The sequence below is a fragment of the Bidens hawaiensis genome, unplaced genomic scaffold (assembly GCF_021521415.1).
Source record: "Bidens hawaiensis isolate Kalapana, Puna unplaced genomic scaffold, B.hawaiensis_p1.1 tig00022282_1, whole genome shotgun sequence".
NCBI classification, from domain to species: Eukaryota; Viridiplantae; Streptophyta; class Magnoliopsida; order Asterales; family Asteraceae; genus Bidens; species Bidens hawaiensis.
In genome coordinates this window covers 71,984-144,072 of record NW_027493454.1, presented here as the reverse complement: position 1 = coordinate 144,072, position 72,089 = coordinate 71,984, and the positions used below count along the sequence as shown (strand labels likewise).

The 72,089-nt window shown below is 35.0% G+C and overlaps 1 protein-coding gene and 1 pseudogene across 2 annotated transcripts; both read right to left on the bottom strand.

Annotated features, from left to right (window-relative positions):
• Window positions 1-27,188: 27,188 nt before the first annotated feature.
• Window positions 27,189-29,443, bottom strand: LOC143565077 (putative mannan endo-1,4-beta-mannosidase 9). The gene is made up of 5 exons (XM_077052166.1): window positions 28,957-29,443; window positions 28,590-28,787; window positions 28,334-28,456; window positions 28,028-28,230; window positions 27,189-27,859 (listed from the first exon to the last, which is right to left on the bottom strand). The coding sequence occupies exons 1-5, from the start codon at window positions 29,233-29,235 to the stop codon at window positions 27,490-27,492; spliced, it is 1,173 nt and encodes a 390-aa protein (XP_076908281.1). The 5' UTR covers window positions 29,236-29,443; the 3' UTR covers window positions 27,189-27,489.
• Window positions 29,444-33,110: 3,667 nt separating this feature from the next.
• LOC143565083 (kinesin-like protein KIN-12C) lies at window positions 33,111-51,639 on the bottom strand (annotated as a pseudogene). The gene is made up of 24 exons (XR_013140993.1): window positions 51,242-51,639; window positions 43,772-43,928; window positions 43,576-43,659; window positions 43,372-43,491; window positions 43,172-43,282; window positions 43,000-43,092; window positions 42,732-42,892; window positions 42,585-42,656; window positions 41,989-42,076; window positions 41,837-41,895; window positions 41,684-41,747; window positions 41,540-41,605; window positions 41,319-41,453; window positions 39,597-40,853; window positions 38,363-39,521; window positions 38,175-38,282; window positions 37,928-38,091; window positions 37,736-37,823; window positions 37,578-37,652; window positions 37,257-37,496; window positions 37,072-37,170; window positions 33,718-33,792; window positions 33,464-33,634; window positions 33,111-33,388 (listed from the first exon to the last, which is right to left on the bottom strand). The product of XR_013140993.1 is annotated as a kinesin-like protein KIN-12C (transcript).
• Window positions 51,640-72,089: the final 20,450 nt, after the last annotated feature.

The window sequence follows — 72,089 nt, the reverse complement described above, 5'->3', positions numbered from 1 at the left end:
TCTCTGTTCTATCACTAACAATCACACACACACACACACATATATATATATATAAGGTAAGGATCCTAAGAGAACCATTGCCAAATTGAGAACTTTGAGAACCATTTTAAACCACTAAAAAAAACCTCTAAAAAATATTTAAAAAATTATAAAACAAAAAAAAACGAAAATTTGAAAAAGTAAAAAAACCATTATATTTCATTCCGGTTTCATTAAAAAAACTGAATTTTTTTCTTTTTAATTCGTATTATACCTATACACATATGTATACATTCATTTAATCTCTAGTTACGTAATGTACAAATATGTACATTATCATTTACCTTAAATTATACATATGTGTATAGGAAAAAACATATGTGTACATATTATACATATATGTACATATTATACATATATGTATAATTTAGCTAAATCGAGAATTTTTTTTTATGTTTTTTTAGAAACCGGGATGATAAATAAGAACTTTGGTTTTTTTACTTTTTTTTTTATTTTTGTGTTTTTTTTATGATTTTTTTTATTTTTGGGTTTTTTTGTGGTCCAAAATGGTTCTAATAGTTTTCAATTCCCAAAAAGTTCTCACATGATCCTGATCCTATATATATATATATATAAACACGTCCTTACAAGATATATGTTATTAACTAAAATTACATATATTTATACTTTCACATACGAGTATGCATACAGCCCCAAAAACGTTTAAAGGAAAAGGGGGGCTAGAACTCACCGGTAAACGATTCCTTTCCGAGTTAATCGTAATGCCTCTCTTCAACTGTGCTCGACTAATTGTTAATAACGTACACATATTAATCTCTATACTTGTTTGCTGTTTATTTTCTTAAGTAAACGGGGTTACTTTTAAATTAACCGAACCAAACATATAGCCTCCCTAAACCGATCGTATTGGTTTAATATACTTAGCCTTACTTTATTAACGAACCGACTTCATTAGTTTGCATTCTTAATGATCTCTATTATTATCATATATATATATATATATGTATGTATGTATATAGGGGATGGTTCAGGAGAGAAATCATCTTATTGTGAGAAGTGTGAGAAATGAATTATAGTCTTTGATTAAGATTGATCTATGAACTAAATTGAGTATGGCATTATTGTAATTATTGGTTTATGATTTTAATGCTTTTTAATAAAAAAAGGGTAGTGTTGGAAATTTGCTCATACTTTAAATATAGAAATATTCCTCACCTTACGTTTTCATCACCCCCAGATTACCCATTTTCTAAATTAAGATAATGAAAATCAATATTCATAATATAATACATACTTTACTTATTTATCAATTGATTTTATTTGCATCATCATTCTTTTAATCCAAAGTTAATACTTTTAATTTGTCAATTTATATACTGCATTAAATTCTTGTATGTTATTTTATTTCAAGTTATTTATATGTAAAACTTACCTAAAATGCTTTATCTAGACGAATGTTTATTTTATAAACTTTTATTATTAACATAATAATTTTTACACATTTTTTTAAATTGAGTTGGTATTTATAAACTAATAACGTATTAATTAAAATATATAGTACTTTCCTTTCCTACGTTTATTATTTAAAATCAATCTATTTACATCCTAAACAGAATGTTTATATCCTACAAAACATATTTACACATTATATATTTACAAAACATTTAATCATACACAACCTACACAATATATTTATATCATACACAACATATTTACGCACTGTATTCTCACAATATTCAACCCTACACATCCTACACATATATATACATGCTACACAATTTATTAAAATTGTGTAGGAAAGGTTAAATGGGTTCTTTAATTTTGTGTAGGACTTAAAGTTGTTGTGTAGGTATAAGTTAGTTGTTTGTGTTTTATGTATTAACATTTTTGGCATCCTATGTATGTAGGTTGTTTACTTTGTTGTGTAGTTAGTAACTATGAAACTTTGTAGGATTGCTTTCTTAAATTTTAATGTATAGGGAAACTTATTTTTTGTGTAGGATGTGTATGATGTGTAGGATAATAATAATAATATCAATAAAGAAAATAAAAGAAAAAAAAATGAATCCAGGGAAGAGATGTAAGTTTAAATTAACTTGAATTTTGGGGAATATCAAATTTTATTTCAGAGATAAAATACAAAAATCATGACTTTAAATATGTTAATTGTATTAGATAAAAATTGATTTAAAGATAACAATATTGTTTTGCAAAGTTGCCATATTTATTTATACCTACTTAACAAAAATATAAGTATTAACAATTTACTAGTCTACCCTTACAATTAAATAAAAGAAAAAGAAAAAGAAAAAAAATATAATTGGTTAAAACCACTTCTCACATTTCTCACACTAAAATCACTTCTCCTATGAACTTAATCCTATATATATATATATATATATATATATATATTATACTTATTTTATTATTGTTAGTTTACTTCTTAACGCGTTTACGAGTTAACGGTTCCTTAAGCGAGTTCGGGTTCGCGTCGAGTTTATATTCGACTCTTGCTTTTCTTAAGTTCTCACATTCATTTCTATTATTGTCATATGTATATGTATGTATGTGTGTATATATATATATAGAGTTAGCATCAATTAAGAACTCTAATATATTTTAAGAACTTTGAGAACTCATCTAAACCATAGATAATTTGATCAGTGGTTCAAAGTTTGTGCAATTAAATAAAAGATTATGAAAAATAATTAAATAAAAAAGGGTATTATAAGAATTAAATTTATTCTCTTTCATAATGTTTCCTATAATTACTCTTTCTTTCTTGACTCAAATTAACCAACTCTTTTAAATTTGATTTTCTTTTCATCCTAACCATCTACATAACTACAATTTTTTAGGCCAAAATAGAATTTTAATTTATGTGTATGGTTCAGATTTCAATTATTATTTTGGTGCTCACGTATTTGAAAGTAATTAATTTGGATAATTAGTTCCATTGTTTTTGTAGTATATTATCAATGCTAATATTGTTGGTGGTTCAATGGTTCATGCTAGTTAATTTCATTCGATCGATTCCTTGGTAGATTATGTTAATATTGCTGTTTTCTTGATAAGTTTAGGGGCTATATATAACACATATATAATGATTTAGTTAAAGGTGTTGAAATTTACATATATGTAAATAGTCGGGTTACGTAATATTTGTATATGATCGATTACATATATGTGCATTAGTCAAACATGTATGCATTTACTTGAGCTGAAAAAAATATTTTTCTATCTAAAAGTGATTTGAAATTGTATGTGAATGCACAGTAATTAGTTTTTAAATACTTTTGAAGATGCACGTACGTAACAATCCATGTTTTTGTTACCTACACATGCATAAACATCTATGCACATGTGTGTAAATATTGATTTTTTATATCTATTTTTTGTTACATGCATATATATGTAAATTGGATAAAATGATTGTTTTGAAAATGGATGATGAGAACAAAAATTTACATATTTTAAAATTTTTTTTAATGTGCGTTCATCTTAAATAAATTGATAATCAGTTTAAAAATTTACACAAGTGTAAATGGTATATCTACTTATATGTACAACATCAACATATACATGTGTAATAGTAGGAAATCATCAATCTGATTAATATAGATTAATAAAACGTGAAAAAACAAAAAGAAAAGAAAAAGAAAAAGAAAAAGAAAAAACTAATTAGTTATTGGAGAGAGAAATAATTTAGAGTTTACCAATATGTCTTTTTTATTTAAATTTAAGTATTAGGATTAAAAAATAATAAGTGGGTGAGATTAGTTCCTAAGTTCTTAAAAGTTTTGGAGTTCTTAAAGGAAGTCTTTCCTATATATATATATATATATATATATTATTGTCTATTTTCATTTTTTATTTCCTATTATTAATAGTATTATAATTATCATTATTATTAAAGCTTATTTATACAATTACCAAATTGCCCACCCCAAACCTATCCATTTATACCTAGACCACCCACTTCACCTTCACTGTTCCTACTCCCCGTCGCCCACCACCTGCTCCTTCTCCGGCGATTCATTGCGACGGTGAACGAGTCGCACAAGACTCCAAACGAGTCGCACGCGCGAATGGTTCACTTGAGTCGCACCAGGAACGGGTCGCGCGAATGGTTCGCACACAACGAGTCGTACAAGGAGGGTTATAAGCAAGTCGTATAAGGGGTGTAAACCGGCCGCATAAGGGTTGTAAACCAGTCGCATACGGGTTTTCCGGCGAGTCGTGTACAGGGGTTTTCAATCCGGGTCGCGTGTCATGCGATTCAACCATGTGAACCGTTTCTCTCTTTGTTTTTTTGTTGGATCTTACTTCAGTGCACCACTTGAATCCCTAAGACCCATGGGTTAGTGATTTGGATCGGGTTTCGTGTTTACACTATACTCACCGGAGCTCGAACCCAGTTCCTGACTTGGGCCATCTGTGGGATTCGAATCCGAGCACAGCCCGAGCCTTGGCTTATCCAAACCGAGTTCATCAGTGTATGCATATATCACGTCGCATTGCTTAAACCGCATTCCGACTTTAATAGATGTTTCTAGTGTCAAATCTTCAAACCGAACCTTAACTTATTTGTTCGGTTCGATTAGAGTTCTTTTAGGTTGATTTTTTTGTCCGGTTCGTTTTGCGTTTAACTTTTAAGAATTCATATTATTATTAGATCTTAACAAAAAGAGAATGAACTGATAATTAATATATTGTTTACCTTTTAGTGAGATTGAACTAGATCTTGTATAGAAATGGAAAGATGGATTTGTGTGTGTATGGATGTGTGATGATGATGATTGAGGAATGATGGTGAAAGGATAAGGATAAGAATAAGGATGAGATTAAGGTATAGACAAGCCTAAAGTCTTTTAGGCTTATAATTATCTATAAGTCCAATATACATCTCTTAACTTTATCCATTCTCTTCATATTATTTAATTAGATTCACGGCATTTAATTAAACGAAGACCTATTTTATTTATTTAATCACTCTTAAAAATAAGAACGTTACAAACATAATGTTTTCATATTCTCTGATTTCCCGCGTGTCTAAATGGTTTATACTTTAGCACATATACGATTAATATGTCGATGTTTGCATATAACTTATTGATAATATTGATAATGTTTACGTAAACAGATATTGATAATGGACATACCCGCTGTTTGCATATTTTATAACCCTTTCAAAAGACAAAGGGTACATATATATTCATCACATTCATATACATTTGATTAGATGCGCTATATCGAGGTCACCTTTACAACTTATAATTACTTCAATTTCAGGTTCTTCCTAATGAATTTTGTGAACATGTAGACCGGGACCGTTAGTTTGTTACTTTGTACCATTCAAATAGTGGTTGGATGGTACATGTTGAGGTGATTAACGAAGAATATGTGTCTATTGAAGGATGGATGGAATTTCTTCAACAACATGACTTCGTATTCGGTTATTGTCAAAACATGAAATGAATCTAACCTGATCCATGACGATGTTTCCACGGATTTCGAGATGAACGAACCACGTCTTGATCTTCTTCTCCGGTTGCTTGAGATCTGCGATGGCCTTTCGGGGGTGTGGAGGTGACTGCTAAGAAATCTTGAGGATCTCTTGTTTACAGACACAAAAATGGTTATGGTGGTGGCTCTTATTGAGCATGACCATTAATAAGGAGGTGGAGACCTCCTTATATAGAGAGCCTCATTGCCACCATCATGGTACCCTAATGGGCCTAGCCCAGTTAGGGTTACCTCCACAAAACCCCATCAGCCCAATAACATTGTATTAGTCCATATAATAAAATAAGCCAAACATAATAAATTTAGGATCGTAAAACCGGGTTTAGTATCATACCCCTACAGTTATATTTTTGTGTTCGCTCAACTCAGTGAACATGAATGGTGAGTAATATATGTTAGCGATAGTCCGACTTTTGATGACAAGAATTTGGATGCCTATGTTACTTATCGGACTCTACAATACCTTGTGTGATATTTTTCCTTTGCAATTAAATGTTTTTTAGACCTATTATGTTTACAAATTGTTAAATAATATTTGTTAATATTAATGTTTTTTTTATTACAATCATTTATAACATATGTTAGCCTTTGAGGGACGATCAATTTTATTGCTACTTTACAAATTCGGCTATTGATGTAATTGCCGTTATTTTTGCCGTTGACGAGATGACATGGAATCTGCCTATTCATAGGGTCAAAACCATTTCTCCTAGATTTGCTTTTGCTGGTGTTGTAAGGCCCCGTTCCCGGTAACCCTACTTTGGTGTTGGATTTACTCATAAACACAGTTCTAAAATCAGAGTTAATAAAAACTTTTGCGGAATAATTAAAACTTCATGCATTACATTACAAAACATCAAATCATGTCTTAACATACAAGTTGTCTTTTCATAAATATTAACATAAAATAGTCATGACACTTCTTCATGGATGCCAATCTCTTTAGCTCGTGCCATGCGTCCATTCTCAAGCCAGCTGCCTCAACCTATTTGCCTGCGTGCATACTAAAAGTCAGCTAAGCTGAGTGAGTTCTAGTTAATCAATTAACATACATTACATTCATACCATACTCATACGTGTCCGGAGATACGTATTCGTACCTTATTTACTATCACTTCTTTCATACATACTTTAAATACATGCATACGTTCTTACATACTTTCTTTCATAAAACCCTATGGTATACCATAAGCTATTATATCTTAAACATCACAGCTATTATAAGAGTCTGGTCCCTAACATCACAGATATTATTAGGGTCTGGTCCCTATCATCTCAGATATTATGAGAGTTTGGTCCCTAACATCTCAGATATTATAAGGTCTGGTCCCTTCTGTCTCGAATAACCATACATTTATCATACGTGCATACTTTACATATCTTCTAGTTATAAATATATATACATACTCATTCATACAATCATTATGTAACAATACATTCAATACACAATCATACACGTATCATACACTTACCAATCAAGTAAGTGTATTATTACCAAACAGGAGTATGCACACAGCCTCGAAAACATAACAGATAAAGGGCTAGAACTCACCTGGAGTCGGTTTCTCTCGCCGTTAATGGTAATGCCCTTCCTTAGTTATGCACGGCTAACTGTACAATACACTACGCGTGTCAATTATCCATTACTATTACTTCCTACATCTAAGTTAATGAAACCCTTAACTAACAGGGGTCCGGGGGCAGTGCCCCTGGTAGCAGGGTCTAGGGGCGGCAGCCCCTAGCAGGGTCCAAGGGGCAGAGCCCCTAGCTGGAAGAATTTCGCATGGAAGAATTTCGCTTCGCATGACTTTTTTCGCATGACTTTTTCGCTTTACGTGACTTTTTCGCTTCGCATGGCTATGCGATGCGAAATATTGATTTCGCTTCGCATGGCTGTGCGATGCGAAATCGACTTATGCGAAAATACCTCCTTTTATTTATTTTTTTTGCCATTTTAAGCCAAATTACTCCGTAACTCTTCCTTAGGACCCGATTTTACCCTTTTTATGGGTTTTGGGTTGTACCAACTTTGTATACCCTTGTTTTATGAGGTCCGAACATCACCTTTTTGTCATATAACACACCCGTGAGGTTATAACTCACTAAGTTTATGTTTTTCTTACATTTCATAGTCCGATCTATCATCTTATTAGTTTGCATGTCGAAACCAACTAAAAACTTAACAATTTAAACCGAAACCTACCTTTTGCTTCGGGTTCGGTTTGGATCCGAGACGACTCGAGGATCTGGACGTGATTCTTTGGGTTTAATGACGTTCACACACGAGGTCCTTTCTTCTTTTAGTTCGGGATTGGTTTCGGGTGTTAGAGAGAAAGTGTGTGTGTTTCTTGAGTGTGGGTGTTGTGTAAAGAAATGGAATGGAGAAGAAGATGGGATATATATAGGGGGTCTAAGGGCCCCACCACCCACTTCCCATTCCAACCAAAATCTTATTCCAAACCTAAACATGTACACAATTAAACCAACGACACACAGTTAATAATAAACTTTATGTTATTTATTATTTAATAGAAGTTGGATGTTACAGTAGTGTGGGAGGAAGTTGCAATACATGTTAACCTAATAATTAATAACTAAGTTGTATTCCAACATATTCATGATACAACCTTCAGAATGTATGTGTTTGACAATAATGGCATTGAACGTATAGACTTTGATCATCATATTTTGGATTATGGTCCTACTATCAATCAACAAATTAGATATTTGCCATTTCTTTTGGACGCCGACAGTGATGAAGAAAGCCAAGATTTCAACCTTTTCAACGGTTTGAATTTACAATTTACATAATTTACCTTTTTGATTCAAAATTTCTTAAATGTCAACTTTAACTGCTATTTTGCAACAATCTAACAGGAAATTATCACCATTTGCAATTTCTGGATGTCATATGCACGATAATTATGATGATGAATATGGTAATCACCGTAACAACTTTCTTGAGCCGATAGTTACAAATAAATTGGTAAGTTACATCACTTTCCAAAAACTTATTTCCCTCATATATATATGGGAAAGTTAACGTAAAAATGAAATTAACGTGCTAAACGTGAGAATCAATTAGAGTAATTATGTAATTACATAATTACTCTACTTGTATATATAATTACTCTACTGGATTCTCACGTTTAACACGTTAATTTCATTTGTATTTAATCCAAACCCTATATATATATATATATTGCACCTTACTATGTATTACTACAAGAATTTTAAAATTAAAAACTATCTATTTGTAGCATTTGCCGATTGCTTTTGCACGCGATAATGGTTTAGTTGGTCAAACTGATTTGATTTTGATTAATCCTACGGGTGAAACGGAAATACGTGTAGAAAACAGTCGTGGTAGTCAAAGGTTCAGGGTTCATCACTGGCCATGTTTTATTTGTGATAATGGACTTCAAGTTGGAACTCGGTGTGTTTTCAAGTACAATCGAAACACACATCCTTTTATACTATATGACATCATGGATTAGGTGATGAATGTTTTTTTCAAGTTTCATTGATAGTATGTATTTGCTGGTTATTGGCACAAACTTTGACCTATTTTTGTTTATGGATTTTAATGTTTTGTAATCACGTAAATAGTAACATGTTTGATAACATGTTTATTTAAAATGTAATTTTTGTACGTCAAAACGTTAAACATGATGGTGATATTATAATGTAAGTTTGTGTGTATGCATATTTTATCTTTCTTTATAATGTTTATACATAAAATGTAGTTGCATGTAACAATTTTTGACAAACACTGATGATGAGATTATATAGAAAACGTCAAATATACATAAATTTGTAAATCGCCCAGTGCTAGAGGTACAACTTATACGACTCATTTTAATGAGTCATTTATACGACTCTAATAATGATCATTTTAATGATCACATAGTAAGGTGTAAATTATACGACTCATTTTAATGAGTCATTTATACTTAATGTTAACCAATATTATATGTTACATCTTATGATTCTAATAATAATAATAATATATGTAATTTAGAACCGTGTAATATTAACCATTTTTCAAAACTGATTTTGGAAATATTGTCAAACCTTATTTTCAAAAAGTTTAGGAAATATTGTCAAATATTGTCAATGCCATAATTTCAATATTTTCTACCGACTTTTGTCAACTTTTCAATGTAACAAAACAATTCATATATTCAATTTCCAATTACAGATTACCTTGCCGTCAATAGAATGTCACTATAAATAAAGGCTACTTATTTCCAATATATTATCCTTTTCATTGTATTCAGAATTACCTTTTGAACCCGTGTATTACATGATATTTGTTAAATAATAAAAATAAATAAAGTATTTTTTTAAAGAAATGAACAAAATTAAAGGCAAGAAGAAAATAAAATATATACTATAAATCGTAAGAAGTCTATAATCTCAAATTTAAAAATTAAAATGAGATAAACCATTACAAATTTACAACAATATACAATATTTGTTAAAATTGCTTTAACTCATTACATATGGATAACTATAATGAATGAGACGAGAGATTAGAAAATTAGAAGAGAAATTATAACTTATTTGTCAAAATAGTTTTGGCCCATGAATATGTAAAATAAATAAGATAAGGAATTAGAAAATTATAACCCATGCCAAAATTATTTTGACCCATGACTAGGGGTGTGTATATGGATAAGACCGGACCGAACCAGGTCGTACCCGAGCCGGACCGAAACCCGAGAAGATAGATTTACAAGAACCGATGACTGGACTGATGGTTGCAATTCGGGTATTAAGCGACTTCAGTCTTGGCAAGCCGGGTAGTATTAGAAGATCGAAACCGACCATTTCATTCAACGTTCCTTGTAAAAGATGGTTAGGTTGTGCCATGTGCGACTATAAGAAGCGGTGACCGGAGCATACGACGATAAGAAGCAGTGGTCGGAGTGTTTTGACGGTAAGATACAGTGGTTGGAAAGAAGATGGAGATCACGTCTTTTTAATTTTGGAGGTATTCAAATGTCAATTGAGTCTTAATGTGCAAATAGTACAGTTTAATTAAATAAAAAATATATTTTAATAACTGACACATCAGACTGTCTGTAGTTTTTTTACAACTAAGGCTGAGGGGTGTGGGGCTTCAACGGGGGCGCTAGAGCCCCTCCGCTCGCGCCCCCAGGCGCTAACACCACACCACCGGGGCGCTAACGCGAAAAACAATGCAGGCGTGAGCTGGTTAGCGGGAGAAGAGAGAGAGGAGCACACCTTTTGAGGTATTTTGGACCATTGGGAGCCGAAAAAAACAAAAAAAAAATATTTTCTATATAGGTTTACGGAAAAGAGCCGTTGAGCTCATATTAAATTAAAAAAAATATTTTCTTAAACTATAAATATATACCTTTATAAAATATACTTCACTTCACAATTATACACATTTCCTCCTAAAATCCTCTCAAAACTAACACAAAAAAAATGTCGTTGTTTGAATATATTTATAAAAAATAAAAAAAAAAATTTCGCTGGAGCCCCTGCTGGAGCCCCTCCACACCAGGGTCCAGGGCTCCAACAACCCCCTTATCCAGTTTCTCTCTCTGCCACACGTCATAATATTATTGGTTGGAGCCCCCACTAAAGCCCCCATTAAAGCCCCCCACACCCCTCAGCCTAAAGTAACATTTTCCTTCATTAGTAACTTGTACAAGTGATATATAATCTAGCTTTCTTTAACCTCAAGGTACTGAAATAGAGGGTTTGCAGGAAGTTTTTTTTGAAATGGTGTATATTAGAAAAAAATTAGGTTAACGGGAAAGTCAAAGAAAAAAAAAAGGATTTTGGTGTATCCGCTATTAGGAATAGCGGATTAGGACCAAAAAATTGTTGGAGCCGTCATTAGCAATGACGGATTATGAAAAGGATCCGTTCACACTTAATCCGCTATTGTGAATAGCGGATCACGTTATAACCAAACTAACCTCGTTACTAACCCAATTAACAACCAAACTAACCCAGTCAAACAAACTAACACCACTAATCAAACTAACCTAACTATAAACAACCAAAACTAACCCCACTAACCTAACTTTGGATACCAATTCACACCACAATCCTCTCTTTCTCTCTCTCGAGCAACCATTTTGCAGTAGCTAATGGACACCAACATTTGACATGAATCACTGCAACTAATGCATTGCTTGAGAGAGAGAAAGAGAGGATTGTGGTGTGAATTGGTATCCAAAGTTAGGTTAGTTATGTTAGTGGGGTTAGTTTTGGTTGTTTATAGTTAGGTTAGTTTGGTTAGTGGGGTTAGTTTGTTTGACTGACTTAGTTTGGTTGTTAACTGGGTTAGTAACAAGGTTAGTTTGGTTTTAACGTGATCCGCTATTCACAATAGCGGATTAAGTGTGAACGGAATCTTTTTCATAATCCGTCATTGCTAACGACAGCTCCAACATTTTTTGGTCCTAATCCGCTATTCCCAATAGCGGATACACCAAAATCTTTTTTTTTTTTTTACTTTCCCGTTAACTTAATTTTTTTTCTAATATACACCATTTCAAAAAAAAATTCGGGTTTGCAGATGGTTTTACTATAACAAAATCAATGGTTTTGAAAAACCATGTTCACTTACTTGGTTTTACATTTATACAAAACACACAAACTGAAAAAAAATACAGAACGTACTTTCCTTTGGCTTTGAAGATTTCTTATGTATTTTTACGTCTGCAAAGCTCTTCGTCTCCTAATCTCCTCTATCATCGTTCAAATTTTGATCCTCATTATCTGCCGTTCTCATGTTAGTTCTATTTCGGTCTGGTCGGTCCTTATAAGGTTTTCTTAGTCCAAGCCCGAGACCAAGACCGAAACTGAAAGAGGTAAAAAATGGGAACCGACAGCAGACCGGAATATACATAAACGGTCCGGTTTCGGGTTTTATTCGGTTCGGTTTTCGGGTTTCTTCGGTTCAACCCAAGATATGCACAACCCTACCCATGACCCATTGATAGATATGAACGAGATGAAACATTAGAAAGGAAATTATAACCCATTTAACAAAATGGTTTTGCCCATAACCCATACATAAAAAACTCACGGATAGGTGGAATGAATGAGAAGAGAGATTAGACCAAGAATGAATGTGGGATTACCACATCATCCTCATTATTTTCTTTTAGGGATAACTTTATAGAATAGTAACCAAGTTTCCCTATTGTTCCAATTAGGTAACTCATTCTTTTTTTTTTTTGTCTCAATTAAGTCGCAAAGTTTAGTTTAATGTTCAATAATAGATTTTTTACCTATTCAATAGGTTACATGATGACATGTCAATTCTTATTTTTTAAATGTTTTTTTTATTAATGATGTGGATGGATATTTGAAAGTTCAAATTAGTGATGTATTCAAAAGTCGAAGTAAGAGGTTGTTTTTTTTTTAATTTGTTTTTCCTTTAAGTTATTATATTTAAATAAAATCACCATCATCCGTACCTTCATCAGTTCATAGCCACACCACCTAACCTCCGATCATTTTCTCCGGCGTCACATGTAACTTCCGAAGACATTTAACTTTTCCGATCTCTCTCACAAGCCGCTAAATGAAGCATTTAAACCATCAGCATCTCCTTGTTTCAGATTTGCAACTGTTTTAAACAAAAAGGGTTTCAGATCTTCATGAAGTTTGTTTATTTGCATCTCATAATTTCATATCCAACTTCAAAATCCGACACTACTCTTGACCTGCAACTTATTCAAACAAAGGTAGCCGGAGAAGACAACTTTTGCAAAAAATGGAGTTACAGTTGCATCACAGTTGCCGGAAAAGAAGACAACAGTAGCTTGCTTATGAAAGAGTTGTTCAAGTCGCCGGTGGTGGCAACGCAGATTATGGTAACGACGGAAATTTTGAAAGTTACTGCTAATCAATTGAGTTGTAATAGCTGACGGTTTTTCAATAAAATTCATCTTTCGAATCAAAGATTTTGCACCATCAATTGCCAAGTGACTGTGAGAATTTTTGGTCAATATATTTAAGTTATGTTGTATAATTGAAAAAACGTTTAAAAAACGGGAATTGACATGTCAGCATGTAAACTATTGAATAGGTAAAAAACCAAGGATTAGAACATTAAACTAAACTTAGTAACCTAATTGAGACAAAAAAAAAAGAATGAGTAACCTAATTGGAACAGTAGGAAAACTTGGTTACTATTATATGAAGTTATTCATATTAAAAATAATAATTAGAATGTGTAGGTGGTAATGCATGTAAAAATTTATTATATAAATTAGTTATAAATATGTAATCATACCATTTCGTCTTGCAAAACCATCTCAATTGACCAATCTTTATTGGGTTGTTATTGTCCTTTAGACGTCATAACTTCAATATACGAACCTTGAGGATGCAATCATTGTTGAGGACATCCAAGTCTTTAAATATTGTAATGTTTGTTGGCTCCATCGTGCTATTTGAAAAATAAAAAAAGAATACAAACAAAATATTAATTTTATAATAACTATAATGTAGAAACAAAACAAGTAACATAAATGAATTAAATAAGTAGAAGGAAAAAAATATACGTTACAAAGAAAGAAATATGATGTTGCAAATGTAGAAGGTGGTGTGATGGTATGGAATTCGTGTTTCAAAGTCACTGTATATATATAGGTAGGTAATAAGAACAATTTTTTTGGATAGTTAAAATAAAAAAGGTATGTGTTCCTAAATTATATTGACAATATCCGTTTATAATCTATAGGGTTGGTATAGTTGGTTAGTTAAATATAAAAGGAATTGCAATAATTTTGATTTGTCAATTGGCTTGAAATACAGAAGAAAATTAGGAAAGAAGTTGAGATATGATAAATTATGAAATGGTTTGAATGGTTATAATTGATTTCATATTGATTTGATTTATTTAAGATATAATGAATATAATTAATAAAAAAACCGGTTGAAAGTGGATCATCAATTATCTTGACGGTTTGAATTGTTTCAACTCATTTCATATTAATTTTAACAATTCGTTACGAAAGGTTTTTTAATTTTTCAAATTGATTTGGTTTCATATATATCTACCATATAAAAGTTGTAAATATCCCTTAAAAATCGAAAACGATAACTTAAGAGAAGGTGTAACAGAAAATTATATACCACGTATTTTAGAGTCGGAAGCATTATGCATGGTTTATATAAATAAAGCAAACCGGTTGCGATGGCGGGACAGATTAAACTAAACTGTAATAATGTTATTGTTGGAAATACTAGAATATAAAAAGTTATAAATATTTCTGAAAATAAAAAAAAAATCATGATGAAAAACTGGATGTGGTATTGCAAAATTTAGGAGACAGGTTGAAATATGGTCAATTATCTCCACGGTTTGAATTGTTTCAATTTAAGTAAAGTGATTTGATATTTTTAATATATAATAAATATAATTAATAATTTTAATAGGTTGTAAGTAATATTGATCTGATTTATTTAATAAATTAAACGGTGAATTTTTTTTTAAAGCTTTGTTTACCTTTATGCTACCATTTAATTTATCATAACTATTTGGTTGAATTTGCATTGCAGTTTGTGTTAGAGGAGTTAATGAGTCGATCTTAAATTTGTTGTGCTATGCAATGATCATTTGAAGTATGCTTCGTTACGTTCTAAACCTGATTTTAGGTACTTTAAAGGTTATCTCTTTTTCAATTTATGTAATAATCATGAAATAAACTCTCATTCACTGTATTTAATGTATCAACGTGTTGGGTAAAAGACTAGGAAACCACTGATAGTAATTGCAAATGCAGTGAAGGCAGTGTCACAAGAGGACATTTACTTCATAAATTTATATATATGCGTGTTTAATTAACTATTGTTATGTTTTCACACGGGTTGCACACGGACCAATAGCCTAGTAAAAAATAAATAAAGCAAATTACAGATGTCTAATAAATAAAGCAAACCGGTTGCGATGACAGGGACAGATCAAAACTAACTTGTAATAATGAACTGGTGCAAACCAATGGTTTGTGTAACATCCTCGTTTTCAAGGATTATTTAAATAAATAATATAAGTTCATTTTGAACATGGGTCATGTTGCGTAAATTAGGATAGTTAAATAATAAGAAAGGGTAATGTTATTATGGTTAGTGGATTTGAACACCATTATGGGCCTAAAAGCTTTTGGGTTTTGCCTATTTAAACCCCTAAACCCTAATTTCAGTGTTTATCCTTATCATTCCATCATCATCACCTATACACACACAAACAAACACCCTGTACCGAACATTCCAAATCCAAGTTCACTCCAACCTAGGTCTAGCTCAATCAAATCCAAGAGGTAAATATTATATTCATTTCGTTCATTTACTCGTTAAGATTATTAACATGAAACCGAGTCGAACCGACATAAACGAACTAAGATAACGAGTTTCAATCAAATAATGATAACAGGAAAGTGTTTTAAGTAAATAATTAATACAAATAACAAATTGGTGCATACGAGGTCTTCAACGAGACCTGAATCTCGACGGATCGGCCATAGCTGGAACCCAAACCAGATCTGCGAGCTTGAGGCTCGAGCCACCGGACCTGAGATGTTCTTTATTCCTCACGAGAGTGGCCAACAACGTAACATGTGACCCGTATCTTAGTTTCCGGTAAGGCGCATCTCCGGTGAAGTGCACGGAACCCGAGATACGACCCGCTTGAACCAGATGCGAACCCTTAAGAAATCAAACCCAAACCAATCCCTATCCTACGAACGTCTCAAGTTACTGACGAGACTAGAATCAAAAAGAAGACACAAGCTCCGTGCAAATCCCCCCTTTCATGCAAACTGCATCAATTCGCATCTCGTGCGACACCGTCCAATCGCATCTCGTGCGAGTTCCCGTGCCAACTGTCCCTATGAGAACCAAAGTCCAAATCGCATCCCGTGCGAAGTCTTTATGCGAAATTCTTGGATTCGCAGCCGTTGTGTGTGGCCGGAAAAGTGAAGAGGCGGCAATGGGTAAGTAAGAAAGGAGAAGAAGTAGAGTGGCAGTGGTGGTATAGCCATGAACAAGATGAGGGAACCCGAACCCGAACCCGACCCTAATCTGGGCCGCCGGAAATCAAGAGAGAGGGAGGGGGGAGGGGGGGCGGCGGCTATGGTGTGGTAAAGGAAGAAGGGGTTGGGTGGGTTGGGTTGGGGTTATATATATATATATAGGGTTAATAATAATAATAATAATGTAAGAATAATAATAAAACTTTAATAAATATATAAATTGGATAAGTTATTATTAAATATGATTATAGGGGTGAGAACCCGTAAACGGAACCTGAACCCGAGACCCAACTCGTTTAGAACCCGCAACCCGCCTTATGTCAAACTGATGCTTTATGGGACCCGTTTGGAAACACCTAAACGTAAGAGTCCGTTGTAAATAGAGAAATTAAAAGGAGTGTACGAACGAAGAATAACTTATGAAAATAAATAATTATATAATAATAATAATAAGAACGAATAGTAATGAAATAATATAATAGTAAAGTGAATACGATAATAATAAATGTCGTTAAGAATGTAAACTAATAAAGATGGTTCATTAATAAGATAATGCCAAGTATGCTAAATTAATATGAGCGGATAAAGAAGGTTACATGTCGGTTCGGTTAACTTGAAAGTTAAACCCCGTTAACTTTAGAAATGAATAATAAGGAATTATAGAGGATTAATACTTGTACGTTATTAACAGTTAGTCGAGCTCAGTTGAAGAAGACATTACAAATAACCCCGAGCGGAACCGACTACAGGTGAGTTCTAGCCCCCTTTTTACTGTAAACGTTTTTGGGGCTGTATGCATACTCGTATGTGAAAGAATAAATATATGTAATTTTAGTTAATGACATATATCTTGTAAGAACGTGTCTATATATTAATTTATTAATATATATTTGAATGTTTGATTGATAGCTGATAGAATACAAAGAGTTAGCAAACAAACCCCTACTAATGCTTGCGTAGAATGTTATGGGAATATAAACGAGTATGAATGTATGTATAGAAAAAAGTGTATCCATGCATGTGTAAAGCCTTCGGGCCTCATGCATGCACAATAAGTTGGGATGGTAAATCCCTCTAACTTTATATGGCTCGATTATGAGCAAGGATAGGAGGCTCGGTTATGAGCAAAGAAGGCTCGGTTATGAGTAGGAGTAGGAGGCTCAGTTACGAGTAAGCATAAGAATATAATTATGAAATGATTGATAGACAGACATAGAGAAAGTAAATAAAGAATTGTGAAGGTTATGCTATATATATATAAATGTATGAAAGATGTGATTTGTTTATAAACCGTATGTCGTGAAAAGTAAAGAAACGTTAGAACTCACTCAGTGTATAGCTGACTTTTAGTATTCATGCAGGCATTGTGATGATGTGGCAAGCTTGAGGCATGTACGAGGCTATTCATATTGAAGATTAGAGAGAGAAAGGAGTTGTTTTATAAATGTTTTAAGTTTTCGCTGCAAATTGATTATGCTTCCGCGGTATCAAACTGAGTTTATGAGTAAATCCAACATCCAACTTAGGGCACCGGGATCAGGGCCTTACAGTTTGATTGTAAAACGTCATCCAACCTAAGGGTAAGGTACCAGCTTTCCACATTGGCTTCTTTGTCCCCTGCAATATTATCGAAAAAACGGAATATTTATAACAATAGCTAAAAAGAAACTTGTTGCGATGAAAAAGTGGATTAAAACTAACTTGGAATAATGAACTGGTTGCGATGAAAGCTCACGAATATTAATTCAGAAACACATAAATTAGGCAACATTGCACTGCTGCAAATAAGTTACACAATATTGAACTGGTCCAAACCAATGGTTCAATTGTAAAACATCATCCAACCTAAGGGTAAGGTAGCGGCTTTCCACATTAGCTTCTTTTTCCCCTGAAATATTTATCGAAAAAACAGAATACTTATAACAATAGCTAAAAAGAAACCGGTTGCAATGAAAAAGCGGATTAAAAGCAACCTGTAATAACGAACTGGTTGCAATGAAAGCTCACGAATAATAATTCAAAAACACATAAATTAGTGGAAAAACGGAATATTTATAACAATATGAAAATAGAGGGATAATATAATCAATGATATTTAACTCGGCCAATCAAAATTGATTCTAAAAGTTGAAAAACATATCATGAACAAAGTATATATCATTGATGTATACCGATTATTAATTGATTAAAAAGATGCAGAGAAGCACATTTTCTTAAAATTAGGGTTTATAAAAGTGATGAAATTTAACAATTAAGATGTATAAACGACTAATTGATACAAACTAAGATGATATGGATATAATCCATCAACAAAATCAAAACCTATTACTACCATAAAACATAAATCTAGGCTTGAAATAATATCGATCGGTAATCATTATAAGAGAAATAATAGACTAACCTTTTTGATTATGATTCTTGATTAACAATCAGAGAATAACCGAAGAAAATTATGAGGAACAAAAGCCAGGCGATGAGATTGGTGGAATGTAAGATGTTGAATTAGGGTATGTTGCTTTTGTTAACTGATGGCACATCTTTGTATTTTACATCCTTTTTGAATTATTTAATTGTGAAGAAATTATTAGAATGATTAATATATGGAAGTAATATGGATGGACTAATCATAAGAAGCTATGCGTCCAAAAACTCAATTTCTTTAATAGTATACTTAGATTAGAGTATATTATTAGGGGTGTTTGGGATTGCTTATTTTCGCCAACTTATAATTTATTAATTTTTTGAAAAGTAATAAGGTGTTTGGGATTGCTTATATTGTGAGAAGAAAAGTTCCATAAGTTACACTTTTGTAACTTATTAACTTAATGAAAAGTGATAAGAATGTAAAATAAGAAATCCCAAACACCCCCTTAATTACTACTTCCTAGTAACTCATTATTTCGCCCACAATGGGATATGCTCATTGCCCAGGATGCAACTTGGCTCTTTCTAATATTTGTTATTTTTGAACTCGAGCTCATTTTAGCTTTTTTAGCTTGTGACTTGTGAGTGGTTTGTCAACCTTTTACAAAGCTATGATGTGGCAGCTCGATTATGAATGAAATTTTCATAGAAATATTATTTTTGAGTAAAAATTTCCATGAATTATATAAAAAGATAAAAATAGATGATAAATGTTTGTGGCATCGTTGACCGACAAACCCTACAAAACTTGTATGTGAACTAGAATTCGTTGATACTAATAATCCAGTTTAAGACTATCACACAATTTGGGAAATGCCCAACAGGCTCGGCCAAGTAACAACAAATGGACTCAGTCCTGTTAACCTGCGCACCCATTCCAATCATGGTCGTCTTCAAGAAAGCAAAAAAAGTTTTGAGCCGAATGTAAAAAAAATTTTGGGCCTTAAGTAAAAGGAGTATTTTGTTGGATTTAAACAAGTTAATTTTTATATGGGCTTGGTTATAATTTGGATTGTGTAAAAAACTTTTGTATAAAACAAGAATTAAACATGTCTCAAATGAGGCTGGAACCCACAGCCTCTTGGTTGTGAGTAATACCCATTTGCCACTAGACCAAGCTAATGGTTATGTAATTGTATTTAAATATTAAATATACATATTGTTTTTAATAAAAATACATATATATTTTCTCAAAAAAAATCAGGCCTAATGGGGTGTCGGGCTTGTAGCCGTCGACCACCCTGCCACCCCAAGGGCCGGCCCTTGTTCCAATAGTTTAATTGTGTAGAATATAAATGAAAAACTATGTATTTACCCAATTAATTATAAACACCATACAATTAAATTAAATATATCACAAAGAGTAATATTATATCAGTTATAACTTTATGCCCTCCTCTTTTTATTTTTATAAAATCTTTGACAAAATTAAACTGAACAAAGTAAGACTAACCTTATTAATATTGTTATTGTCAATAATAATTTTCAAAAAGTCCAATCCATTTATAAAGTTATTATTTAATACTCATGCTCAATAGATCATCCCTGCAAGAATCTACCAACATCAATCCATATGTTTTCAATTCCAATGTTGATATAGGAGAATCATATATTATAGAGGGGAGGTAGCAAAACTACCTATGGATCCCTTATCCAACCCGCGGATTGTTAAAAGCCATCCGTCACCCACGGATCCATTGCCCAACCCGCGGATCGCCAAAAGACATTCGCGCGTGGAACAGGTGGACTGGTAAAGCCATCCACAATCCAAGACACGCTTTGTGGATCTCCATCATAACCCGCGGACGGCCATGCGAGCATCTGCGGAAGGGATCCACAAACAACTCAAGGGACTCATCACACGTATGATCCCCACGTGATATGGAGGAGCAGTTGTAACAAACTACTTCTAGAAGATTCCCTCAAAACCTCCTGATAGCGACATCGGCCAATGGAAAGAGGACACCTGGACACGTAATGGCCATCCCACAACGTGCACAGATAATGGCTATACCATAAACGGTTGCAGGCTGTCACATCCAATAAAGGCTCGACACGTGTCCATTCAGGCAGAGAGGGAATAACTTGATAGTGACAACTCCACCAATCACCTTCCCTCCACCTTCGGCTATAAATATGAAGATCATCTCTTCAAGGTATTCATTCACATTCTCAAGCCTTACGCAATATACTGGTATTCGTATTATTTCCGATTAAGATACAGTACTGATTCTCACGCCGGAGGGTGGTTACGAAAAGACCCCCCACTCTGTCCTTCCCGTAACGAGACTCCAACGGTGTTCTGTTTTATAGGCATTAGCTTTGATCTGTTCTCATAACACTTCAGAATACTCACATCTGGGGAAATACCCGATCGGACTATCCAGTTTGATCTAGTGTTTCTTCGTATATGTTGCAGATATATATTTTAATTTGGCCAACCATAGGAATTTCTATATAATTAGAAGCCTAAATCAAAATCAATCTCAGAAGCCCACTTAACTAATACGTCACATGAAGAACCACAAGGTGTTTATCGATTCAATACTGTACGTAGTAGCAACCAAGAATGATCACGGCTTATTCATTCGTGTAAGATTGCTTTGATTTCAATTCTCAAAATAAAATAGCCTTGAATCTTATCCAGAAGACCTCTGATCCTCTTCGTTCATGTTCCTGCATGCATGACTGGTTAATCATCCTTTATCTTGTTTATCACATAATTTCTTAGCCCACTTGACCCACAACGGCCCTGAGAATCCTCATACCTAGTTCCATTTCAACAAGGTAAATCCAAACACCTAAACTTATTTCTATAGTGAGATAATAGATTTCTTTTCTTCAAGATTTTTCCCTAAAACCTTTGCCTTACTGCAGTGTCCATGTGGACTCTCTTCCGCTCGTGTGTATACTATATTCAGCCATAACTTAAGGTACGAAAAACCAACCCGAAAAATTAATTTTTCAATTTTATACACTAATTAGGATGACCCATAACCTAGAACCACTAAACTTTAACCAAACCATATTGACATTTCTTTCTGGGCTCGTATCAACACTTGACATAAGTCATGAATAGCCCGTTAAAACCGTTGAGAATGGGTAAAAGCAACATCAGTAAACTTGTTATTTAGAAATCAGACTTTAACAAACTAAAATGACTTTTCATAAACATATATACAGGTCTTATTCTTATAATATATCAAAAGGTATATTTTAACTCCATACATCAATTTAAAACCGAACCTTACCTTTAGATACCTGAAACAGTGATATTTTTGTATTAAAGATGATTTTGGTGAAATAAACTAACCAAAAAGGTTTTCATATATGAAAATATGATAAATTATTAAATTTAAATAGTATATAAGTTATAAAAGTTACGCTATACGAATCTAATGATAAAAGGACTATAAGTCTTGGTTCCATTTCAAAGCCGAATGATAATGCATTAAAACCCGAAACCAACCCTAATCACATCATTTTCGGTTCCATATTTTTATATAATTTACTTTGCTGTAAATAACCAAAATATAAGTTTATATGTCATCTACGTAACTATTTAGTATTCATAAAAAAATTTTCTCAATAACATTGTACTTAAAATGCACTAAATTGCAAAATTAGGTAAAGCCGACACCTAGAACTTAAGAATATTAAATCACACATTTTTACTTATTACATAACATATAAAAATTGATTGGTGGAGAAAATAATGAAAAGTATATTTATATATTATTGAAAAGAAATTATTACATTTTAATCGGTTACTACACGGCTAAAAAGCAAAACCGGTTATTTCAACACTTTTTACCTGAACCTCATCTTTTTCTATCAACATTTAGCGAGGATCATGTTAAAAATACTTTTTTAAGGATTGAAATCGCGGTTTACGTGTTAGATACACAACTATGCGTATTTCATATGCGAATTTTACGGAAATAGACAATAGCGAGACATATTTTTTAAAATAAATATTTATAATATTTATAACTAAAATATAGATCATATGAATATGAGGATAGGTGTCTTCATAATAAATAAGTTACTAGGAATTTAATTTGCTTATTTAGATTAACAATATGACATAATTTCGTAAACTAAGGACTGATATTGTAAAAAATAAAAGAACTAAACTACTTCTTTTCGGGACTAATCCAATCTCAATTTATACTCACACGAGGCATTTGATACCAAACCTTATTTTACTCTAAACCATATTTTGTTTTAACTTCACAAAACAAATCCCACGATTTCAAATAAAGGAAACGTTCTTGCAATTAATTTGAGTCAAAATTTGCAACAATAATCTCAAATATCATAAGAAAATTCATAAATTGAACAAGTATGGTCGTCCCTTGTTAAGATGACGTAGCATACAAGGCCTTTTCTTGGAGTTATTTGGAGATAGAAATTCAGGTACATATTCTCAAGATATGGGAATTTAGGGATGCCTGCTCTTGGAGTTGGTCGTCCCCTGTTAAGATGACGTAGCATACAAGGCATCCCTAAATACAAATTCATGTACATATTCTCAAGATATGGAAATTTAGAGAATTAGACGTTAACTTATTTGAAGATAGAAGATCATTTTAGATGGTAATTGAATTTCTAGCTTTGTAGTTGTATTAGACATTTGATTGTAACTTTGACCTAGTGTCTTAACATAATTTTTTTTACCTTATTTCCGTTGCGTTTAGGTTGGTATTCAATCGTCACGTTCAACCCCCTAGTCAGGGTGTGACAATATATGCATAGAATCAAAATATGGAAAATCTGTCGAATGGATTTGATATATCCAAACCTCGCTACTGCCAACACCGGACCCCCCCTCCCCCTTGTGCGAGTTTACATTTAGTGCTTAAAGCTCGCAAAAGGGGGTTACAAGTTACCTACTTTTATAAACAATCAAACAAACCACCTACAAACATAAAGGATTCCCCTAAACTAGAGGTGCGCAAATCGGGTTTTTGAAAAACCTAGGTTTGGGTATGGAACCGGGTTCGGGTATGACTGGGTATTGAAAAATCAGATATTGGTAATACTTGGGTCTGGTTCGGGTCTGGGTATTGTCTCTAAAAGCCATACCCTATGCATCGGGTTCGGGTCGGGTATAGAACCGGGTATTCTAAAACCAGGTATTTGAATACCCTATTTTCAGGTATTGAGAAAACCCTATTTTTGGGATTTTGGGGGGGTTTTTTCGGGTATAGATTGGATTTTTTTAAAGGGGTTACAATTTTTAGTGGTATATTTGGGTATTTGTTAGGTATTTTTCGGGTAATTTCGGGTATAGATCGGGTATTTGAAAAACCTGGTTTCGGGTATTTGAAAAACCCGGTTTCGGGTATGGAACCGGTTCCGGGTTTCGGGTATTACCGGGTATAAATTGGGCCCGGTTCCGAGTACGGGTTTTGGTACTAAAATGCATACCCTATTCGTACCTTACGGGTAGGGTCGGGTACGGGTTCGGGTATTAAAAAACCGGTTCCGGGTATTTTTTTCGGTTCCGGTTCCGGGTTTGGGTTTTTTGTGCACCTCTGTGTGCATGCTTCACCTTTTATAGGTGAAGCCATGCCATGCTCCCATCTATTATACTAGCCAGTGTTTAAAAACTCTCTAGTCGATCCCTAGGCAGCTGTCCCGGCCTCCTTGTAGGGAGTACTCGGGGAGAACTCGGCTTGTACTCAGACAAGATAAATATAACATAAAATAATTATTGGATATTGACGTGTGTGAATATATATATATATATATAAATTTGGATAAAAGTTTCACACAAATCGGGTTTTAAAAATAGGTTTTCACCTACAACTAAACCACACACGAAAGGCAAGTGTACCTATTGTTTGTAATAAAGTGTCGGCAAGAACCGAGTGTCAATCCATGGATACGGTAATTTTCTAGTACTAAATCTTTGTAAATGACTAGCCGAACAAAGAAATCTTAATTTGAGTTTTTAACTAACTAAACTAGCATACAATGAAAACAAAGCAAGTAAAAATACAAGAAACAATCAATCCAACAAGACTACCTAGACACGCATCCACTCTACTAATGTGATAAAATAGTAATGATATGGTAAACATCATGAATCTAAACATAAATACTAGATTACAATCAAGCAACCTAATACTAACAAATAATCATCATGACGGGCTTTCAATCAAGAATTAAACATAGACTAACTTGTTTGTCAAAACAACAAAGTCTCATAATCAAAGGAAAGCTAGCATGAACAACATTCTAACCACCTAAGATTACACTAAATTAGCTAAACTCATGAATTAAACATCAACTTATGAAACTTTAACTAGCAAGTCATCACCAAGTCAAGAATCATAACAACACTCATCAATTTTCCAATATCAAGTGTAGGGTTTCATGCTCATCAATAATATTATAACCAAACTAATCTTTACTAGTCATTCCTAACTTAGCAACGTAAACAAAGAAAACATGAACATTCAAAGTTTACAAACAAACATCTAGAACATAGTTTTCCAACATGAATGCCTAAACATTTGTAAGACTAACAAGGTATGCAATTCTAACAAGCATGAACACCATCAATATCAACTCATAACTTCAACATTTCCTTGAAAGAAAACCAAATTACCATAACCATACATAGATAAAAATCACAATAGTAAAAGCTTCAACAATGTCTAGATAGTAAAGGTCTTAGCCCATAAGGCATAATACAACTACAATCAATCTAAAAATAAGCTTACAAAACATGCTCTTAAAAATAGAAATGCAAACCAAAATCAAGAAAGGATTGAAGGATGGAATGATGAATCTTATGTTGGTGGAAGCCTCCAAGAATCCCCTAAAATTGCTGCACTTGATTGAGAGAAAATCCCCAAGACTCCACACACAAGAATGAGGATAATGGATGTGTATATATGCTGTCTGGACGTCTGGCATGGGCACTTGCACGGGCTTGCACGACCGTGCCTATTTGTGGAAAGTCAACCATTGGCTTTAATCTGACCAAAAAGTCAGATTTCTCTGTTCTGGCACGGTCATCGGCACGGGCCCGCACGGCCGTGCAGGTCATGCACGGGCATCCGCACGACCATGCACGGTCGTGCACTTTTGAATTCTTGCGGCACTGGCTCCGGCACTGGCAAGCATGGTCGTGCGGGGTCGGCACTGGCTCCGGCATTGGCAAGCATGGTCGTGCAGGTCTGGCACTGGCAAGTGCACTGGCAAGCATGGTCGTGCAGGTCTGGCAGAATGCTAATTTTGTCCCCGAAATGCCCCCTTTTCATGTTTTCTTGGTCGGGCGGGCCCCCGGACCTGCAAATTCACAAATAACTCAAATAAGTACCTAAAATAATGAATTTACATGAAGTTCGGGATAAATATGAAGGTAATTTGATGCAATAAGATGTACACTTTGTGTTACATCAGATATTATATATATGTTAAGACAAGCGTAATTCACATCAAAATAAACATAATTTATATGAAAAAAAACTTAATTCAAAATATTCATGTTTTGTTGGTATTTTTAACTTTTTACTAAAAATAAATAGTGGCTGAGTTGATCTTGGAGGCCGAGTAATCCCGGGTACTCCGAATTTTGACGGAGTTGGACCTTGGCAAGTAATGGTGGCTGAGTTGGGAAAAAGGCGGCAAGGTTGATGTCCGAGAACCTTGGAATCGCCATGGCCTTGTAATCCGACTTTTACAACACTGATGTCAGCCCAAAGGGCTCTAAAATACAAGGTCTCGGGCTCAAACAAACATAAATGAAACCGAAAGCTAATAAATTACATCGTGAGCGGTATGAATTAATACAAAAGACTACAGCACAAAATAGGGCCCAACATATATTCTCCGATCTCTAGTTTCGCGATATTGTTAAGTTGTTTACGTGGTACTTGTTGAAGCTCTATATAAATTTATTTATTTTTTTGTCAAAAACATTATTAGTTTTTACTTTTATTTGCCTTGTTGGTGGTTGTAAAGGTACACAAGCTGCTATCGTTTTAGGCTGAGAATATTTGGGAGATCACTGCGCATGTAAAGTTTTTTTTTTTTTTTTTTTTATTTCTGACTTGAATCATTAGTATTTCTTTGGGTGTAAGTGTCGGTTTATAATTTGTTTAAGAAAACGTGTTTTAAATGGACAACGGATTCTAGTCTTTGTTATGAAGGTGTTGAATTTTCAACCAGTTTGGTTAGCAAAAGTACTCAATAAATATACACAGATACTGCCATATTATTTAAATTTAAAATAATATTCATTACTTATCATGCATTAATCCAACCATCAAATTCATTCATCCATCCATGGTTTAGGGATGGTGCATTACACTGTGAAATTCAATCTTTAAATAATAAAGCGTTCCTAGATTCAACTTATTTTTAAATTCAAATTTTAAAGGTACGTAAGCTTCAGATCAAAGGGGGCAGCTAGTGTTGCCACACAAAGATATTTATTTTAAAAGAATCCAATTTCATCGGCCATCGCTCTTCTTGTGTGGTAAGCATAGAACTATATGTTCATCATCGAGTTGAGTGAAGAAATCTTTTGTGATTGTTGTGCAATCACGGCAGCAGTTGAGGGGCTTTGCTCCAACACAACTTGGTATCCGTCGCCCCAATTATCCATTCCTTCAGCCATGACTTGCCAAAACGTTGTGCCCGAACAAGACCCGTCGTTTCTTGCACTTTCGTAAGCCATGTTGAATATGTTTTGAAAGTAATCGTCCCTTGCTTTGACGGTGTAGCCTGATGACCATGAGGACTTACCAAATTCCGCAATGAGTAATGGTTTTCGCAGGAGGACTTTACTATCCTCAATATGGGCTTTAATCCATTTTTCTACAAACTCGGCTTGAGCTTCAGCGCTTCCTCCTGAAACCCTGTAAATCAGAATACGTGTATGTCAATCAATCAAATAAAATGACATAAAAACGCTATAACTATAGCCAGGGGTTGGAGTTGGCTGGTGGTGTACGTTTCAGATTATATACATGACAAAATGAACAAACTTGTGTTTGAGTTAGATGGCGGTAAGGAACAGATGGTACCATTGATCCGGATAGAGATGGATGGTAGCGAAATCTACGTCATTGATCTTGTTGTTTGAAATAAAGTCAGTCCCAACTTCATAGCCTGGATTGATTTGTTTCCTATCAGGCATCGACTCTCCATAAAACCCTTCAAGCCCAATTTCAAGAAGATGATTCCTGTCAATGGATTTGACTTCAGCTGCCATTTCTACGGTCCATTCCTACAAGAAGAAGAGCGATCGAGGTGTTATCTATATATATATATGTGTATGTGTGTGTGTGTTAGCGGTTAGCTAGCTGGAGAACAAGCTAGCATATATGAACCTGAAGCGTCTTTCCTGACAGATCAGACTGGCAACGGGGCTCATTCATCAGCTCCCATGCGAAGATGGTGGGATCGTCCTTATAGGCAACACCGGTGATTGAGTTGAGTCTCGTAAGAATGCTCTGTAAGTAAGTTGCACATATTAAACATGCTCAAGAATAGCAACAACATACAACCAATTATGGATGCTGTAGAAAATATATAATTAATGTGACTGAAGACCAACATGCAGATCATATATATTTATATATATACCTTCACATGATTCTTATAATATCCTTTAACGACAGCGTTAGAAAAGAATTCGTCGTCGCTATTAACGTACTGCCCTCCATGATCCCTGGCCCATTGAACGTATTGTTTTTTACCTCCAAAATCGTCCCAGTTATTGACCAAGCTTAGAATTAAGCGAAGGTTATGTTTTTTGGCTTCTGATATCACAAAATCCAGTCCCTGTAAAGACAATGAAGCCAGGATTAGATGTTTGATATCCTAGCTACTCCTGGGAGTATATCTATTTGTTTGATATCTGATTATAGTTGAGTTTAAATAAAATCAATGACAAGCACATATAAAAAAACTGAAAGAAATGAAATTGATATCCATCAGATTATTGGAGAACCTTAAACATGTCCTCATTGTAAACACCGGGAGAGGTTTGTAGGGGTTTGCTGCCACCATCACTAAAAGCCCAGGTCCTAACGATGTTCATTCCAACTTTTGAAGCTTCTTGAAAAGCATCTGAGACCTTGGTTTTCGTGGATGGATCAGCAGCCATACACATTAGCCAGTAGGCGTTAAACCCGTTAAAATACATCGGCTTTCCATTAACCTCGAAACGATGTTTCCTTGTCTCTGCAAAACTGCCATTAACGGAATGATCTCCATTGGGTGATGACATGGTTGATTAGATTTCAGTAGAAGTTGATATACGAAATGAGTATGAGCAATGGATGGAATGCAGAGTGTGTGTTCCGGTGTCCTAACTCCCTCTGTATTTATACTACGGATCAGTAACTAACTGGAAACGAGACCTCTTCATCTTGCTTGTGTAACTCAAGAACGCCCATGCATGGCTCCATACGGTTGGTTGCATGAACAGCTTTAACTCCAAACATAAAGTAGTTGCATAAGGCGTCATCACAATTCAGTTGGTGTCATCTGCGAAACACAAAGCGTTTGGTAGTCGTTTGCTTGTGTGCAATTCGTTCGTTTGAAGCTTCTGTTTCTGGTCAATATATATTATTTCTCTATGTGCGTGGATCATGTAAGTAACATCTGGTGAGGTGACGCATGTTGCATGAGCTTCAGTTTGCATGTGATGTCACTTTCTGTTTCATCTTAGAAGCATATAACATCAAGTGGATCGATATATATATAGCAAATTGCATATGACTAGCTGATGACTTTTTTACCTTGCCTGATTTGTGGCCGGATTAACATCACGCAAGACAAACACGACCGTTGTACTCTTTAATGATTAGAAAACTCATTCCACGGTTGCGATTCTAGCTAGTTATAGGAATTTTGTATCAGGTGCTTGTACATATTGTTGGAAAATATGGTGAATGGATATTTGGTGGTTTTATTATATGTGACTCTTTAAGCAGTAGAATTGAATTATGTCTTTTAACCAAGGTGAATGACACATAGAGAAACCATTAGATATTAAAACAATGGATATTTGCATTTTATTTAACTTCGGATTATTATTGGCATATATTGAAACTTGTGTACTTTATTTGAATTTTGAAATAAATAAATTAATTAGATATTGTCATATTTTATTTGGCATGATCATAGTACCTTGTGAGCTGTGAACCACGGTTCGCGCCCCAGCATTTCCGTCATAGGTTGGGGTGTGACAGTTGGGCTGATATAATACATCAAGAAATGGCCCGACAAGAATGTTCACTATTGAGCTGTTTGTTTTATTTCAGTTTTGGGCCAGAATGATGGATCAGCCTTATATTTTAATTAGGCCTGCTCACACAAATTTGATTCAACTACAAGAAATAATGAGCCGAGTCACATGTTTGTAAGATGTTTTTGGGCCGAGAAATAATTATATGTTCTGATTGACCAAACTTAAGAAAGTCAAAATTGGTCGGGTTTTCGTCATTATTTAACCGTGTTCAAAGCTTGTTATTTTTATATTATTTTCAAGGTGTTCGAGAAGTTGGATCCGTGTGGTGAACTTTGAACAAATTGGATACGGATTTGGATTTAAAGAAAAAATAATAAGTTTTGTCATTTGATCATTGAATCCGGTAATTCGAAATCGATTTGTGGATATTCGAGCTCTTCCCAACCTATATTGCTTAATACCTAAGAGAATGGATAAAGAAGCGAGAACTCCTCCATGAATGAAATTAGGTGGGTCATACCTTGAGGGGGTGAATTGAAACGAAGAGGCTTCGGTTTATCGGGTGATTTGTGAAGATGCGAGACACGGGTTGTCAAACTTTTGATATCACTGGCCGAGGGGGTGATTGTAAGGCCAATAATTTGTGACTTGCTATATAAATACGGCGAAACTCATAATATATTTATGGTCAGGCTAATAATTAAAGTGGGCGTGAATTCCGGATCCGAGATGGGAGCTTCGGTGCAGGCGTTTAGATTTAACGGGAAAAATGCTTCTAAAATATTGTTGTTTTTGCTATAAATATGTCACATGTTGTCTTTGTTTGTGTGTGTTTTTATGGTGTTTTCACCCACCCTAGGGGAGCTCACCTTGGGTGGCGTCGGTTCGTTTATTATATTAATATTTTTACCGATTACGAGATCATTCGTTATCTATATTATCATTGTATTATTCATTCGATCGTATGATTTCACCACACCCGTCTCGGTCGTTTATAAGGAACAAATCCGTTCGTTTGTCGGATCCGGTTCCAGGACCTAAACTTTCTTTTCAGTTAAGTAATTGCTACGGTACTCGACACGATTTGCTAAAGTAACTCGTCTCGATTTGCTACAGTACTCGACTAGATTTGCTAAACTAACTCGATTCGATTTTCTACAGTAACTTGACTCGATTTGCTACAGTACTCCACTCGATTTGCTACAGTAACTCGTCTCGATTTGCTACAGTGATTTTTTTAGGATAGCACCTAAACTACCAATAAAGTCAAAAAGATTGTAGTCTAACAACCACTAAATCGGCCTAGATCTAAGCTTTTCAACCAAATCTGAACCAGACAAAAAAACTCAAAAACACAAAAAACACATATTTGATTATTTTCGTGTAGATCAAAGGTGTAAGGTAGTCCAAAAATAGTTGATAACACGAAAAACAACCTCAAATCCAACAAAAACTAAGATCAAAATCTGAAAACTATGATCTGAAAGGTTGAACCGAAAGCTCTGATAGCAATTGTAGGTCCCTAGAACAGATCAAACAACAATGTTCTTTGATCAATCTCACTCGTGAGTTAGCGGAAATAACTCACAAGGAACCGAGATCTCGGATCTTGTTGTATTCGGTTCACTGTCGAAAAGGGAAAGAAAAGAGAGAGAGTAGAGAGAGTTGGTAGAAAGATGAGATAGAGTTTTCAAAAGGTTGGTTTAGCATGTGCATGTAGAGGTGCACAAATTGGGTTCGGGTATGACTAGGTATTGAAAAATCGGATATCGGTAATACCCGGGTCGGGTTTGGGTCCGGATATTGTCTCTAAAAACCATACCCTATGCATCGACTATAGAATCGTGTATTTTAAAACCGGGTATTTGAATACCCTATTTCCGGGTATTGAAAAAACCCTATTTTTGGGGGGGTTTTCCTGGTTTTTTCGGGTATAGATTGGATTTTTTTAAGGGGTTACAATTTTTAGTGGCATATTTGGGTATTTGTTAGGTATTTTTCGGGTAATTTCGAGTATAGATCGGGTATTTGAAAACCCGGTTTCGGGTATTTGAAAAACCCGGTTCCGGGTATGGAACAGGTTCCGGGTTTCAGGTATTACCGGGTATATATCAGGCCCGGTTCCGTGTACAAGTTTTGGTACTAAAATGCATACCCTATCCGTACCTTACGGGCAGAGTCGGGTTCGGGTATTAAAAACCCAGGTATTAAAAAACCGGTTCCGGATATTTTTTTCGGTTCCGGTTCCAGGTTCGGGTTTTTTATGCACCTCTACCTTAAACCATCTAGAAGTAAAAAAAACGATTCGTTTTTACTTGAACTCCACATTGTTTTGCACGACAGTTGTTGCATGATTATTTAAGATTGTCTCACATTAAATGGTTTATTTTATTAATTGCTATGTTTCTGAAATCCTAAATATCTTAACTACCACCATTAAATCAATAACTTTGAACATAACATATAAATTTGAAGTGAGTTTAGTTGCTAAATATAATTTCAACCCATTCAAGCCGAGCTAGAATCTTCTTGGCCAAAATCAAGCCTACATCACAAAGGCTCCTTGAGCTCTCAAGTCGAGCTCAAGCTTAGCGTAAAGTTCTTCAGCCCTGTTGAGGCTGGACTCGGCTCGGCTATCCACTCTTGTAACTTACAAGACAGTCCTGAATTTGTTAACAATAACCAACTATCATTCCATAACACTATACAAACCAATCATCTACATTCACAATTCACCGCGTAGTAGCAGTAGCAGTAGCAGCAGTAACAGCAACAGAGCAGGATCAAAGTAGCTACAACCAGGACTCTTCTGATAGTAGCAAGAATTAACAGTTTTTCCAAAATTATTGGGCGCAGTAACATAAAATACCGGCTTGGGCTTTTATAACTAGTAACAAGCTTTAACAACCCACATCACCTTATTTGCCATTCATCTAACCCTCTTTTCATCCATTTTATGGTGCAACAGAGAGCTATCAGGTTTACGGTACTGAGCAAGTTCGTTATTAACACGTAAAAGCAACTTCTCTGAGTTAGCCAGCCTCTTACCTAGCTCATTACTGCTGCATGCTTTCGACATGCGATTCTCATGCTGCTGACTTGATAACTCAGTCGGGTGAGTTCCAAGAAGCTTCTTGATCATGTCATCTAGTTCTGCAACCCTTCTCTGTAAGTTTGTTTTGTCAGCCTGCGTTAACATAGAAACAAACAGGTTAAAAAGCTATTTTACAGTTATGATTATATGACTAATTAATAATTGTACCTTCAGCATTTCATTTTGTGCTGTCAGCAACTGGTCCCGCCCTTGTAACTGCATCAATGTCATCTTACTAGCAAGTATATCCGCTTCTTTCGAATGTAATTCAGAAATGCACCTGTCTCTTTCTTCAAGCAAATCATTAATTTGTTGTTTCAGTTTGCGAATCTCTTGCTCCTGATTTAATTGTTAAACATTGAATACATAAATAAAAAGTTTAATTTCTGGAAACATGGTAACTTAATAATTAAGTGACTGACCATTGCTATGAACTCCTGTGTTTGCTGAGCAGCATCCTCGATAAATCTTTGAAGATGATTCTGATTTATCAAGTTCTACATTGTACCACAAAATATATTTGCCAGGATTAAGTAATATGCTTTCAAGTCAATGATGTTTAAACTAGAGGTGCACAAATCGGTTTTTTTAAAAAAACCGGTTCGGTTATTAACCGGACCGGTTTTTTTCGTCCAGGAAAAAAACCGGTTCGGTTAATAACCGGACCGGTTAATAACCGGTTTTTGTGTATGAAAACCATAACCGGTCAAACCGGTTAGGACCGGTTTAGGAACCGGTTAGAACCGGTTAATAAACCGGTTTTTTTATTAACCGGTTTTTTAATAACCGGTCTAACCGGTTAACCGGTTTTTTTTTTTTTTTTTTTTTTTTAAATAACCATTATTTTTTCACAGTATAAACAAACCGGTAACTACAAGGCAAACCGGTAACTACAAGGCAAAACGGACTGACTCCATTCTTTGCTTTCGTTGTTAGGGTTCTTTGCTTGGAAGATTAAAAACACATAACTTTCATTTATAGCTTTTACATTAAAAATACAAACATTAAATCGTTATCGCATATTCGTAACTCAAAAATACAAACATTAAAGAATGCTTAGACACGATTACATTAACAACTTGCTGTTTCTTACTCGTTATTTTCCTCGCTACCCGATCCCGAGCTATTCCTTAGGTAATCGTCGTACGCGGCTTCTTCATCGGTCATTGGTTGAGCACATGTGTCCTTGATTGACCTCGTCTTCATACAAGCCCGCCTCATAGTCCATTTCCCCCTCCAGTGAGCGTTGATGTTGTGCTCTATCTAAAGAGTCCAAGTAATCCTTGTAGCAAATAGACATCTCTACAGCTAGTGGAGTGAGTCGAGTCCTCCTAATCGATATAACCCTGCCAGAAACAGAAAAAGCAGACTCCGAAGCTACCGTGGAAGCTTGGACCGTTAGTAAATCTTTGGCCATGGCGGCGAGGATCGGAAACTCATCCTCCTTACCTCTCCACCAAGCCAGCAAATCAAGACTTCTAAATTCATCTGGAGTCATGTGTTTCACAAAGTTGGTACCACCATACCTTCCAAGTTCACTGCTTGGGGTGTTTACCTTTTGACGTTTACCGGCGTCTTCCCAAATCATGTAGTACATCCCCATTTCAAGGTCGGTTTGGATTGGGATTGGGCAACAGCTCTTAACGAGTCATGAATTTGGGAAGACGACCCGTATTTTGTAAGGTAAACATCATACATGTTAGACAAGGTGGTGTTGAAAGCATTCTTTAAAGTTTGGTTATAATAGGGGTTTTGATCGTCGTTTAACTCTAGCTCATCACAAATTTTATCTATTAAAGCTTCAACACCACCAACATTTATGCAAGGGTTTAACGCAGCAGCACATGTCAAAACAGCGGGTAGTTGTTGAAAATATTTTCTAAATTTTTCTTTCATTTTTACACCCATATCAAAATAAGGTGCACCCCTACAATGAAGTTCACTCAACTTTGTGCACATGACAGCAATTTTTGGTAAAGCAATGGGGCTTGTTGGATAGTAAACCCCGGATAAACTAGTTGTGCAAGATTTAAAAATTTGAAGGACCTCCGTAACGATCTCAATCAATAACCAGTTTCTAGGATCGTACGGTGCACATTTACCCCTACTTGACATTATTTGATGAAACGCAATTAGTGATTCTTTTTGTTGGATGGCTTTCTCAAACATATCACAAGTCGAGTTCCATCTTGTTGGACAATCCCAATTGGGCCCCAACCATTGACAATTAGCTTCATCACAAAATTTTTTGTATCTTGAAAATGTTTTATTGTTGCTAAAAACATCTCGTAACATTCTTTTAAAATTGTTTCTTTGCGTTTCGATCACGTTTAACCCATCTTGCACGGCCAAGTTGATAATATGTGCAATGCATCGGCTATGAAAAAACGCTCCATCACAAATAGGTTTATACTTTAATTTTAAATGGCCAACCGCGGCCGTATTGTTGGACGCGTTATCAAACGAAATTGAAAAGATTTTATGTTCAATCTTGTATTGTCGAATGACTTTATCCAAGAGTTTAAAAATATTTCTACCCGTGTGCGGGTAATCAAACAATTGAAACGCAACGGTTCGTTTCATCATTTGCCACGACTCGGGGTCAACCCAATGAGCCGTCACACAAATGTATGAGTCGGGCGAACCATTAGGTACCGACCACACATCCGTTGTTAAGTTTACACCAGTTTGTAAGTTTGAAAAGTATGAAATTAGTTCGGATTTAGCGTTTTTCCAAGCTTTAAGACAATCTCTTCTAAGGGTCGAACGACTTACGTGTTGGTAGCGTGGTTGAACATACTTTTGCATCATCTCCGTGAATTGAGGGTTGTCGAAGTGGTTGAAAGGAAGTGTATTTTGAATCACAAAGTTTAAAAACTATTGACGTACCGCTTCAAGGTCGTACGTAAACACCGTTCCTTGATTCGTCATCTCCGGCTGCGAACTACTTCCCGATTCGTCCTTCAAGGCCTTGCAAAAGGGCCTTTGTACATGCGCTTTTAAAGTGGAGTTTGCATCTTTGCCATAAAACTTCAAACAATGTTTGCATCGAGCTTTTTGGCTACCGTTAGACATTTCGCATAGGTCGAAATGTTGCCAAACATCTTGGTTTCGTTTCGTGGGGATGACCCGAACGACCGTTTCTCCCGTGTTCGAGGCACCCATGTTGACGGATGAAATAGCACTTTGGGAGGCCATGATAATCGACTACGAAATAAGAGCGTATGGAGTGGTAATGTGGTATAATAGAGCGTGAGATAACAAAATAATCGCGTATGAAATAAACGTTTAGAGCGTTTGGAGCGTTTGGAGTTGTATAATCGAGTGTGTTCTAACCAATACCAACCTAAACTATATAGATGTTTGTGGGGGTAGAATGGTAAATAAAAAAAAAAACGGTCAAAAAATGAAAAAAACGGCTATATAGCCGTTTCTCAACGGCATTAAACCGGTTTTTAACCGGTTAACCGGTTACTAAAAAACCGGTTAACCGGTTTTTCTAAAACGGTCATAAACCGGTTTTTTTAAAAAAAACGGTTAACCGGTTTTTTAGTAACCGGTTAATTAAAAAAACCGGTTTTTTTTATAACCGGTTTCAAAACCGGTTTGGGCTCTAAAAAGTATAACCGATATACAAACCGCCGGTTTGTAAACCGGTCAAACCGGTTTTAAAAAAACCGGTTTTTTAAATAACCGGTTTCCGGTTTAAACCGGCAAACCGGTTCGGGGACCGGTTTTTTTGAACACCTCTAGTTTAAACAGAATGCAAAACTTACTGCATAATTCGTCATGTCTAATTTCACACCAAGTAGATCACGGATTACATCATGTGTCATACTCTCTGCCTCTGCCAGTCTAGTGTTCAGCATGCATATCTGTTTACATAAGTTGCATAATTAATGCACTGCAATGATACCATAAAACAAATGACGGATCCATGCTTTTATAATAAGTTAATAACCTCTTTCTGCCTGTTTGATGCTACTTTTTCAAGCGCTTCTAGCTGAAGCTTGGCCAATGATAGCTCTTGATCTTTCTCTGTATTCATCTGCTGAACTAAATTGCCAATGCATCTGAATGGTGAGCTGGAACCTCTTGCTCTGACAGAGCTTTTTTCTGTCTTGTCTGTTAATGGTGCTTCGGATACAGACTTTGATGAATCCGCTTGCATCATGTGTACCATCGCTTCCAAGGACTTGTACTGTTTAAAAAAATTAAATAGCTACCACGTAAATAAACAATTACAAGGTGAGTAATATAAGAAAGTCGGTTTCTTTTTAACCTTTTGTTGATACTGAGAAGCTTGAGCTTCTGCATGAATTACAAGTTCAGAAATGTAATCTTTCTGTTGCTTGATCTGCAAGAAAATTCCAACAAATTTGCTAGATGGGTTAAGAAACGAATCATGCAAGTGAATAGATACAGTTTTCAGAATTTTACCTCGTTAGCTTGTTCTGTTCTTTCATCTTCAAGATCTTTTATCCGTGCATGTGCTTCCTTAAGTTCCAGGTATCTGCTATGAAGTTTCCTGAAAATGAATATATACACATATACCATCGCCCAATTGAATTAAACAGATACGAAAGAAACCATGAGATATTGAAAGAAATTATGATTGTTCTGTGTTCAAACCTTGAAATTTGGTCCTCAGGTTGGCCAACAATGGTGTTGTTAGAATCATTTCCATTTCTAAAGCTTTCAAAAGTCAATAGCCTTTGACTTAACGATTGGAGTTCCACTTCCAGTGAATCTCTAATCCTGTGATGCCTTTCCAGCTCATCTTCCATTTCGTTGACCTAACAGGAATACATGTAAGCTAGGTATTACAAGAGACCCAACAAAGTTTTGAATAACTGATATTGCATTCACAAAAACTAACCCTTTTCTCCAACATGTTTATAGTAGAGTCAAGTTCTTCAACGGAGCGTTCTAGAATCTTAACCTCCTCTTCCTTCTGCTCAGCATATATTTTGCTTGCCTGTGACTCCTGGAAGCGAGAGATGTATCATGTAAGCAATCATTAAAGCTCACAAAAATAATTACCGAAAGAATATTAACCGATGTTACCTGGCATGCTTCAACAGCAATAGCTTCTTTTTCATCAGCCATTGCATAAGCCATCTCAAGCCTATCTTGTAGAGAATTAACTTGCTCACAAAGCTGGTCCCTTTCAACAGAAACCCTCTTCAAATCATCAGTAATGCCTTCTAACGAAAAGAGGAAATGTTCTTGTGTTGAAGAAGCTGTACAATGAATTTCATTCTCCAAAGTTTTGACCATTTCCTTATGTTCTTCGAGTTGCTTTTCGGTTTCTGATGTTTTAAGGTATAGATCCTCTAAAAGACTTCTCAACTCAGCATTTTGGTATGACAGTGCTTCCACGGTTTCTTCAGAATGCTGTAAACAAGATTTTGAAGATGTAAGAGCTGCTTCAGTGTCTGTTAAACAGTTTTCAAGTTTTTCATATGCAACTGTCATTTCATCAAGCTGATTCGTTTTCATCTTTAGCTCATGCTGTACTTGGCTTAAAGCTGTGAATAACTTTTCAGCTTCATCTTTGATGTCTTTTCTTGTAGATGCTGATTCTTGTAACAGGCTAAAATCGAAAAATAAACCATTCAACAAATTAGTTTTTCTTTCCAATTCTTTATGTAGTTTCAAGTTTTCACTAATAAGATCATCATCACTTGCACCTAACTCTCCTCTTTCCTTTCTCGACACCAGTGCACTGTAATTCTCATGTTTTTCATCATGAAGTCCAAATTTGTTGATATATTCACCAAAACGGCATTGTTGCACCACAACAGATGCAAAACTTTTTTCCATTGTTTCAGCACAGATATCTTGCAATGAAGATCTTGATTTGGAAATGATGTGGCGAGTCCCATGGGCGATTGTCAAGGCATCAGAATATATTAACTGGCACAAATCATCAGCCTCTTTTTGTAGATGCTGGAAAGAACCTTCAAGCATAGACACCAAATTTTCAAGTTCTTTCATCTCTCAACTGTAAGTCAACTTTGAGTTGACTTATTTCTTCAATCAAGCTTGCCTTCTCCATCATTACCTCCTCTGCAGTTTGTTTCCATCTACCACTTGACAAATTTGCTTCCTCATTTACTTTCAACAGCGCATTCAAAACATTATCCGCCTCACTCATGGTTGCATGTGCTTCCTCAAACTTTTTGAAGAAGCTACTAGCTTTACAATTTCTATCTTCATCAAACTGCAAACAAAATAGAAAATGAGTGAATTGTTTATTACAGCCTTATGTTCAACTACCAAAAGTTACAAGTATTACCTTCCTTGCCTGCATCTCCGGTATTTGAAATTCTTTTAAATTTTTATCCTTGAAGACTGCAGCCAATTGAGCATCTAACTTGACAAAAGCTTCAGAAGCCATAAGCAATTGATTTTTCAAAAACAAATACGCCTTCTCTGATTCTTGATTACTTGAAGTTTGTTGAACTAACATGTTATCAAGCACATCTTCATCATCAGAAAGATTAGAGCTAGATGTAGAACTATCAGTTGCAGATCCTTCCAAGTCTTCAAATATGGATCGTTCATGTATAGAACTTAAACAATCCATCATGTTGATAAGTTTGTTTTTTATTGCAGTAAGTTGAGCTATTATCTGATACTCGTCTTACTTCTTTTCATCATCTTCTGTATCATATTGAATTTCTGTCAAAGCTATTGTTGCAGTCCTCAATGAATTCAGCTTTTCCTGCATTTGTTGTATAGTACATTGAGCATCCACCAGGTTCTTTTCTAGTTGTAATATTGTTTCTTCCTTCTCAATACAAGCCATTGCAGCCTTCTTAACATGTTCAGCAACACAAACATGATGAGGAAATGAAGAAGCAATACTTTCTATCTGTCCAGAAGCATTTTTAAGAGACTTAGAACCATCCAATAGAAAGCTTGTAAGTTCTAAACTTGCTCTCTCCCAGTCACTGTGCAAAGCATACACCTCGTCCTCTTTGGCTGCTATGATACCTTTTAGTTTCTTATTTTCTTCAGTCATGGTACATAATCGTCTGTGATATTTCACTTGTAAAGAAGCTAACTCAACCTGTAAATTAAGAATTGTGTTGATTGCTTCATTTTCGGCTTCCTCGTGAACTAAATCAACTTGGTCTTTCAAAGGATCATTAAGCAATTTTAAATCTTCAAGATCTTTAGTCATCTTGGCCAACCGGGATTGTAAATCCATCATGCTTTGGTCTGCATTTTGGTTTTCTAACAAGATGCTTCCTGAAATATGGGTTTCATGGTTAAATGTTGGATGTATATGTGGCTTGTTGTTGTTGGTTAAGGTTTCCACCAGCCTGTCATTCTCTTGGCGCACGTATTCCAGCTCTTCAGTCAATCTAGCCTGCTGAGATTTCATGGTGTCTATCAAGGTTCTAGCATCCATTAGTTCTTCTAGAAGATTGGTATGCAACATGTTGGTCCTTTCAATATCACTTTTATCAAGTAGAACTTTATCTTTCACTTGATTACAGGCTTTCATCTCATCTTCTAAATTAATGCTACTCGACACAGTCTCAACCTGGAAAAATAAGTAAAACTCTATCTGTTAAAGCCATTTATGGGACAAAATGAAGGAATGTTGATACACACAAACTTGATCTTATAAAAGTTATTGTTGAAAGGCCACTAAATTAAAATGCTTAGTTAAAATGAAGAACTAAGAAGCAATAGTTTAGACACAAAAAATCATCATGATACAAAAATTTAAGGCAAACTTAAATGTTTAGTAACAGCATTCACATCCCATCCCCCAACCCAATCCCCATCCTTAAAAATTAAGAAAATCACATTAAAACGCAACTCCATCCTATTCCCATCCCCATAATTTGGGGGTTCACTTTCATCCTCCAAATTCATCCCATCCAATGAAATGCTGGCACAGATACATATTTTTAGATTATTGAAGGAAAGTAGAATCTGCAAAATATCTCTCAACAAGCCCACTTCAAATTAAAGTTAAATCTTTGTTACAATTGACAGTTACCTTCAGTTTCTGATCACTTATGACATTATTGTCATCATTGATATTTTTGTCTGTAGAGTCTTCATTTTCATAGAATTCAACTTGAAACAAAGGTTTTGGGATTTTTTGATGCTTCATCAATAGCAGCATTTGTTCCTACAATATGAGTATACATATACATTATCTCAAATGTTTATCAATATCTAAAGACGAGACATAGTTGGCTATGCTTTTCGTCATACCTTTAACATTTGAATTTGTCGCTGCAGTGCTGTCACGTCACCTGATGCATCTTCGTTTACTTTTGCCTAATAACAAGAAGAAATTCAGGAGACGGTATTGAGAATTTGAAGTGAAAAAAGAAAAGAGGACTTCAGAATTTGTACATTGTTCTGAATAAGCTTGGCCCGCTGAGCAAATTTTAAAGTACTTAATATCTCATTTGCAGCACTGCATATGTATATGTTATAATCACAAAGATTAGACAATGTAAACAGAAAAAGAGACATTCACACAAATTATATGAACCAAATACTGACCACATTGAGGGGCTGACATTTGCTATAATTGTTGTTTTTGAATTACCACCAAGAGAATCCTGCCATCCAGATAGAAAAGGAGTTAATGCAACTTGCCAAAATCTAATACGATTATGGAATGAGAATGTAAATTCATGTTTTAAGCTGCTGACCTGAAGAAGAAATGTGAGTCTTGAATCCCTATAAGGTACATGCCTATGCTTCCCATGTGTAACATCCACCAGAGACATTATTACCAGACTACAACCACAAAAAAATGTTTAAGAATTTGTCATTAGCATATATTTTAATTTCTTTATTTCAAAATTAGAAAATTAGAAATTAAACACATTATTACTGCATATTAATTTATGGGAACTAATAAATGGATACTACCTAATTTAACTGCATATTAATTTATGGGAACTTCCTAATTGAATAATCTATTCCTTGTTAATGTCATGACAGCTGTATTATTGATTCTTTCCGTTGTGGTTATGCCTAAAGTAAACCATATCATGCTTAACATCGTAGAATTCAAATAGTGATATCAATCACCAGATAACAATTCCTCTAATTTCAAAATATCATGGAAATTGTCATTTATGTGAATAATAGGCTTCAGTGTCCTTCAATTTCATGACACAAACCAGATGTTCACAATGTCATCTCGAGGACAATGTGTTTAATTAAGGAGAAAAATGATGCAAGTCACCACCAAGAGCAGTACAAATGGAGTGTTGACTGAGAATTAATATGATGCACCTACCCAAGAGTTGATAGTGATTTGTTTATATAGGATGCCTCCTTCAACCGTTCTCCTGCTCCAGAACTTCTCTGCCTAAATAACATATTTAACTTTGTATAGTCAAAAGCATGGAGCAAAAGACAAATGCATGATGTAGTTAAAAATTACCTTTCAGAACCAGCAAGATCTACCAAATTTAACCTTCCAAATCTAAGGTGTGTCACAGAATCTTTCTTCCATCGACTTTCAACGATACATGTGAAAACACTATGTGATCGGCTGCTCTCACTGTTCATATCTGTTCCTGCAACTTTCCTATTTGCAGCACCCTGTAGAAGTAGAATAAATTTGGTAGTTGTTAACATACAACGGTCCAACTAATCATAAAAAGGTTGTAGTAAAAAGTAAACTGTAAAGTTTGATTATATTGACACACCTGCAACAAAAGCTTGAGGACATCGTCAACAGTCTCCACATTATATTCGGTAAGATTTTCAACATACACTCCTTCCTTTAAACCTTCTCTGAGCTGTTAAATAAAGTAATCATCATGTTTAACGTACAAAGAAACAATACACTAAATAATGAAGCTAATCACTTATACACACTTGTAGATTAGTGGACAAAGGTTCTAGAAGATCAGTGATCTGCTCACTGTATATCTCCAGAAAGGAACATTTGCAGCTATATTTAAGTCTTTCGTCCCTTCTGCTCTCCTCCTACAAATAGTTGTGCAGTTTAACTTTGGATCAAGGAGAATGAGGGAGTTACAGAATGTAGTCATATATGGTTAGAACCCATCTCTCACCTGTTTAATCCTCGTGAATAAATATTCAAAAAGGCGTGGAGTCATCCCACAGTCATCAACAAACTTGCCATCCCGTTGACTTATCTCGCCCATCATTGTATATGTTTTGCCACTACCAGTCTGAACACAAGAAAGGAGGAAAACTAAGAGATTCAAACTCCAACCTCGTATTATATTAAAATGAAAAGTGTTTTCAAGACGTACCTGACCATAAGCAAACATGCAACTGTTATAACCTGACATGCAATTATCAATCATGGGCAATCCAGCAACACGGAACAGCTTTTCCTGGGAATAAATCAATATGTAACATATCAAGTATCAACACAAAACTAATATCAATGCATATTAAAAGAACATAATTGCTTTACTCTGACGGTGTAATGAGTCATGATAGTACCTGTGATATCGTCTCACTGACAATGTGGTCAAATTTAAATTTTGACTTCAGGGTGGCCAAGCCACACTAAGGTTTGTAAACTCTCCTGCTTCAAGCACCGACTGTACCCTTGTGCCATCTTCTCCATATTGTTTAGCGGTCTCATCCGTATTAAGACCTGTATGTTAAACTTTCACTTCATCATCTCATAAAACCATCCACGTTACAATCAACAAACCACAAGCAAAAAATCCATATTAACATTTAACAGAAAGTGAACAGACAAGGGAACTGTTTATTAATATCTTTTCTATCTGTGAGTTAAACTTAAAAAGTTAAAATCACTGTTGAAACTGCAGTTGTGTGTTTAATGTGACATTTAATAAGTACCCTCAAATGGTAGATTGTTTTCAGTAAGTCTGTCATGTTTCTTATTATATGTAAGACTACACGTACTGGGATGATTTTAGTGGCGCTACATTTTGAGTTGGCAACCAAATTCTTGTTAAAACCACTACATTATATATGAAATTGACATTCCTATTTTTACTCCGTTATACCCTTAACGGGCTCAATTGCAACAGCCCATTAATTATTTGACCGTTGAGATGATTTTTCATGCCATTCTAACATCTTCAACATTTTATTCAATATTTTTTTTTCCTTTCTTTTGCCTATATATATTAACCTTGGTAAATTTTTAACCATACTCTCTCATAACTCATTCTCTAATTCTCTTATATTTTATAGTAAAATGGATCAACTACCCAGCAATTTATCTTCTTGGGAAGTGGATGAGGCTGTGATAATCGAAGTTGCTCGAGTGGGGGTAAAACTTTTAGTCGAGCACAGCCAAACATCACAGCAGGAACACTTAGACGACGACCACCATTAGAGCGGGATCGTGTGGGGGCTCATAACCGATTGATGCAAGATTACTTTGTTGAAAGACCTTTGTATGACCAAGCTATGTTCCGACGTCGTTTTCGTATGAGCCGCCAACTATTTCTACGAATTATCGGTGATTTAGAGCGCGAGTTTCCATATTTCCAACAAAGGGAAGACGCTAGACATAAGCTAGGATTTAGTCCTATTCAAAAGTGCACTTCCGCAATTCGTCAACTAGCGTATGGTACTTCACAAGATTCATGGGACGAGTATTTAAAGATGTCAGAAAAAGCGTCTCGTGATAGTTTTCATAGTTTTTGTGAAGGTATGGTTATTTATTATCATTGTTATGTTTATTCTTGTTTATAATTATTATCATTATTATTGTTATTATTATTTATATTATTGCTATTGTTTATGTTATTATTATTATTATTATTATAGGTATAATTGATCTCTATGCCAAGAGATATCTGAGGAGCCCGTCGTTTAGTGACATCCAGAAAATATATGAGGTTCATCAAGAGGTGCATGGCTTTCCCGGGATGCTTGGTAGCATCGATTGCACACATTGAGATTGGGCAGTTGTCCAACTGCCTGACGAGGTCAACATCATCGAGGTGATCACGATGGCCCATCCCTAATACTAGAAGCCGTCGCGTCATATGATCTTTGGATTTGGCATGCTTTTTTTGGTGTTGCTGGTGCAAACAATGATATTACTGTTATAGAGCAATCACCAGTATTCGATGACATAATTGATGGAGTTGCACCTGGATCTTCATTTTATGCAAATGATGTGAAGTAGAAGTACGGTTGCTATCTTACCATTGGTATTTATCCTGGATCTTCCCTTCTCAATGCATACCAGAGACTTAACCGCAACCAAAACTTGACTTCTCATCTCATCAATGCCCGGGACACAACCACAACCTTCACCCGAACAAACTCTACCGACCTCTTCCAAGCGAAAGCATAGGAAAAAACAAGTCGAATAGGTGACGATTGAAAAAATTGTTGAAAAATGGACGAGTGATGAGGAATTCGCCTTAGCTCGGGCTTGGCTCGACACATCCGAGGATCCGATTATTGGTAACTCTTTTAAAAGTTTTATAATTTTAAGTCTATTGTATTTATAATGCTTATTTATACGTAGGGAATGCTCAAAAAAGCAAGAGGTTTTGGGATCGTGTTCGACACAAATTCCATGTTGAAATGCATCGTGATTTATATCGCAATCCCAACCAAATTTTCGGGAAATGGTCTGCCATGCGAACCAAACTCACCCACTTCAACAATATTTATAATTGGTTAACACATAATCGATCAAGAGGAAGCAGGACTAGCGATGTCGACATCAGAACCGAGGCGCATAAGATTTACAAAGATGAGCATAAAATCGCGTTTACCGTGGTAAAACCATGGGAGTTATTGAGTAAGTCATCAAAGTGGCAACTAGTTCCTCCGGTAAAGGTTCGTCGTTCGTCTAAACAATCAAAAACCCCATCGAGCACAAACGAAGAAAACTCCGCTCATGCCGAAATAAATTTAAACGACACTGACGACGAACTTGATTTTGATCTACCTGAAGAACCGGTTCGCCCAATCGGTAAAGATAAAACAAAGGCTAAGGCAGTAAGGCCCGATCCTCATCGTCTACGGTGACTAAAATGAATCCCGATATAATATCTCAAGTGGGAAGCTTGGATTCTAAAATTGATCGTTTAATCGAGTTTAGAAAGAATCAACAAATTGATATCGATTTTGCTTTTCTCGAAAAAAACTTTTCGCATTTACCACCCAAAGATCAAGCTATATTCGAGCAAGGAAGAACGATATCCGTGAAAAATATCGTGCCAACGAGTAGTCGTTTTTTCTTTAAATAAAAATATTCTAGTACTTTTTTTACTATTTTACTTCAAGTATCCTTTTTTTTAAATTTCAAGTATCTTTGTTTTATTTTTTCTTATTTTAAGTATCACTTTTTTATTCCTACATGCTTGTATCTCTTATTTTAGTATTTTATTGTGTGGTTTTATTATTAAATCAATTATGTTTATTAAATAATATAAGTAAATAAAAAATAATTGAGTAATAAATACAATTAGTTAAAACCAATACACTTGATTTAAAATGAGTTTTAATGAATTCTTTTTTGGTTACATGGTGCTTATGTGACATTTTAACTAAACAATTAGTTATTTTCTAATCGGAGTGGGGGTAGTGGTTCTAGGGAGCGTCCTAAGAAGAGACCAAGGGAGGATAAAGATATGTTTGATCTTGATAGGTTTATCGGTATTATGCACGTGCCTTCGGATGTTACTAGGGGTATCGAGACAGGTGTTGAAGGAGTGTTCTTAACACCGGATCTTAACAAAGGGATGTCTACTAATACGGAGGTGGTTCGAGACATCGAGGGAGAGACTGCGGAGCCCTCGATGATTGGTAGAGGTATAGATCCGGTGCAACACCAAGGTCCGATTGAGGTGGAGTTGGAGAAGACCATTGAGTTGAGTAAGGCGTTAGGTGTTGAGAATTTGCAAGATTTTGTTGCTAATGTCAAAGAGGTTCTTGTTTCCGAAGGCTATCAAGAAGGTGTTCAATGAATGTTTTTTCTCTGAACATTCGTGGGTTAGGGAGTTCTAGCAAAGCCGATTGGATTCGAGGTCTTCGAGTCCATCATGAGGTTAGTTTTATTGTTTTACAAGAGTCGCAATTTGTTTCCTTGGATTCTGTGGATGTGGGACGGTTTTGGGGTTATGGTGAGTATTCCTTTGATTGGGTTCCTTCGTCTGGAAGGTCGGGTGGGTTATTATCGATCTGGGATTCTCAAGTCTTTCGTATGGAAAGGGTGGTCAAGAATAATAATTGGCTTCTAGTTTCGGGCACTGTGAAAGGAAAGAGTAGCTCGTATCATATTCTCAATGTTTATTCTCCTCAAAATCTAGTTACTAAACGAGCTCTTTGGGGGGAAATTCGTGATTTGATCGAGGAGGGTAATGGGAGGTGGATTGTGGCAGGAGATTTTAACTCGGTTCGGTGTGCTGAGGATAGGCGGAATTCTTTGTTTAATGTGGGTGAGGCCAATGAGTTTAACGATTTCATTGATGATTCGAATCTTCACGAGTACTCCTTGAAAGGGAGGCGTTTTACTTTTGTCGCAGGAAATAAATTAAGCCGTATTGACAGAATCTTCGTTAATTGGGATTTCTTTATGGAATGGCCGTGTGCGGAGTATATTGCTCTCGAAAGGAATAAGCCGGATCATAGTCCGTTGGTTTTGAAAATTGGTTCTTCCAAGAACTATGGTCCCAAACCGTTTAGGTTTTTCAATTCATGGCTTGGTAGAGAGGATTTTGGGACGTTGATTAAGAAGACGCTTGTTGATGGCTCGTTTCATGGTTCTCCGGACGCGAGATTGTTGTATAAATTTAAAGCTTTGCGTGTTGCTATCACTAGATGGGCGATCGATTGTAAAGCCAAAGAAAAGGAGGAAAGGGTTTTATTGGAGCAAGAGTTGCGTGACTTGGACCAAACCTTGGAGGTCCGGGATTTGTTGGAAGAAGAGACATGGTCTTTAAGCGAAATTAAAAGACGGCTAGGCGAGTTGGATAATCATTATTACCGGGATTTGAAGCAAAAGGCTCGGTGTAATTGGGCGATTCATGGAGATGAAAATTCTCGATTTTTTCACGGTTTTATTAATAAACGTAAAGCTACAAATTATTTTCCGGGTTTGGAAGTGAATGGGGCGTGGGAAACAAACCCGGTTCTCATTAAAAAGGAAGTTTTGCGATTCTTTGCTGGTAAGTTTAAAGAATCTATTACACATCGGCCTCGGTTGATTGGATATGGGTTTTCGGTCTTGTCTTCGGTGGAGGCGGATTTTTTGATCAGTGATTTTTCCGTGCATGAGATCAAGAAGGCGGTTTTTGATTGCGGTGGTGACAAAGCTCCTGGGCCGGATGGTTTTAATTTTAGGTTCATTCGGTTTTATTGGGATTTGTTCGAGAAGGATTTTGTGGATATTCTTGATCATTTTCATAAGGTTAAAAGTTTTTGCTCGGGGGTTGGTTCGTCTTTTATCACCTTAATTCCTAAGGTAAACAATCCGTCTTCTTTGGGGGATTTTAGACCGATAAGTCTCATTGGTTGTATTTTAAAGACTGTGTCGAAGGTGTTAGTGAATCGACTCAAAACGGTTATGAATAAGATTGTCTCAGAGCATCAGTCGGCTTTCTTATCCGGGAGATATATTCTTGATGGCCCTTTGGTGGCTAATGAGGTTATTGCTTGGGCTAAGAAGAGGGAGAGAAGAATTTTTATGTTCAAGATTGACTTCGATAAAGCCTTTGATAATGTGAATTGGGAGTTCTTGTTGTCGGTTCTTTCTCAGATGGGTTTTCCTTCGGTTTGGTGCGATTGGATTAGTGGTATCTTGTTGGCGAGCAGATCGTCTGTTCTTGTTAATGGATCTCCTACATTCGAATTTGGATGTCATAAAGGCATTCGTCAAGGTGACCCGCTATCGCCTTTTCTTTTTATTATTCTGATGGAGGCTTTTTCAGGTATGTTGAAACAAGCCTGTGATATAGGTGCGTTTCATGGTATTACTCTTCCTAATGAAGGTCCTACTTTATCCCATCTTTTTTATGCGGATGATGCTATGATTATGGGAGAGTGGTCTTCTTTTAATTTTGATAACTTGAAACGTATTCTTCGCATATTTTACTTGTGTTCGGGGCTAAAGATTAATCTCCATAAATCAGTGTTATTTGGAGTAGGTGTAGAAGATGGTGAGATCGATATCCAAGCTGGTTTCATGGGTTGTAAGCCGGGTAGAATCCCGTTTTCTTATCTAGGGATTTTGGTTGGCGCTAACATGAATAGGGTGGTTAATTGGGAACCGGTTGTGTCCAAGTTCAAGAAGAGGCTATCTAAATGGAAAGTTAATTCGTTATCTATTGCCGGTCGGTTAACCCTTATTAAATCGGTGCTGGATAGTCTTCCCACTTATTATTTTTCGCTTTTTAAGGCACCCAAGAAGGTTACCAATGATTTAGAAGCTTTGATGAGAAGGTTCTTATGGGGTGGTTCGGATGAAGTGAGGAAGATGTCATGGGTGGCTTGGGAGGTAGTCACCAAACCTATAAAAGAAGGGGGTTTAGGTATCGCTCGTTTAGAGGTTAATAATCAAGCGCTGATTACTAAATGGCTTGGGAGATTTCTAAATGATCATCACGCGATGTGGAGAAGAGTAGTGTTGTCTATTCACGGGTCCTCGCGCTGTTGGGGGCTTGCTCCGGTTAATAATGGAGTTCCCGGGGTTTGGAAGAATTGTGTTATGTTTTGGAACAAATTTAAGGTTGATGGTGTGGGTTTTAATAGAGTGATCCGGGCCACAGTTGGGAATGGTCGCCAAGTTCGGTTTTGGACGGATTTGTGGTTGGGTTCGGCGCCGATTATGGACAAGTATCCGTCCTTATATGCGGTAGAAAAACATAAAAATGTCTTGTTAGCAGATCGGTTGGTGGTCACTGGAGCTTCTCGTCGCATTGTGTGGGATTGGCTTAGAGCTCCTTGCTCCCAACAGGAGGTGATCGAGAAGCAGGAGTTGGAAGATCTCCTTCAAGGGGTGGTGATGGTTGACCGTGAAGATTCATGGTCTTGGGCGGTTGGTAGCTGCAAAGAGTTCGAGGTTTCGGCGATTAAAAGATGGATGGTGCGGTCCGTTGTGGATGCTGGGAGTTCCAGTTTCCAATGGAGCGATTGGGTCCCGAAAAAATGTAATATTTTTATGTGGAGGGCCGTTCTGGATAGTCTTCCAACCAAGCAGGCTTTAGCTAGACGTCATTTGCATTGTGATGATCATAGTTGCGCTTTATGTGAGAGTAATGAGGAATCGCTCGAGCACTTGTTAACCGGGTGTTTCATTTCTATGGCCGTTTGGAATGCGATTGGTTCATGGTGCAACATCCCTAGATCTTTTGTTTTTCATGTCAATGATTTGGTGGAAGTGCATAAGGTTTGTGGTGCGACGGGGAATAAGAGATTGATTATTCATGGAATTGTCATCATTACTTGTTGGAGGATTTGGCGGGCTAGGAATGAAAAGATTTTTTCGGGCAAGAACACTAAGGTGGCAGAAATGGTTGCGGATATAAAATCTTTGGGTTTTCTTTGGTACAAAAATAGATCTAAGATAGGGGTAGTGGATTGGAAAAGTTGGTGTTTATTTGATGTAACGTGATTGTTGGTTTTGGTTTTTGGATTTCAGCGTCTTTCTCCGTCTTGGTGATAGTCGTTGGTTGTGTTTGTTTTTAATGAAAGTCAATTTTCAAAAAAAAAAACTAAACAATTAGTTAAAACCACTACACATAGTCTAAATAAGTGCTTTACTATTATGATATCTGGATTTGACTGAATGCAATTATCCTTAAATTACTATTCTTATACCAACAAGATATACTATAAATACAAGTTAAAGAAAATCTTAAGCCAATCAATAACATATAGTTAGATAATATATTATTCCAAAAGATTTCATACACTTATATAGAAGTTCAATTTAACTCATATTTATAAGGCAATAATATAACTAACCTGAACATTATGATCATCCCAAAACTCAGGATCCTCGGCAAGCTCAAAGCACGGAACCTCGGCAGCCACCAACTCACAGTTCTCACTTGAAATCCTTCTGGAAACCCTAGAAACACTCCCTCTCCTTTCTCCCGTACCATTAACCACCCGCGGCCCGGTACAAGCCCCCAATTGACCAGCATAAGTAGCCCTAACTCCACTCTGATTCAATATCTCATTCACAAATTCCTTGGAGAATTGAGACGGATCTGGTATCGTATCCAACGGTGACCTCGAGGGAGGAATCTCGAGTGAAATCTGCGGAATATTCTCGAATTGATTCTCGTTTGCTTCGACCTGACTGTTCTTCACCATTTTAGAATCGGATATATAAAACCTAAAGTTGCTTGTAGACTGATGGAATTAATATTATTATTATTTAGGGAAAGTGTAATTGAATTAGTTAATCGCCATGAAAGGTTTTCTGACACAGAGACAGGAGGATTAGCTCAAAAGTGTAAAGATGGATACAATACAATACAACCGCTCATTTTTCAAATTCAAGATGACTTATACACTTTTGGTCCTTCAAGTTTTATTTTATTTATTGTGAAATAATTAATAGATCCTAACGGAAAAAACAAAGCTGATTTCGATTTTCAAATTTCCAAGCGAATGGCCGACACGGTTTGGTGCTGCTGGATTCATTGTGCCTAAAGTTGATGTATTTTAATTCCCCTTCTTAATTTTATTACGACTTTAGGTGCTTACCGTTCAGGTTTGATATTTTGAAACTTATATTGGTTTAGCTTACCGTTACTTTTGGTCCTTCAAGTTTTATTTTATTTATTGTGAAATAATTAATAGATCCTAACGGAAAAAACAAAGCTGATTTCGATTTTCAAATTTCCAAGCGAATGGCCGACACGGTTTGGTGCTGCTGGATTCATTGTGCCTAAAGTTGATGTATTTTAATTCCCCTTCTTAATTTTATTACGACTTTAGGTGCTTACCGTTCAGGTTTGATATTTTGAAACTTATATTGGTTTAGCTTACCGTTACTTTTGGTCCTTCAAGTTTTATTTTATTTATTGTGAAATAATTAATAGATCCTAACGGAAAAAACAAAGCTGATTTCGATTTTCAAATTTCCAAGCGAATGGCCGACACGGTTTGGTGCTGCTGGATTCATTGTGCCTAAAGTTGATGTATTTTAATTCCCCTTCTTAATTTTATTACGACTTTAGGTGCTTACCGTTCAGGTTTGATATTTTGAAACTGATATTGGTTTAGCTTACCGTTACTTTTGGTCCTTCAAGTTTTATTTTATTTATTGTGAAATAATTAATAGATCCTAACGGAAAAAACAAAGCTGATTTCGATTTTCAAATTTCCAAGCGAATGGCCGACACGGTTTGGTGCTGCTGGATTCATTGTGCCTAAAGTTGATGTATTTTAATTCCCCTTCTTAATTTTATTACGACTTTAGGTGCTTACCGTTCAGGTTTGATATTTTGAAACTTATATTGGTTTAGCTTACCGTTACTTTTGGTCCTTCAAGTTTTATTTTATTTATTGTGAAATAATTAATAGATCCTAACGGAAAAAACAAAGCTGATTTCGATTTTCAAATTTCCAAGCGAATGGCCGACACGGTTTGGTGCTGCTGGATTCATTGTGCCTAAAGTTGATGTATTTTAATTCCCCTTCTTAATTTTATTACGACTTTAGGTGCTTACCGTTCAGGTTTGATATTTTGAAACTTATATTGGTTTAGCTTACCGTTACTTTTGGTCCTTCAAGTTTTATTTTATTTATTGTGAAATAATTAATAGATCCTAACGGAAAAAACAAAGCTGATTTCGATTTTCAAATTTCCAAGCGAATGGCCGACACGGTTTGGTGCTGCTGGATTCATTGTGCCTAAAGTTGATGTATTTTAATTCCCCTTCTTAATTTTATTACGACTTTAGGTGCTTACCGTTCAGGTTTGATATTTTGAAACTGATATTGGTTTAGCTTACCGTTACTTTTGGTCCAAGTTTTATTTTATTTATTGTGAAATAATTAATAGATCCTAACGGAAAAAACAAAGCTGATTTCGATTTTCAAATTTCCAAGCGAATGGCCGACACGGTTTGGTGCTGCTGGATTCATTGTGCCTAAAGTTGATGTATTTTAATTCCCCTTCTTAATTTTATTACGACTTTAGGTGCTTACCGTTCAGGTTTGATATTTTGAAACTGATATTGGTTTAGCTTACCGTTACTTTTGGTCCTTCAAGTTTTATTTTATTTATTGTGAAATAATTAATAGATCCTAACGGAAAAAACAAAGCTGATTTCGATTTTCAAATTTCCAAGCGAATGGCCGACACGGTTTGGTGCTGCTGGATTCATTGTGCCTAAAGTTGATGTATTTTAATTCCCCTTCTTAATTTTATTACGACTTTAGGTGCTTACCGTTCAGGTTTGATATTTTGAAACTGATATTGGTTTAGCTTACCGTTAGTTTTACAGTAACTTTCAGTTAGTCGGTTTCAAAATTTTCAAATTGTAGCGAATGATGTGGTTTGTGGTTTATACTGAAAGTCAGACGGTCAATAAATGTTGAATGCCCCGAACCCGAAATATCCGAACCCAAAAAACACGTGAAAGATTTGGGTTGGGTTTCAGGTCAAGATTTAAAATTTTGAAATCCGAAGAACCCGACACGAAAAACCCGAAACACAAAAAACGAACCTGAAGAACACCCCTAATAGCTAGGAATGTTCAAAGGGTAAGACCCTACCCTTTTATCTAATACTCTACCCGTACCCTTTACCCTTTTAGAAAGAAACGTGGACCCGAGACCATACCCTCTAAACACTAAAAGGGTCGGATATAAATAAGTGTTTCAAGAGTCCAACCATTTGCCCTCTAAAGCAGTAATTGCAGCTCCTTTTCTGCATTTACTAGTTGCGTATCGCATATATGACTTTAATATATGAATCCTATAACAATTATGCTTTTATTTAATAAAACTAGTAAACTCTAACTTTGAAAGTTTATCAACCATTTGAATCGATGCAAATAATATTCACACTTACAAATTACATGTAGAGAACAATTCAGTGATTTTCATATATGTTTCCAATCAGTAATATAGTCTTTTATTTTTATTTTTCTTATTAGTTGGGAAATTTATGATGACTCATATATAAAATACAAACCTCTCCTACATTTTAGATTAATCGCGAATCTAATGTATATCTATTTAGAAACTAGTAAACGCGTCAATGGTTTGAAAAAGGGTTGGACCATTGAAACACTTTTACCCTTTAAGCTGGAATTTAAATACCCTTTACACGACCCATATTATATATTCGGGTCTAATTAAGGGTTTTACGAGTCGGGTAAAAGGGTTTTAAGAGTATGACCCTTATCTTACTTACCCCCAAAGCTAGCCCATATGGCCATTATCCATCTTACATTTAGAATTCAAGCCAACATCATGCCTCCTTTTGACCTTTTTATTTAATTTTTAATTCTATCTCCTACCATTAAAAATTCTCGTCCTCTAAATTTAATTTATTTAGTTCCATTTCAACACATCCCTTAGAAAACAAAATAATAGTGATCAACCGCCGTGTCTATTCTTCAATAACCACCTTTTTACGATAACCGCCGCCAATTCCTAACACCTATAAATGTGTCGCCATATCCATTCATTCTCTTTTTGATGATGACTGGGCATGGGAAGGCGAGAGCGTTGGCGGCTAGCGCTTCGGGGATGAGCATGCCTGCCTCGAAACGTTACACCAATTCGAACAGCAGGACCAAGGCAGTGTCCAGCGGCCCTCGGGCCCAAGACATGTTCCGCGAAACTAGGGGAGGGTCCAAGGATCCGACAACATGTTTCACTAGCATGGGCATATAACTTTACCGTCTTTTTTTCGTTTGATCGCACTAAAGCGTTGTTGGTGAATAAGTAATGATGCAGAGTGAAGTTAGTAAATTATTTGTCGTTTTTTTTTCGGTTTTCGGTCCGATGATAGCAGCCTATAATATATGCTTATCGGAGAAGATATAAGTATATAATAATACATAAAAAAATGCTCGACTTTAAAATAATTTTATTATAAGTGAGTGATTAAAAATAATTTTATTGAAACTTACGAAATATGTTCGTTTACTGGAATACTCAACCAACAGCACCGCCATTTACATATGCAAACTTCAAGGGTTGCAGGTGTGATATGCCTATATATAGCAGCCCTTTATTGCATTCCTTATAAACCACCCCAAAGTTACTTGATTTTATAAAAATGATGAAATAATTTCATCTAAATAAATGATGGTTTTTTTTAATCGGATATAGAAGACAAATGATGATGTGTTTGTCATAATTTGTCCGAATTGTAATTGTTATATGATAACGGAGGAATATATTTTGAAAAAAGTTTCCATCAATTTTTGTTGGGTTGTAAATGGTGTGTTGCAACTGTGCTTGCTTCATTTCTAATCATAATGTCTCCGTCTCTATTTTTTTTACTAGAAGTTACTTGCAAAACATGAAAAGGAGAGAAAAAATATTCACATACATGTAGCATGTCCTTTTTATCAAATTAAGTTGCGTAGCTATTTATTTTGATCAAATTATATTTATCACAATTTATGGCATATAAGTTACAATAATCTTTTAAATAATTTTTCTTTTTTATCATCTAGCTAAAGATTTATTTTTCGTTTGCCATACTAGGCATCATAGTTATATTTATGGTTGTGTAAGAATTATATTTGGTTTCAGCATAAATATTAATCATTGTATGGATATGTTTTTGCTTATAGTTATATTATATAGCATTTTGTTGTTTGGATTTTTTTTCCTAACCTAATGAATCAATCTTATGGAGGAATTTATTATTAATTTCTTGAATTGTTAAGATATATATATATATATATATATATATATATATATATATATATATTAAAATGTAAGTGTTGCATATAGAACAAATTATCCGCTGTTATTTGATGTTGGCTTGAATTCTAAATGTAAGATAGATAATAACCCCGCCGCAACGCTTGGATAATATTGCTAATAATATATATATATATATATATATATATATATAAATTTATAATCACGTGGATACGAGACTAGTTGTGTGAGTTGTGCCCGTCCCAGCCTTCGCTTGTATGATTTGATTAAGTTGAAAAGAAAAGTGTACGTAGTGGAGTGTAATTGATAAAAACTAAGAAAATATAATGAAAAAGTTTAGTGATTTGTAAAACTAAGAAAAAGGACGCGACAAAAGCGTCAAATTTTATTGTTTTCTTTTTAATGGGTGCTGTACATAATATTACTAGACAAAATAGCAAAACTCGTTTTTTATGTTTATATAATTTTTCAGTGGATGTCCTTTAGCCAAAAAAATGCCAGAAAACGTCCTTTATGATTAAAAACCTTATCACGTTTTGTCATTTGGTACTAACCCAGTTAATATTTTTCGTTAAATGGTTTGCAAATGAGGGTAGTTTTGTAAATTCACCCATATATCTATACTATATATAATGCATGAGACAATGACAAATTAAAACACTTGATTCTAAAAGTTTTACACATTTTAATGCATAATGCACATGCATAAAAAGGGTTAACTCCCTTAAACATAATTCAACCAACTTACAAGTTTTTCCCATCATCTTTAACCATATTATATTTTTTATTTCAATTTAAAACCAACCACCCCCTATGACTTTTAAAAGACTATAACTTTTTCATACGCTAGTGTTTTTGTACAAAATTGCACTATAAAAACGAGATTTTTATACTCTTTAATTTGAGTATGATATTATTATAGTTTTTTCAATTTAAAAAAAATTGATATGTTACCTAAGGGCGTTCAATGCTACTTTTGATATTTTTAAGTTAAACGTATAAGCTCAGTCGTTAGTAACAAATTTTTTATTATCGTAAATTAAAACTGAACAATTGAAAATTGAAACTAAACCATTACTAACGGTCTGATTTTGCAGTTTAAGTTTCAACAATAAATATAGTTTAAGATAAATGATAACGTACATATGTGTACATTATGTAAATCGAGATTAAACAAAAATATACATATGTGTATAGTTAGGTTTTTTTAATGAAACCTGAATGAAAAATACAGATTTTTGGTTTTTTTACTTATTAAAATTTTCTTTTTTTTTGTTTTATACTTTTAAGGGGTTTTTTGTGCCACAAAATGGTTCTCAAATATCTCAATTTCAAAACATTCTCTTAGGATTCTTACCCTATATATATATATATACACATATATGGGGTGGAGTTATAATAAGAAGTGAATTGTGTCTAAAAAGTGTAAGAAGTAATCTGGTGCGTTAGATTTGGTGATCTGATGGTTTAGATGGAAAGTGTGTTTTTTAGGCTGTGTGTTTTATTTTAATACTTGTTTTATAACACTTTATGGGCATAATCGTCTCAGTGTGTCATATTATATATGGAAACACTATCAATCTATATTATTATTTTTTAATCCAACTTTAAAACACACCACCAAGAACATTACAAGATATATAACAGTGTGTTTTAAATCGAAATAATCAAAATTTAAAAAAAAAACACCAGATGTTAATCAAAATTTAAAGCAAAACACCAAGAACTTCAAAAACACCAAGAACAAAAACGTACTTTTATTAACAAAAAACACACCAGTAATAAACACACAAGAACCTATACATTCAGATTACAAAGAAAAGCCTTACAAGGCATCAAACCATTTCCCCCCAAACACCCATTAAATACACACACGCATTAATGTTCGTTACATATCTCCTGATTCCAATTTAAACATCCTAACCAATACTAGTGAACAAGATATATTACATCATAACTAACATAAGGTTCGTTACATATCTTCTCATTCCAACTCCTAACATAAGATTTCCATGGAAGTTCTATGGGTGGTGAAATTCATTTAAATTTATGTAAAAGCATTCAAAATACCAAATTACTCTAAAAAATAATAATAAAATGAGAAAAGGCAATAACTAAAATAGACCCTAACAGTAGGTCCCCATCCCCTTTATTGCCGTTCCCATTATCTTCATTAATCTGAGTTCAATTTTTTTGGGTTTGCTAAGAGAAAATGGTGGAGATTGAACCGGTGGGGAATTGGCTCGCATTAACCGACCATTACCATCTTTTTTAGTCTCCAAAAATGCTCTCCATTCTCAGCAAGAGTATCTTCGGCACGTCGGAAAAAGATACCGCCGGAAAATCGTCTCGTCGCCTGGATCTGGTGAATACTGCTAACTCCCCACCAACCTTGCAACACAAAACTCATATCGTCGCTGCCTCTGCACTCACACACAATAACAGCCGCAATCATCAACCATGCATCGCCGCCCATCGCAAAACCTAGACCCGTATCCGTCGATGTTACCACAACAAACAACCTTCACTCCTCCACACATCTAGGGTATAAACGGTATTACGAAAGTGGTTTGGAAAAATAGATTGTTACGGCATGGCGGCGGTGATGGTGGTGGAAATTAATATGTTTGAATGGAGTATTGAGAAAGAGAGAGAGATAATAAACATGATTGAAATTAATATTTTATTAGAATTTGTATATTACTATATCATTTGAATATTCTAGGTTCCGGGTTACAATCATGTCGAAAAGAGGGCGAAAATAAGCAAAATAGGATAAGGCCCGTCACGCGGCACTTTGGGCTCAGTTTTCTAGAATCTTCTGCAAATATTAAGTCTATTGGCTAAGATTTCTAGAATCTTCTACAAGTATTAAATTTATGGGCTCAGATTTCCAGAATCTTCAACTAATTTTAAGTTTATGGGCCTTGAAAGTTTATATAAACATCCATAAACTTAACCCTAATCAGAACCTGAAGAGCCATACGATTTGGAGAGTTCAAGAGGAGATCTTTTGGAGGTTTTGAAGGCTTGGAATCATACGGTGGCGAGCATATTGATCAAGAACGAAGACCACGGGTTTTATCGCCTTTAATCTTCCGTTTCTTTTATTTTTCACCATGAATTCCTTTATTATTGCTTTGTTTTATTTTATGATGTTAGGCTAAACATTATAGACTGCCTAGTCTTATGATGAACCTATTTTGACGTTGTGTTTTGATTTGGGATTTATTTATCGTTATGGTTTTATAATTTAGTAAAAGGTCTAATTATATTAAATTGATGCGTATGGATATTTAGAATTGTTTGATTAATTGTTATTATTCCATAGTTGCCTTGATTATTGTTTGTCATTATGATAGGTTGCTATTAGGTCATCTATTTTGTGTTTTTGACTATTTTATGATTGATTCGCGATTAGATCATAGGAATAATAATTATTAATTAAATAAATCTAAGTGTACTGCTAACCTAAATCTGTAAAGTGCTAGGTTATTGATAGATCTTTATTATTTGATCTTGCTAGATTTAGTTCTTCGTAAGGAGTCCATCTAGGTTTGATTATTTAATTATTGTCTATTAAATCAATTAAAAATATTAAACTGCCTTTGATTTTCGCGCTGTAGGGTAGGATTTCGTATAAAGGAACTAAGTCATAAATAGTTAGGTGACCGTAAGTAAACTTGATTTTTGATACTGGTGTGCGTTAAAACTTATTAGAAACCCATAGGTGTATCTTGAGAAGGGTCAGGGGTCCTGTTCGGGTTTTCTCTTAGGTGTCTATTATACGATCACAGTCCATAACTAAATATTTTCGCGATTAGTTAACAACCGAAATTTAGGGGATTCTAGCCTAGGTAGTTATCTCATCATCATCTGAATTAAGTCCAAGTTCTAAGTTTAGTCGTCTTTAGTTTTCTTAATTAGTTTAAAATTACTTTATTAGTAAAACCCCCCTTACACAAACAATAAATAAATAGTCGTGTCTGTAGTTGAGTCTAATTTAGCAAGTATACGTAATTAAAAGAGTCTCGTGGGTTCGATATCCGGACTTACTTAGCTGTACTAGAGTCGATCGGTTCACTTGTCGGTTAGTAGTTTAGTTAAGTTTAAGAGTCTAGAATTTATTACTTAGTGTCTAGATTAGCATAATTTTAGTTAGTAATTATTAAGACAACTTATAGCACGTCAATGATTATAATAAGTTATAAATTATATATTTAATATAGATAATTAAAAGGAAATGGTTGTTTCCAATCCTGCCCTTATATGGAGATTTAGATCTAATGGTCAAAAACACTTTTTACACTTCTTAGGAAAAATCTACTTCTTATTATAACATTGCTCTATATATATATATGTATATATATACATGTGTGTGTGTGTGTTTGTGTGTGAGTGTGTGTGTGTTTAACAAAACATATCTAATTTTTGACAGTACGGTCTGGTTTCATACGGACAGTTTTCGTTATAAACTGCAAATTAACCGTTATCTATCTTACATTTAGAATTCAAGCCAACATCACGCCCTCCTTTGGACCTTTTTATTTAATTTTTAATTCTATCTCCTACCATTAAAAATTCTCGTCATCTAAATTTAATTTATTTAGTTCCGTTTCAACACACCCCTTAGAAAACAAAATATTAATGATCAACCATCGTGTCTATTCTTCAATAACCACCTTTTAACGATAACCGCCGCCAATCCTTAACACCTATAAATACGTCCCCATATCCATTCATTCTCCTTATGATGATGGTCGGGCATGGGAAGGCGAGAGAACTGGCGGCTAGCGCTTCGGGTGATGAGCCCGCCTGCCTCGAAACGTTACACCACTCCGAACCTTAACCGGAAGGTGACCGAGAATTCTAAAAAACAGCGGGACCAAGGCAGTGTCTGGTGGCCCTCGGGCCCAAGACATGTTCCGCGAAACCAGGGGAGGGTCCAAGGATCCGGCGACATGTTTCACTAGCATGGGCATATAACTTTACCGTCTTTCTTTCGTTTGATCCCACTAAAGCGTTGTTGGTGAATAAGTAATGATGCAGAGTGAAGTTTGTAAATTATTTGTCGTTTTTTTTCGGTCCGATGATAGCACCCTATAATATATGCTTAACGGAGAAGATATAAGCATATAATAATACGTAAAGAATGTTCGACTTTGAAATAATTTTATTAAGATTAAAAATAATTTTATTGAAACTTACGAAAGATGTTCGTGTACTGGAATACTCAACCAACAACACCGCCATTTACACATGCAAACTTCAAGGGTTGCAGGTGCGATATGCCTATATATAGCAGCCCTTTATTGCATTTCATTATAAACCACCCCAAAGTTACTTGATTTTATAAAAATGATGAAATAATTCCATCTAAATAAATGATGGTTTTTTTAATCGGATGTAGAAGACAAAGGATGATGTGTTTGTCATGATTTGTTAGAATGGGATATTATCCTTTTTGGTTGGGGGGGGGGTTATTCCTTTTTAGGGATTTCGTGCAAACGGAAAATAAATCTTATGATATTTACGCATTTATTACTTACAACTTTTAATCGTATGAGGTATTGTTATATGATAATGGTAGAATATATTTTGAAAAAAGTTTCCATCAATCTTTGTTGGGTTTTAAATAGTGTGTCGCCACTATGCTTGCTTCATTTCTAATTACAAAGTCTCTGTCTCTATTTTTTTACTGTAAGTTACTTGCAAAACATGAAAAACAGAGAAAAAATATTTGCATACATGTAACATGTTCTTTTTATCAAATTAAGTTGCGTAGCTATTTATTTTGATCAAATTATATTTATCACAATTTATGGCATATAAGTTACAATAATCTTTTAAATAATTTTTCTTTTTTATTATCTAGCTAAAGATTTATTTTTCGTTTGTCATACTAGGCATCATAGTTATATTTATGGTTGTGTAAGAATTATATTTGATTTCAATATAAATATTAATAATTGTATGGATATGTTTTTGCTTATAGTTATATTATATAGCACTTTGTTGTTTGGATTTTTTTCCTAACCTAATGAATCAATCTTATGGTGGAATTTATTATTAATTTCTTGAATTGTTAAGATAGATAGGTTCATTTCAGAAGTTTTTTTAATGTGAGAAGTGCGAGAAATGAATCTAACCAATCACATTTATTCTTTCAATTTATCATTTATTTTAGGCCCAATTACAAATTTTGTCCTTTAAAATAAGACGAATTACGGTTCGTGTCCTTTTCTAAGTTTCCTTGCAGGCGGTGTACTTTAAACTTTTTTTTCCTACAAGTTTTGTCCTTTACGCTAACTGGGTTAGAAAAAGTCAGTTAAATCCCATCACGTGAGGCGCATGTGAGGGTACTTTTGTCCTTTCATATATCTCTGCAACTAAGCCCTCTGTATCACTCTTCCCCCTCCCTCTCAATCGAATCAATTCCCGGCGATTAAAAACCTTAAACCCTCGTGTCCGACGCGACTCAATTAGGGCTTCAATCAATTGCACATCATTCTCAGAACTTAAACACGTAAGATGGATGATCCTCCTCATCCTCGATTCTACATTCGTGAAGCTGATGAACAATCAAATGCTGATGCGTTTTATGGTAAGTTAAAACTTTAGGGTTTATAATTGGGTTTATTTAACTAACAGCTGTTTAATCTTGTTTGTATAGTAAATAATCCACATTTGTTCACGATCAAGATGCACCATGGTGGCAGTTTCACTAAATTTCCTGGACGGGTTTATAACAGAGCCGTTGTCCATTTTGTTGACATGCTAGATATTGACAAGTTTTCAGTTCACGAGCTTGATCGAATCTTGCTTGAATTATCCTATCCTACAGATAAGGTTAGATTCTACCATTATGTAGTACCGGGTTCAGATTTGGATTGGGGGCTTAGAGCTTTGGGAAGTGATGATGATGTTAGGGGATTTGCTAAGTATATTGGAGCTTTTAATCAGTTAATGAATGTGTATGTTGAGCATGAGTTCACCTCTGTACACACATACTTCTGCTCAACCTCAAAGTTTACCATTGAAGAGATAACAAATGAGGAGTTTCTTGCAAGCGAGGTCGTACTAGATAAAGCAAACTCAGTTAAGAAAATGTTGTTGTTGGAATGGCAAGATAGCACAAATGAGGTAGTTGTGGAACAAGACAAACAGGATGCAAATGTGAATGTTCAAGAAGAGAATAATGTTGGTGTTGTTGAACAACAAGACCAGATTGATATATGTCATGAGGATCCAGAATTTGACCCTATGTTTGGAGAGGATGCTTTTGGTGTGCAGCCTACAAATGAGGTGGATATGGATTACAATGGAGGTGGGGATGGAAGTGGGGATGAAGATAGTGAAGATTCTTCAATTTCAGATGAAGAAAGTGGAGATGAGTCTCCAAGTTCAGATGAAAGTGGAACTGATGATAGTAGGGATTCTAACTATGAAATGAGAGATGAGAGTTCTGATGATGATGAACATCTAGAGGGTTGTCCAGTTAAGAAACCAAAGAATGTGAAGAAATCTAAGAACAAAAAGAAATCTAAAAATGTTAAGAAAACTAGGGATGGTGATGAAGATTCAGAAAGTGATTCAGATAGTGACTTCAACTATGAAGATGGTGAAATACATGATGTAGATGTAGATATGAGGGATTTCAGACTGCATACTGATTTTGAAGTTGGACAGCAGGATGCAAATTGTAGTTTAGAGGTTTTGGACATAGAAATGGATGATGTGATGTTGGATAATGATAGGATGTATAATGAGAAACAAAGAAATGAGGGGGACATGGATTATCTTTTCCATGTGGGACAAGTTTTTGGTACAAAAGCAGAGGTGAAGGATATGATCAAGGCACATGCAGTTGAAACAAGAAGACAAATTAGGATAAGAAAAGATGATTTGGTAAGGGTCAGGGCTGTGTGTGAAGGAGATATGGAAGTGCAGGGGGTTGGATCTAGCAGTGCTAATAAAGATGAGGGACCAGTCCAGAAAAGTATTGGGGGTAGGGGAAAAAGGAAAGACCCACTTGCTATTAGATGCCCTTGGGTACTGTTGTTGTCATACCAAAAGAGAACAGCTTCATGGAAAATTACAAGGTTGATAAATGAACATAAATGCCTTCAATCTAGGGAAATTTATGCTTGCACAGCCGGGTTCCTCTCAAACCATTTGGTTACTGATCTTCAAGATGACCCAAAGCTGAAAGTTAAATCCATCAAAGAAAGGTTTCAAAGGAGGTTTGAAGTTGGTGTGTCTGAGATGAAAGCTTATAGGGCAAAGATGTTGGCCAGGGAACATATAATTGGAAATTTCAGAGGCCAATATGGGTTATTGAGGGATTATATTGAAGAGTTGAAGAGGACTAATCCAGATACAACAGTGAAGCTTGAATTAGAAGAATGCTCAGATCCAACATCTGAGACAAGACAATTCAAGAGGATATACATCTGTTTGGGGTCTTTGAAAAAGGGGTTCAAAGCAATAGGTAGGGATCTGTTGGGACTAGATGGGGCTTTCCTTAAAAGTGCTTGGCCTGGTCAACTTTTAACAGCAGTTGCTCTAGATCCAAACAATGGATACTACCCTGTTGCATATGCTGTAGTTGAAGCTGAAACATTGAACTCTTGGGAATGGTTCTTGGAATGCCTTGGTGATGACTTGGATATAAACAACAGATCCAAGTTTACCTTTATGAGTGACAGGCAAAAGGGTCTTATACAGGCTGTAGATAAGTTGTTTCCTTCTGCAGAGCATAGGTTTTGTGTGAGGCACATTGAAGATAACCTAAGATCACTCTTCAAAGGAAAGCTTTTAAGGGATGCTCTTTGGAAGCTGGCTAGATGTACATCACCTACACAATATGAGAGAGAGATGAACAACCTAAAAAACTTGAACAAAAGGTGTCATCTTTGGGTATCTAAGATCCCACCAGAAACATGGTCAAGGTCACACTTCTCTGGTAAGTTTTTAATTTTGTATCCTTTATTCTCTCATAACTTTCAAGTTTTGTCCTTTATCTGTTGTGTTTTGTTATAATAGGTAGAGCAATGTCTGATGTGTTGACCAACAACATGTGTGAATGTTTCAATTCAAAGCTGGTAGATGGAAGGGACAAGCCTATTATCACATTGCTGGAATACATCAGAGAATATGTGATGAGGAAGATTGTTACTGTGTTGAAGGTAATTGATAGGTCATCAGGGTTACTAACACCATATGCTACACAAATTATGGAGTCAGTGAAGAAGGAAGCAAGCAGGTGAGTTGTATGTGAATATTTACTTGTCTTGTAAATGATGTGAATGGTTTACATATTTGGATGATAGGTACTCTGTGCATTGGAACGGTGAGGATCATTATCAGGTAACAGGTCCATATGGTGATCAGTGTGTAGTGAACATGAGCACAAGTACATGTGCATGTAGGAGATGGGAGATAACTGGGATACCTTGTAGACATGTGGTGGCATGTATTTGGGTGAAGGGTGCACATGACAGATCTGTTGGCAGGCCAGAAACATTTGTCAAACCAATTTACACAATGGATAGGTGGAAGGCAGTGTATAGCTACAAGGTGTATCCCATCAATGGTATGAGTATGTGGCCCACATCACAAGTCCCAATCCAGATCACAGCTCCTAAATTAAAAAAGCAAACTGGAAGGCCAAAGAAATCAAGGAAAAAGTCAGCAGTGGAAAGGGAAGATGGTGGTTCAAGGAAAAAGTCAAAGGTTGATGCAAAGGGCAAGGGAAAGGCTGTGGAGGGTGAAGGCCAGAAAGTGAAGGCAGTGAGAAAGACAAAGCCAAAAGGATCAAACACTTGTGGGACATGTGGTCAAAAGGGTCACAACAAGAGATCATGCATGAAAAATTTTGCAGATTAATGTGCCTACTGTTTGACTGTTTTTGTAGTTTTTATGACTTTATGGTATGGATATTTTTATGACTGTTTTTGCAGATTAAGTTGTTAGACTTTTTTTGAAGTTTTTCATGGTATGGATGTATTAAGTTGTTGTCTGGACTTATTTTAAGTTTTTCAAACACTTGTATGGATGTATTAAGTTGTTATGGATGTATTAAGTTTTTCATGTTTTTGAAGTTTTCATGGTATGGTAATGGTTGTGCATAACTGCAGATGGATGGATCAGATGTTACTTATTTTAAGGGTTTGGACATATTTGCCCTTGGATCAGATTTTACTTAATTTAATGGTTTGGCAGTGTTTACTTATTTGCCCTTGGATCAGATCAGATCATATTATGCAGTATTCATCTCTTGGTTTATGGATGTTGTAGATGGATGTGTAGATAGTGCACAATGTGCAGATTGTGCATGATGTGCAGATTCTGCATAATGTGTAGATTGTGCATAATGTGTAGATAGTGCACAATGTGCAGATTGTGCATCATGTGTAGATAGTGCACAATGTGCAGATTGTGTATACAATCCATCCAAAAGTCCAAAATAAACTAACCAAAGATCCAAATTAAATCCAAAATAAACTGATGATACATTGCTTAAAAGGGATCCAAAATTAAATCCAAAATAAAGTCAAAATACATAATACTTAAACTGCATAAAGTCCTAAATTAACTAATAAAGTCAAAATACAAATAGTCAACAACTTCAAATTCAGTCAACTAGTTACATTTTCATTGCAATTACAATTGCAATGAAAATGATCCAACTAATGACCAATCTGTTCTTCATCTTTCTTGCTTGTTCTTTATAACTCTCTAAACTTTGTTCAACCATGTTTTTCGATTTCAATAAGCCCGGGATAATCTCCAATGCCCGTTTACACATTGGTGGGTCACGCCATCCAAGAAAGGGGCAATCCGATGTCTGGAAAAGAGGAGAAACATGAAGTATAAACAATTGACTGGAACTTAAATCGAATTACACACTTACCATGTCCGGACAAGAGAAAAACCGACGACCTGGATTTTTATCAGTCCATGAAGTTCGAACAACTGCTACCTTGCCACAAACACAGTAAGCCATCATCAATTGAGCCCTGGTATTTGAATTTCGCATCGAGCCCTAATTGATTGAAGCCCTAATTGAGTCGCGTCGGACACGAGCCCTAATTGAAGCCCTGATTGAAGCCCTAATTGAGTCGCGTCGCCGGGGAATTGAATCGATTGAAGGTGGGGTTGGGTTAAAAAGAGGGGGAAGAGTGATACAGAGGGCTTAGTTGCAGGTACATACGAAATGACAAAAATGCCCTCACATGCGTCTCACGTGAGGGTATTTAACTGACTTTTTCTAACCCAGTTAGCGTAAAGGACAAAACTTGTAGGAAAAAAAAGTTTAAAGTACACCGCCTGCAAGGAAACTTAGAAAAGGACACGAACCGTAATTCGTCTTATTTTAAAGGACAAAATTTGTAATTCTGTCTTTATTTTAATGATAAGGCTATTATAGTAAAAGGTATATGTTCTCATATTTGGTAAATCATAATGTATGAAGAAGTTACAATTGGTTTATTAAATTCAATTGTGTTATTTATTATTTTTGTTTATGATTTTTAATTATTTATAATAAACAAAGAAAGATAAAAGTACATGCATAAAGCACTAAGTCCACTTCTACCGGATCTAAAGCAGTGACTCCAACACCACACATTAACATCCTATAAAACTTGGTCAATATGGACCAAATCCCTGCACATGATTCGTTAGCTATTCAACAACTCATTTTCCTACTGGCCCATGACCCGGTGACCCATTTAACCAACCGATTAATCCAACGTATGACTGTTCATATGTTGGTATGTATGTCTATACTATGCATGTATCTAGGTGCATAAGATGTATCTATATAGGTACATACGTTGTATCTGTGTAGGTATGTATGTCTAAACGTACATTTGTTTATGATGTATATATGTAGGTATGCATGTCTAAACGTACATATGTAGGTATAAACGTATGCATGTACGTATGCACCTACATACATAAGTCGTACACTTCATGTATGTACGTATGCACGCATAAATGTTCGTATGTAGGTATGTACATACGTGCGTTCGTACGTACGCACGCACGCATGATGTATATATGTTGTATGATGTATGATGTGCCTATGTATGTATGTATGTTGTGTGTAGGTACGTATACCTTGATTGAAAAAAAAAACAAATAAAGAAAAACCCTTACCCTGTACACCTCGATTGAAAAAAACAAATAAAAAAAAACCCATTTTTTTAATTATCCAACTTCATGATGAAATACATTTATAATTATGCACATTGTGGGTGTCGTATTGCTTATATTATAATTCAATTGAAACAAACAACAACAATTAATTGACTTACATACCTCAAATCAGGGAGTGAAGCAAGGGAGGAAACCAGGGATTACTTATGTTACACTTTACAATTCTACACATTTGGACGCTTTTGCCCATTTTAATATAAAACTACATATTGCATTATTAAGATAATTACAAAAAAGCCATCCTTTGTTTTAAACCCTTGATGTGTTTAATCAATGGATGAGATTCATTTCTCGTACTTCTCTCTCTAACATCATTTTTCGCATGATCCATCCCCTATATATATATATATATATTAAAATATAAGTGTTGCATATCGAACAAATTATCCGCTATTATTTGATGTTGGCTTGAATTCTAAATGTAAGATAGATAATAACCCCGTCGTAATGCTTGAATAACATTGCTAGTAATATATATATTAATTATAAATTTATAATCACGTGGATACGAGACCGCTTGCGTGAGTTGTACCCGTCCCACCCTTCGCTTGTATGATTTGATTAATTTGAAAAGAAAAGTGTACGTAGTGGAGTGTAATTGATAAAAACTGAGATAATATAATGAAAAAGTTTAGTGATTTGTAAAACTAAGAAAAAGGACGTGACAAGAGCGTCAAATTTTATTGTTTTCTTTTTAATGGGTGCTGTACATATATATTATTAGAAAAAAAAACTAGTTTTTTTATATTTACATGATTTTTCAGTGGATGTCTTTTAGCGAAAAAAATGCCAGAAAACATCCCTTTATGATTAAAAACCTTATCACGTTTTGTCCTTTGGTCCTAACCCAGCTAATTTTTTTCGTTAAATGGTTTGCACATGAGGGTAGTTTTGTGAATTCACCCATATATCTATACTACATATAATGCATGAGATAAGAGCAAATTAAGACACTTGATTCTAAGAGTTTTACACATTTTAATGCATAATGTACATGCATAAAAAGGGTTAACTTGTCCCTTAAACATAATTCAACCAACTTACAAGTCTTCCCAATCATCTTTAACCATATTATATTTTTTATTTCAATTCCAAACCAATCACACTCTATGACATTTAAAAGACTATAACCTTTTCATACGTTAGTGTTTTGTACAAAAATTGCACCATAAAAACGAGATTTTTATGTTCTTTAATTTGAGTATGATATTATTATAGTTTTTTCAATTTAAAAAAAAATTGATATGTTACCTAAGGGTGTTCAATGCCAGTTTTGATATTTTTAAGTTATACGTATGAGCTCAATCGTTAGTAAAAAAATTTTTATCATCGAAAATTAAAACTGAACAATTGAAAATTGAAACTAAACCATTACTAACGGTTTGGTTCTAGTTTGGTTTCACAGTTTAAGTTTCAACAATAAATATAGTTTAAAATAAATGATAACGTACATATGTGTACATTAAGTAAATCAAGATTAAACAAAAATATACATATGTGTATACTTAGGGTTTTTTTTAATGAATCCTGAATGAAAAAAAAAAATTTGGTTTTTTTACTTTTTTAAAATTTTCTTTTATTTTGTTTTATAATTTTTTTATCACTTTTAAGGGGTTTTTTTGTGCCACAAAATGGTTCTCAAATATCTCAATTTCAAAAGGTTTTCTTAGAATTCTCACCCTATATATATATATATTTATGTGTGTGTACGTGTGTGTGTGTGTAACAAAACATATCTAATTTTTAACAGTATGGTCTGGTTTCATATAAACAGTTTTCGTTATAAACTGCAAATTAACCGTTATCTATCTTACATTTAGAATTCAAGGCAACATCACGCCCTCCTTTGAACCTTTTTATTTAATTTTTAATTCTATCTCCTACCATTAAAAATTCTCGTCCTCTAAATTTAATTTATTTAGTTCCGTTTCAACACACCCCTTAGAAAACAAAATAATAGTGATCAACCGTCATGTCTATTCTTCAATAACCACCTTTTCACGATAACCGCCGCCAATCCCTAACACCTATAAATGTGTCGCCATATCCATTCATTCTCTTTTTGATGATGACCGGGCATGGGAAGGCGAGAGCGTTGGCGGCTAGCGCTTCGGGGATGAGCATGCCTGCCTCGAAACGTTACACCAATTCGAACAGCAGGACCAAGGCAGTGTCCAGCGGCCCTCGGGCCCAAGACATGTTCCGTGAAACTAGGGGAGGGTCCAAGGACCCGACAACATGTTTCACTAGCATGGGCATATAACTTTACCGTCTTTCTTTCGTTTGATCCCACTAAAGCGTTGTTGGTGAATAAGTAATGATGCCGAGTGAAGTTTGTAAATTATTTGTCGTTTTTTTTTCGGTCCGATGATAGCATCCTATAATATATGCTTACCGTAGAAGATACAAGTATATGATAATGCATAAAAAAAATGTTCGACTTTAAAATAATTTTATTGTAAATGAGTGAATAAAATTAATTTTATTGAAACTTACGAAATGTGTTCGTTTACTGGAATACTCAACCGACAACACCGCCATTTACACATGCAAACTTCAAGGGTTGCAGGTGCGATATGCCTATATATAGCAGTTTTACTGCATTTCATTATAAACCACCCCAAAGTTACTTGATTTTATAAAAATGATGAAATAATTCCATCTAAATAAATGATGGTTTTTTTAATCCGATGTAGAAGACAAATGATGACGTGTTTGTCATAATTTGTCCGAATGGGATATTATCCTTTTTTTTGGGATATTCTGCAAACTGAAAATAAATCTTATGATTTTTACGCATATGCTATTTATAACTTTTATTCGTAGTAGGTATTGTTATATGATAATGGTGGAATATATTTTGAAAAAAGTTTCCATCAATCTTTGTTGTGTTTTAAATAGTGTGTCGCCACTATGCTTGCTTCATTTCTAATTACAAAGTCTCTGTCTCTATTTTTTTACTGTAAGTTACTTGCAAAACATGAAAAACAGAGAAAAAATATTCACATACATGTAACATGTCCTTTTTATCAAATTAAGTTGCGTAGCTATTTATTTTGATCAAATTATATTTATCACAATTTATGGCATATAATTTACAATAATCTTTTAAATAATTTTTCTTTTTTATTATCTAGCTAATGATTTATTTTTCGTTTGTCATACTAGGCATCATAGTTATATTTATGGTTGTGTAAGAATTATATTTGATTTCAATATAAATATTAATAATTGTATGGATATGTTTATGATTATAGTTATATTATATAGCACTTTGTTGTTTGGATTTTTTTTCCTAACCTAATGAATCAATCTTATAGAGGAATTTATTATTAATTTCTTGAATTGTTAAGATAGATTATCTATATATATATATATATATAAAGTATTATATATAGAACAAATTATCCGCTGTTAAATAAAAAGGTCCAAAGGAGGGCATGATTTTGGCTTGAATTCTAAATGTAAGATAGATAATAAACCCTCTGCAACGCGCGGATAACATTGCTAGTTCACTACATTTTTAAAATTTCGGAATCGATCAATCTACTGAAAGTAAATGATAAAAACCAACTGTGAAACTAAAATACGACCACGGTTTCAAGATTTTAAACAAAACCATGAACACCCATAATTGTTACGTGATTACCAAGACATGTTTTCAAATACCCGCCGCATCGTGCGTGCACCTGCCTAGTTTATAATAATAAAAAACCATCTT

Excerpts from the sequence above, each read along its gene's own strand:
- LOC143565077 (XM_077052166.1), bottom strand. The coding sequence starts at position 29,235 with ATGTCATCACCCAATGGAGATCATTCCGTTAATGGCAGTTTTGCAGAG. Across the intron at positions 28,457-28,589 it reads ATTATAAGAATCATGTGAAG|AGCATTCTTACGAGACTCAA; the intron begins GTATATATATAA and ends ACTTACTTACAG. Across the intron at positions 28,231-28,333 it reads TGTCAGGAAAGACGCTTCAG|GAATGGACCGTAGAAATGGC; the intron begins GTTCATATATGC and ends TTCTTCTTGTAG.